Source organism: Dendronephthya gigantea, unplaced genomic scaffold (assembly GCF_004324835.1).
Source record: "Dendronephthya gigantea isolate DGI-Jeju-01 unplaced genomic scaffold, DenGig_1.0 000106F, whole genome shotgun sequence".
Classification (NCBI taxonomy): domain Eukaryota; kingdom Metazoa; phylum Cnidaria; class Anthozoa; order Malacalcyonacea; family Nephtheidae; genus Dendronephthya; species Dendronephthya gigantea.
Window position 1 is genome coordinate 450,243 of NW_021163116.1, and position 72,089 is coordinate 522,331.

The 72,089-nt window shown below is 37.9% G+C and overlaps 3 protein-coding genes and 1 pseudogene across 3 annotated transcripts; 1 reads left to right on the forward strand and 3 right to left on the reverse strand.

Moving 5' to 3' along the window:
• Positions 1 to 5,857: 5,857 nt before the first annotated feature.
• Positions 5,858 to 7,271, reverse strand: LOC114534779. The gene is made up of 3 exons (XM_028556250.1): positions 7,081 to 7,271; positions 6,289 to 6,966; positions 5,858 to 6,018 (listed from the first exon to the last, which is right to left on the reverse strand). The coding sequence occupies exons 1-3, from the start codon at positions 7,253 to 7,255 to the stop codon at positions 5,858 to 5,860; spliced, it is 1,014 nt and encodes a 337-aa protein (XP_028412051.1). The 5' UTR covers positions 7,256 to 7,271.
• A 12,922-nt stretch (positions 7,272 to 20,193) lies between these two features.
• On the reverse strand, positions 20,194 to 22,795 carry LOC114534780 (annotated as a pseudogene).
• A 4,282-nt stretch (positions 22,796 to 27,077) lies between these two features.
• Positions 27,078 to 29,827, forward strand: LOC114534781. The gene is made up of 2 exons (XM_028556251.1): positions 27,078 to 28,630; positions 28,837 to 29,827. Exons 1-2 carry the CDS (start codon positions 27,078 to 27,080, stop codon positions 29,825 to 29,827), a joined length of 2,544 nt encoding a protein of 847 aa, XP_028412052.1.
• Positions 29,828 to 64,621: 34,794 nt separating this feature from the next.
• On the reverse strand, positions 64,622 to 67,163 carry LOC114534783 (zinc finger MYM-type protein 1-like). Its single transcript, XM_028556252.1, has 2 exons — positions 66,831 to 67,163; positions 64,622 to 65,479 (listed from the first exon to the last, which is right to left on the reverse strand). Exons 1-2 carry the CDS (start codon positions 67,161 to 67,163, stop codon positions 64,622 to 64,624), a joined length of 1,191 nt encoding a protein of 396 aa, XP_028412053.1.
• Between the last annotated feature and the right edge of the window lie 4,926 nt (positions 67,164 to 72,089).

The following is a 72,089-nucleotide window of genomic DNA, read 5'->3' on the forward strand; positions in this document are numbered from 1 at the left end:
CTTCAAGTTCCGGGTAAAAGTGAAGTTAATGGAATTGGCTTGGGATTCAGCCGGGTTTACACAACTTGTAAAGCAAGCAAATGAGTTCAAGAATGAAGTTTCCTTGAGTCTAAAATACTTAGAGAAAGAAGACAATTCAAACGTCAAGAAGGTTTTACCCCCACTTAATCTGAAAACTACTTACGTATCTTCACGGGTTGTTTACAAAAAGAAGAAATCCAGCCAGTCATCTTCTCATATTTATGATTTCGGATGAGCTAAGAAATCGTAAGCCATATGCTGTGCCTGTACGATTCCTACCTTTTTTCACTAAAGCATTTATTTATTCAGCTGTCACTTTAATAAAATCCAATGTCATTACTTGGAAGCTGGGGATTGTCCAGGAAATCAGAGTCGTTTCAATTTTTGTAATAGTTAGCTCTAACACTGAATCCTGACATGACCTCCGAGCACTATGACGTGCAAAAGCAGACAAAATTACTTTTCCCAAATATATACATGACTCGATATTAAATATAAAGCAACAATACAAATATAGTACGAATTCCCTGGCATATATAACCTGTTGTCAAATATGTAAAACCATTTTCAAATATAAAACAAATTCATTTAGATAAAAAATATGTTACCAAATATTTAAATTTCACCTCATATATATTAAATCCGTAGTATAACTGTATAATTTTAAAAATCACACACAAATATAAGGGTGGTTACACAGCGGTTTTTACAACCAAATTATATGAAGTATTGCTATGGCTATGTACAATTACTATACTTCATATAATTTGGTTGAACGGGCGCTGTCACCCGCTGTGCTTTTGGTTTCCCGCCTTCTCGTCCGAATATGGTTGACAAGAATATGCAAATTTTAGCAAATTTAATAAAAGCAGTTAACAATGTTGCCGATCGTGGCACATCACAAGAATCAAATAGCGACGGGAATGATTCAGTTAGTGTTGAAGAAACGATAAAGCGGTTATTTCCCTCAACAGTTGGTTGTCAAGGCGCGAAAGCCGCAGAAGGGAGCGTCTTGGAACAAAAAAGGAATGTAAATCCAGATAGACACAGTGTGACCAGTATTGTGCGCTTCCATCCAAGTGCAGAGTATAAACCGAAAACTGGAAAACGGGCAAAATCATCATCATCGAAAGCCCCAAAAAAACAGCGGACAAAAACTGCTGAAACGGAAAGAACATCAGTGAAGGATGTTATTTTACTGCCAGGGCCAAAGGTGAGTTGTGTTCCAAAGGGCGTTACCCGTGAAAAACTTTACGTCCGTGGATTTACGACAACATTTGAACTGTCTTCATCTATGACCGAAGGTGAGATACGATATCTCTTAGACGAAAAATTAAAAGACAAACTTTGTAATATTGTGGGATCGAAGTTTACTTTCCTCCGGGCAGTTAGCAACAAAATAATTGTCCCCAGCTTGTCAAAAATGGAAAGCTTTGACGGCCGGATGTTAAAGCATTTTGCTGGACAAGGCCCGATTTACATCCGAGCTCTTGCGGATATAACTTCCGAACTTATCCAAGGCCAATGGAGAAGGTTTGAAGACAGCAGTGGCAGTGGAGATGAGAGTGATGACAATCCAAGAATGAAATCAACTGCGCATGAGCAATGCTCTGGACCATTGCACCTTCCACGCCCAGACATTTCTATTAAAAGACTAACATCAGAGCCGTCAACCTCAACTTCAAATGGACCTACCTGCTCTAGAAATCTTATTGCATGTCCCACTTGCAATAATGCTTTCCTGCTGCTGAAATAGAATTCTATGCAGATGCTTGTGCAGAAGAGAAATATGGAAGTGTTGATGAAAATCAGTACAATAAGCTGTTGGAATCATTTAATGATGTTGATGAAATCAGGGATATTAGCCATGTGGAAATACCAACTATCAATGTTGATGATGACAGTAAAAAACTTAATGGTGATATTTTTATGCCTGATAATCACAAAGAAAAAATAAAGGATGCAGTTTACAGGTTAAATAAACTTGTACTTGACAAACAGAACAAATATTAGAAGAAAAACAATTTTTGATGATTATGTAAATGCATGTGCAACACAACGTACGAATTAGCTATGGCTGCCTTGGCAACATGCACTCATTCATAAACAAGCACAACAGGAAAATACTAAGTAAACACACAAACACAAACACAGACGACGCAAACAACTCACGACAATGCAACTGTAGACGTCCAGAAAAATGCCCAGCTCAAGGTAAATGCCTCGCATCAAACGTTGTGTATCAAGCCGAAGTGTCCACGTGCAACAACGATCCACCAGCGAGGTACATCGGAGTCACTGCGGACGATTTTAAAACGCGCTACCGAAACCACGCAAAATCTTTCGCGAACAAGAAATACGCGAAGGAGACGGAGCTGTCAACATACATATGGAAGCTGAAGGAAGCTAAGAAAGCATTCTCTATAGCATGGTCCCTCCTGAAAACCGTCCCAGCCTACAAAGCCGGCTCAAGAAGATGTAACCTCTGCCTTGAAGAGAAGCTATACATTATGAAATGCAAAACTAAATCTCTGCTGAACAAACGCTCTGAACTTTTAACTCGATGTAGACACGTAACCCGATACCTTATATCACGATGTAAATATAGAGAATAGCAACTAGACCTGTCATTAGCCTGACAATCGCTTTATAGCGTGAAACTCAGAGTAGCTAAGCTAGTCTTTCAATAAATAAATATATTTTCGCTCTGCCGGTAATGGTATTGAGCGCTCTTCAACCATTGTCAAGTTCTGTGAACTCTTTGTTACAGTCAATTCTTTGGATATATATATATATATATATATATGCACATAAGAAGCAGTTACAAGGATACGGCCCACAATAGTCTGCAGCTTTTTGTCTGGATCTTCACTCCATGGTTGAAGCGGTTGCATGCATAACATGGTTGGGTTAAAAATGGTTTGATGCATGAATACTGCCACAGCTTTCCCAAAGAGACATTTATAATCATTCGAAGCACCCTTCTTCCTTAGTTCATTAAAGAGGATGCCAGTCTTCACAAATGAAAATACTTTATTAATACCAACTCCACAAATGTTTTTTAGGTAATCACAGCCTGCTGCCACACACCCATCCACAAACTGAGCCATTGTCACTTTTAACCTATCAAGGATGTTGCCTAAGTTAAAAACCTCTCCATCGCCATTTACTCTAAGTTTTACAAGAACCTGGAAAATAAATATATAAATGATTCAAACAAAAATGAAAAAAATGATGACATTAAAATCACTGAGTTGAACTTGTAAAGTTAGTCTGCTTTATAAACAGGCATTTGCCATTTAATGAACAATAATAAGTCAATGTTGTGGCAAAAATATTTGTCTATAAGTATGTGTCAGGAAAATGGTAGTGTGACATGTTAGAATCCCAGGTTATACAAACTTCTGTGCAACCATATACCAGTAGATCGGAATCTTCAGTTATTGCAAAATCTGCATAACCTTCCTTTACTAAAAATGCAATTTGAGCATCTGACTCATATGGAGAAACAATGTATGTAACTCCTTCACTGAGGTATATCTGAAAACAAAATGCATGTGGTAAATTTATGGAAAGTTGTATAATATATATTTCTACACAACTACAAGCATCAAGAAATTTCAGATTGTCTTGTAGTTCAATTTACATGTAAAAAATGATAAGTTAAGTCAGCCTATAGTTTGGAAAGAGTATCCAAAACTATGTAGAAAAAACATTTTAGGTTTGTAGCTTGTAAATTTAAAAGTATCAATGAAACTGAGGAACATTACTGTATTAATAATAAGTGCCTGCTCACTCATTATTTTCCCATACAATTTAATATAACAATTTTAGGTTGCTGAATTTCAATCAAAATACTGCCAAATTTTATCTTTTAACCCTACTGACTTGAAATTTTGTTGAACCACAAGCTTAAACCAAAAATTTACTGTGCATATGGGCTGAGAAACAAGTTTATTGCTGCATGCGGGTGACAAAATACTAGTACGATGTAAACAACGATTTTTTTATACTACTGACTATTAGAGTTGGACATTTAATGGTATTTAACAAAGTAAACTACAGACCTTCTTACACTCGACCACATCATCGTAATTCATCTCTACACTTCAGCTTAGCGCCTTGTTTCTTTCCTCGTCTATTGTTTTTGCACTGGCTTTCATCAACTGTCCATGTCTCTGCCTATAGAGTACAAAAATCAAAACTCAACATTTACGATTCTATTACAGGGTAAACATGCTGTATAAATTATGTTTAGTTTGTTTATCACCAGGTTTATCACCTTTGTCTTCGGATGTTTTCCTTTTCTTTGGCTTGAAGTGGCTTTCCATCGAAAACTACAATAGGCGTAATCTTAGAAGAGATGAGTAGCTGTAGGTAGCTTTTAAATGTGTAGGAAAACCTAGATTAAAAGTGTATATATCAGTCTCGAAGACAAAGAGAAGACAAACACATTCAATAATGACAATTTTTGGGCTTTTTTACCTTTCTCGCCCTCCTGTCTGAGACACCGACGATGGTAAACCTTTGTGAATCTAGCAAGAGCCATCTACTGCAGCCTGTTTGCTCGTAAAAGTCGCTGCCCTAACGTTGACCTCCTTTGAATAGGTCTTCAAATAGGGGAAAAGACAATTGATCCCCATTAAATATTTATAAATTTGACTTGATTTGGATTTAATATAAAAATATCAAAGAAGACTGCCCTGCAGATATACACTCGACCAGCGTCATATGCAAATGAATGCAAAATTAAACAACACTTGGAAAATAACCAGCATGCTTTGCGGTCGTATAGCGCACACCACCTGAGCATTTATACATTTCTTATAAAATGTACATTATTTGTCCAGATGTGACACATGGAAATGGTAGTGATGATCCCACAAACAGAAATCCCAAAGTAGAAAATCTTGAACAGTATCTATCTAAAATCACATCTCACATGGTTGAAAAATGTGTGTATACCAGGGCTAATGAGTCTCCTAAAATTGACATGGAAGAGATTCCACCCATCATTGCTCCTGCTATGAGAGGGGAGACAGTATATAACACAGAGACAAGCAAAGCATATTTTTGAAAAAGAACCAAGGTACTGAATGAAGGTATGGGAATGTATTGAGCCAGCACCATCTTGATGCTACAATCCTGGAAAAAAATTAGTAGACTTTTTCAATTTCTTCATGTCTCCCCCTTACACAATGTTGCTATTTATGCATTGTGAAGAAACTCTCCTCGATTGCTTTATATTCCGATTTAATAACAACGATGTAGAAACCATACTACATGGAATAATAGTAACAACTGTAAGAGCGGCTAAGCATGACATACAATGTAAACAAAAGATAGATACTTAGGGACTGGTCATAATTTAGCAGGGGGGGTGGGGAGGTGGAAATAGTGGGGGGGTCACATATTTTTTAGCCAGAAAAAAGGGGGGTTCATAAAATGTTAGACAGTTATAAGGGGGGGGGTTGCTTATTTCTGGTTGTAATTATTTCTTTTATACATGCTTAGACTTTGAGTTGCACTGCATAAGCTTTGCTTAGAACATTAAACAAAATTAGTTATAGAATTTAAAATGAAAAGTTATATAAGTCACTGTGTTAAAATATTTATATTTTAAATAGCAGGGTCTTTCACTAGAAATAACTAACATATTATGTTTAAAACCAAATTTTAACGACTATATATTACATATATATGTATATATATGTATATATATGTATATATATGTATATATGTATATATATATATATATATATAACTCTATAAACTCTATGAGTATTTCACAAAATCCAACGCAACAACTTGACTGTTTCATATATTAAATATCATTTTAGTTTTCCTCAAAGCCATCAATATCTTCACTGTCACCATCACTATCATCTGTTGACACATCCTCACTATTTCTTCTGTTTATACTGTCACTAAAGCTCTCTGTTCCCTGATCTTCGTCATCAAGACAAAAAGAGAGGTGTTCCTTGATGGTCTCTTTTGCTGCATGTGTTAACACATGTTGTTGAAAGGCAAAAGCAATATATGGCTTTTTGTGTTTTGAAAGCCCTGTTATTGCTTCAAGGTTCAAATCATCTGGATGAATAGGATCTTCAGCAGACAATTCATGTCGAGGAGCAATCATTTGCAGTACAGCTTTGTAATTGAATTCCATTCTTGATTCTTTTGTTTTTTTTGCCTTTCTCCTGTTTTCTTTCTGTTTTCTTTTTTTCGACCTTGGTTTTGAAAGGGTAGATGTAAATAAGCGTTTACATTTTTCTTGTAGAGATTCAAGTTTTCCTTCAATACTTCCAGCTTGGGTTCTGAGATGATAGACTTGGCCGATATACTTCTCAAATTCCTTGTGAGAACAATCTTCACCACTCTTCAATTTTCCAGACACAGTAAAGAGTTTCCCATCTTTCTCTTTGATTTCATGAAGCACCTGTTCTAATTGATTTGTAATTTTCTGGACTCTCTCGATGTTCTGCCTGATTCTAATACTGTCACTTGGTATGACAGTATAATCTTCTTCAAGTAGGGTTCCTGCTGCAGCAGGGTTTTTAGTGTTCAATACCGAATCAATATTTTTGCCAAGATTATCAATTCTCTGTTTCACCTGATACATTTGCCTTCCAGTGGAGTGAAACTGAATGCAAAAATCTTTGGCATTTCTGCAGTGCTTAAATTTTGAATTGTAGAAATCTGGTAATAAGGAGTTCATAAAACAAGCTCGTTCAGTTGTGGCATTGGGTACATAGCCCAATGCTGGCACTTTCCATTGCGGAGGTGACAAATACGGCTTCAATGGGTTCAAGGAACGCTGCGACTCCTTTTCAGAGTTGCTCGTACTTGGAATAGTATCTTCAACGTTAGATGTAGTACCAGCACGCTGATTAAAATATTCTTGTTTTCTTCGAAAAAAGCGACGAACTTCAAACTCTGTTAAACCTATAAAAGAACAACAAAAATATAATTAATTGCCTGTCAGTTGTGCCAGTAACACAGAGTAATGTTCACAAATCAGAATTGACATATATTATATAAACCATATCTTAGTCTTACCAAATTTGTACATATCTCCCTCTTGGACATCTTTAAGATGATCGACCTTTGTCAAGCCGGACGTTTCAAAAACATCTTTGTATTTTTCCAGGTCCGCATATTGTAAAAATACTATGATATCTTTATTTGCATATGCATATTTGTCGTTCGAAATCTCATCCGTTCGTTCCGCCATCTTGATTATTGAAGTGGCACAAGTCTAGTACTTCATGTTTCATTGATAGAATGGTTCGGGGGGTCCGCTGACCAAAAGTTCCAAAGACACATGTGATCATGAAATGAGATTAAAATCTGGAGAGTATAAAATGAGAATGTAATCTGGAGAGTAAAATGTCAAACCAAAACACCAAGAAAATGAACTTTGCCGAGAAGAGAAGCAACAATAGATTTGAAAGCACACTATCGACTAAAGTAAGAAAATCGCTCCAAACTTGCAGTGTAAATGAGAACTTGGAGAAACTCGAAGGCCTTCTCATCTTTCACAAGAAATGTCCTGGTAAAAGTCGAGCACTGGAAGGATTATTGTACATACTCCGACAATTGCTGGCAAAATGTGATAGGGATAAAACGTACGGTTACCTGCCATATGAGGATGCATATGGTATATATTGTGATTTTGTTCAGCGACAAGTAGAGGACAAAGAGTTTAGGGATCATCTTTTGCACAACGAGCACGGCCTTTGCGTCTATGTGACAACTTTGTTTGGCAAACGTTTCATTATTTTACAGAATGACACTGTGGACTTGAGTAATTTTCTCTGTGAACTTGAGCGTCTTGAATCTGATGATAAAGAAAGTTTCTCACGATTTGATTTAAACGCTGATACTCTCAAACGTGTTTTGCAGTCAATGGACACCGAGTATGACAAGACGGTTCTGAAGGCTGTGATATTTGCAACATCATCACGCAGGAAAGTTTATGAACTAGGAATAAAGCCTGAGAATGCTGTGCATTTTCTGGCGAAAACTGTCTATGCCTCCAAGGAGTGTGAAGATGCAGTTATAGCAGCAGAGAAAACAATCAGAGAGATGGATAAAGAAAGGCTCGAACAGTTGAATGAAAAAATTGAAGCTATTGAAAAAAAGCTGAACAAGAAAGAAAGCCTGATGTCAGAAGGGAGAAGAGCAGATCTCCTTGCAGACAAAGAAAGTTTAGAAGAAAGAAGTAAGCATATTCAGGAAGATATGTTGCAAGTTGATAGCAAAAGCAAACAGCGATTTCAACAACGAAAACGACGAATTGCACTAGCATCAGTGAAAGAAAGGAGAGTGAAGCGACGCAAGCTTGGTGCGGGTGCTAGCAAGTCTTTGGACACCGAAGATGAAGAATTCATAGCAAAATGCATTGAGGAAACAAGCAGTGCTCATGGAAGACGACACGATACGGTATTGTACGCAGGTCATCGAGTGAAAAAGTCTCATTTCCTATCGCTAGCGAATCACAACCTGTTCCGTAGAGGAAAGAGATTAATCAAATCGGCAACAACCGTGTTAAACCGCGCTAGACCAAAGTGTGTAAGATCAAGAGCTGCCAAATTACACTGTGGCAAATCGCTGTTTTGTTCACGAAAGCCCCCCAAAACAGAATTGCATTCAACCATATCAACGCACCACCAGCGTGCTCACATCCGAAATGTGAAACATGATATGTTCAAGCCAAGAAATAAAAACCAAAGTTTAATTATCAGTTTTGATGATAAAGCTTATCTAAGACCCGGCACTGATGTGGGAGTTCGAGATGTGAAGAAGGGTGTAATATTTGATGTTGCTGACCAACAAAAACAGAAACAGTTGCCACAACACGACTTCAGCGAGCCGAGAGTTCACCAGACACCTTCCTCGTTCAGATTTATCAGAGGAAATGTTGAAAAAATTGGAGAAGAGCAAAGATTTGTACATACTGAAGACCAAACTGTTGTGACTATCCGTCCAAAATACTTTATTGGCAGCTCTGGAAGTGTTTGGGCCTCCGATCTGCTTAAAATTAAATGGGAAATCCCTCAGCTGTTTGAACAAGCAGTCCAGACAAATGTCGAACATACATATGCCCTTCCAGTCCGGAAACTTTGTCGACGTGTCCATGACATTCTATTTTATTTTAGAGATTGCACACTCAAAAGTGATGTATTGTGCATGTCAAATGAGCCGGACTGTCCGTTCCGACAGTATGAAGAGGAAAAATTGATCTGGCTTCAGACACAACTTTCGAGCGCAGAGAGTGTTTGGAATGAAGATACCACAAGTCTTTCATGCACTGAAGACATTTCCAAAGGCAATCAGCTTCTTGAACAAGTACAGAGCATCAAGGAAACTAGTGAAGAAATCTCAGCAACCTCTACTGATCCAGTTGAATTCTGGTCACAAATCGAATCAATTCTTGAACTAAGTGACAAGACACTACAGTTCATAAATCAACTTCATTTGCCACCTCTGTATAACTACATTCTGGAAGCCACAGATGCCGGTCCTGGGGTCGGCGTTTCCAATGTAGAAGTTAAATACAGAGACATTGAGATGGCTCGTATAAATGGGTGGACTCACCTCAACAGGGTTCACCGTGCTCCGCATGATTCTGGGCAAAACGAAGCCGAACGGTCTAATGCCGCAGTAGGTGAGGCATTGGTCACAGGTCAAGCGATCAAATGGAATTATTTTCAGGCAACAGATGGCTTAAGTAACGAGCAGGTCGACTTATTGTCGGTTGCTGAAGTAAAGAAGCTAGAAGAGCAAGCTGTTGAGCGCAATGCATGGAGAATTTCACATGATATTGCGACAAGGATTGATGGTGAACCAGGCCCAGCAGGAGACTGTATGAAGGCCTTAGTTACCAGCAATGTAGCTAACCAGTTTTTCTTCAACACTAAATACCTCCACGCATATTCATCGGCAAACTCAGCAAATTTGAAAAGCCAAGTTCCTGGCCACAACTACTTTTCGAAGCTCGATGATGTCAATATCACTTCTATGTCTAGTGGAGAAATGTACCAAGAGTATCGAGCAGATGAATCTTTGGTGTGCACTCCTAGGCCATTTCCTGACGTTAGCAAATTGCCAGAGCTTCATTACTTGCTTCCAGATAAAACACCATTAGTAAACAGTGAGGGCATGGAACGAGAGCCAGATGATTACCATCCCAGAGCCCAGCTGAAGAAACTGCACAAGGAGAATAGAATTTCTTCTGATGACAGCGACGCCGTAACATGTTTCTCGCAGTCCTACGCAGTGAACGAAAATGAGGTCATAGACTATTTGCATCATCTTCAACACTTGGTTCTCATGAGTGAAAAAAGAAAGTCAGAAAAGCAAGCTAAAAATGCAAGAGAAAATGAAATGACATGCGATGAATTTGACTGGTTCACAATGTTAAAAGATGGGACTTTGTCCAAACAGCGCGTAGATATTCTGAATAAGTACATAGACAAACATAAATTAACAGTCCCCAAGAAGAGTAAAAAGCAAACCAAAGTTGACGCCATTGCTTTACATCTGCGGGTTAGACTAAACAGTCCTTCTGAAATAGCTGTTGAAAAATACAACTCAAGACAAGAGGCAAATGAAATTGGAGACTATTCGAGTGACGAACAGAATGAATCAACGAATGAGGACATTGTTCTTCAAGAGATCGGCGAGACAACGTCAGAGGACTCAAGTTAGGCTTTTTTTAAAACACTGATGTTTTACATATGAATATGTCAAGGGTGGGTAGTATCGGAGTTGTTGGAGTTTGCAACTGTAGCGAACTACAATTTGCGAGTAACTGTATAGACTACTTTTTAAAACTGGTAGTTTGAAGTTGTCGCGAACTATATTTTCTATATTAAAAGTAGCGAAGTAGTTGATTACTTTTTCAACAACAATCGCTATTCGCCACTTTTCGATTTTTTAATATCCCTCGACTATATACTCTATAGTTCATACACTATAATACAAAACTAGTCATTTAATATACCATGTCAAATCTCGTTTGGACCCACATTTTGTTCTAGAATTCTTTGGCTCATCCGCCATTAATCCATAGTATCAGAATATATGAGCATATTATGCTTAACATTTCATATGTTTAAAACATGTGAAATCAATATAAATTACAAACACGGATACCAGGAATTTTGTTGTAGCGAAGTAGCGAATACTTCGCTACATTTTTCTAGCGATATAGCTGTACACGTAGTCAAAAGAACCAAACTACATATTTTTGACAATAGCAGTAGTTGTAGGTGACTACATTATTTTAAAATAGCAGTAGTTGTAGCGAACTACACAAAACTTGTAGTCTACCCACCCTTGGAATATATATAAGTGGACGTATATAAATTAATTTTATTACTTTATATAAACGTTGTCAGAAAAATTTTTGAAGGTGTAATTACTATTTTGAATTGACGGTGCAGATTACAGTAGTTTCTCATTTTGAAGCAGTGTTTATCAAAACGTTGACGGATGGGGGGGGGGGCATTTTTACCGTCTCGAACAAGGGGAGGGGGCATGATTTTTTGTGGATAAGGCAAGACAGGGTTGCAAAATATCATTCCTTAAAATATTGAATTACACCTCCCCACCCCCCCTGCTAAATTATGACCAGTCCCTTACTATACATAAGCTGTAGTTTTAAGTGTCTAGTAATATCGTACTAACGATATTTACATGTCCGAAAGAGTTTAACACACAGTGGTTCAACACAATAACTATAAACAAAACAAGCACAAGTCTCGCTGACCGAGCTACTTGGTCAGCGGTGAGCTATGGCAAGTACTTCATGATACAACATCCCCCCCAGTCCGTAGATCCTTGTGCGGCCATGGTTCTGCGGACTTAAACTGATATCCACTTGCCAGTTTCAGGTTCATATTGTTTTGGTGGTCGGGTAATACGCCTTGGGCGATCAGGTGGGGGTTGAATTGGTGGTTCTGGTGGTTCAGGGGGCGAGGCAGTCGTACCACGTGTATTGATTTCGTCTGGTCGGTCCGAGCCTGGGTCAGTAAGGGGAGCTGGACTCTCCATGGTTGGTGGGTCACAGTCTGATGGACAACTGCTGGTATCGGACTGTGGTGGGGACTGTAATGAGTGCCGGTGGGGGTAGTCGTGGTGGCTTGGTGCCTGTGGTGACTGATACTGATCTCCTGATCTTGCTGGTGGGGTTACCGCAACGGGTTGATGTTTGATGGGGGAGGTGGATGGGCTATAGGCTCGAAGGAAACGGCGATTTCGTAGGGTTAAGCGTCCGGACCCATCGATCTTGACTCGATACTGATCATGCTCTAGAGTTTCCACCACCGTTCCTGATTTGTCCCACTTCTTCTTGCTGGCTCCTTGTTGGTTTTGAATAAAGACCTTGGCACCCGCTGTTAGTGGCCGGAGTGGTCTGGAATGTTCCGTCAGCGATTCTGTGTGACGGGCGATTCGGACTCTAAGGGCATCCTCCTTAGCTGCCCATGCCTGACGCCATAATGGACGGATATGGGGGTTTGAATACTTCTCCAATTTGTTGACGAAGCAGAGAGTGTCGCGTAGGGGGTGGCCAAATATGATTTGCGCGGGTGATATGTTGCAATCAGGGTCTGGAGTGTTGCGCAATTGCAGCATGGCTCGTAGGAACCGATCATTATCGAGGCTGCCAGTGGGACCAGTGTTCGTGACTAGGAGACGCTTCGCGGTTTTGACAGCTACCTCTGCTCTACCGTTCGATTGGGGGAAATATGCAGAAGAGACTCGATGACGGACGCCCCAACGGTGTAGAAAGTCTTGAGTACTTCCTGCGATAAATTCCGGGCCACCATCACTGGAGAGTTCGTTGGGTACCCCGAATGTAGCGAAGAATGACCGAAGGTGGCGAATCAGGCCATGCGCGCCTGCTAGGTTAGTGCCCGAGGTGGAACTAAGAACCTCTACCCAGCCCGATAGGCGATCTCCAACCACAAGGTAGTGGTGCCCGCCGTAATCAAAGAAATCGGCAAACACTTCCTCAAAGGGTGTTGATGGTGGTGAAGCAGGCAGGGGTGGAGTCGCAGCTTGCGACGGGGCGTTTCTATTGCAGGAGGAGCATTGTTCTCTGACAGTGCGGATGTCATTCGACATTCCTGGCCAATACACGATCTGACGAGCACGCTGTTCCATTGTTGATGCACCTTGGTGCGCTGCATGGAGGTTCTCTAGGACTTTCTTACGTAACGACGGCGGGACTATGACGCGATCTTGGTACACAAGGACTCCCTCCTGCTCGTAGATGGAGTCCCAGATGAGTTTGTACGGGGACAGAGCAGGATCTGCGGGCCCGTTAGGGACAGGTCCCTTTTGGACCCGCTGGAGGAGGCCACTCAGCGTGGTGTCTTTGGCCGTTTCTTGTGCGAGGAGTGACCATGGAACTGTGCTAAGCTCATGCGTCTCGTCACGTATAGACGCCATCAGTGCCGACTCGGTGAGGTCGGAGGTGGTGGGGGATCCGAAGGATAAGCTCTCTATTGCACTGGAAAAGGAGGGGTGTCGCGAGGTTGCGTCGGCGGCATAATTGCATTTTCCGGGCAGGTGCTGGATCTCAAAACGCCATGGTAGGGTGCGTTGTTTGAGTCTAAACAGACGGGAGTTGGTAATTTCGTCTAGTGTCCGATCTCCGAAAATTTTCACGAGTGGTTTGTGGTCCGTAACGATAATAAGATTATCACATCCCTGGGTAAAGTATCGTGTCTGTTCGAGGCCCCAAGCTATGGCAAGAGCTTCCCCTTCGATGGCTGCGTAGCGCTGTTCTGCTGAAGAGAGGAACCGTGAACCAGCAAGGGTGATTTTCCATCCTTGGGGGCAGCAGTCTGGTGATCCACTCGGGCAGCTGCAGTGCTGTTGTAAAAGGAAATAACCGATGCCGCGTTTTGACCAGTCGGGGCGGAGGCATGTACGTCTCTGCATGTCGAATATCTCAACACCGTATCGAATTGCATTAATGATGGCGTCCTTAGATGCTTGGAAGGCAGATTCCAGCTCCGGGGACCAGGAGAATTTACAGCGTGGACTCAAGAAGGGTTTAAATGGAGCCATGGTGTCGCGTAATTGGGCATAATTCGCGACCTGGTTCACTAGCCCGAACCAGCTTCGGATGTCGGTTGTGGAAGTTGGGGTGGGGAATTCTCTGATCGCGTTGAGATATTTTGGGAGAGGTTCGATGGTGCAATCTGATATACGAAAACCCGCAAAGTCAACCTCTCTTTGCGCGAACTGGAATTTGTCTGGGTTTAACACAATGCCAGCCTGCCCGACTCGTGTGAGTAGGTCGATTGTGCGCCACCAGTGCTGAGTTAGATCAGAGTCATAGTGTATCGTGTCGTCGACGCAACGCTCTTTACGTTCGAGACTGGACAGGATGGCGTCAAAGCGGCGGTTGTACCCATCTCCTGAAGAAAGGAAGCCCTGAGGTGCTCTAGTATATCGCCAACGTCCGAATGGTGTAATAAACGTCGTTAGGTGGCGGTCAGATTGTCGTAGAGGGACGCTGTGATATCCATTCCATGCATCTGTGACAGATTTCCAGGTTCCCTTTGGGATACGGCGGGCAAGATGGAATGGTGAATCCGTTGCGAAAGTCTCTCGCTGACAATATTTATTTAGGGGCGACAGGTCAACCGTTCGACGAGGGGAACCATCATGCTTTCTTGTGACTACCATGCGATGGCACCAGGTCACTGGATCGCCGTATGGCACACGTTCGATCACGCCAAGTGCTTCGTCGCGAATCAGGTCTTCGTGTACGTGCTGTTGCCAATGTATGGGCACATTAGCCGGGGTGTGGCATGCTTTCGGCGTGGCACTAGGGTCAACGTGTATTTCAATGGGAGGTCCTTCCATGCAAGGTAGGGCACGATGAGGACATGTGTTAAAGGTCGAAGATGCATATCTGTGTAGCAGCCATTGTTTCATCCGTTCGTTATTTTCTGGCTTGCATGGGAATGGTAGCTCGGATGGTCTTGGTGGCGGAGCTGCGCGTACCGGACAGGAGCACGGTGTTTCTTTGGTTGCATGTGGTGCAGAGCATCCTTCGTTTAATGCACGGATGTCATTAATGGAGTGAGGGTTATGTTCGGTGACTGTGTGACCTGATTCATTGGTGTGGGTGCTGGTAGGATCACTTGGGTTGTCACATGGGTTAGCATTGGTGTTGTCGCTTGGGTTCTCGCTTGGGTTATCAGGGAGCGGGAAGGTAGGAGACAGAACATTTAGGTTGAGCAATGTCTCGTATGATAGGTACATATCTTTGACAGAGCTGCTGACGTAGATCATAGACTTGCACGATGTAGCCTTTCCACTCGGAGGTTTGGTTGTAATTGTGGCAAAGAATGCTCCTTCGACCGAGATGGGGGAGCGGTTGGCTGCAGACAGGCTCATAGTGACAGGTCGTAGATCATCACGAGAGAAGCCGCTGGCCAGGAATTTTTGGAGGGACCACAGGTCGGACTGTGCACCCGTGTCAACGATTGCGGGCATGTCCGCACGGGCGTTTGGGGGGTGTTTCTTGTCGCCTTTGATTCCCTTGTGAGGGGTAGCCAACGAAATGGATATTTCGATTCTGGGGTGTTCCCGAAGGCGGGCACGTCGCCACTCACCTTTTGTGAAGATGTGATGATCAAGAGTCGCAGGTCTGGGGTGGAACACTGCCGTGTGGGTGGTTGGGTGCTGATTCGACCGTCTGCCTTGGTGTTTACGGGGGAGGTGTGTAGCGTCGGAATTAATCGTCGCTATTTGGGCTATGGGGTTTTCTTCCATGGCGTTGATGTTGGACTTGTTTCCGGCTTCGTTTCGTTGTTGCCGTTTTTTATTGCGGCGGGTGCGGTAGCAAGAGAGGCACATTTGATGGGGTTTAGTGTTCCAACCGCGTGCCCCTTCTTTGAAAATATGAAACATGGCCTTGCAGTGTGGGCATGGGGCTTGTTTGGTGCGGTCTGTCTGCGCCGGGGTGACGCCCTCAGGAACTGGTACGGTGCGCTGTTGTCTTTGAAAAGAGGACATTGCTGACAAATTTGATGACGACGAGGCGCTGCGTGCCATTTCTTTGTTCTCGATCATTGCAACCACGTCATTCACCGGTTTCTTTAGGATGTCTGCTGTCCCTAGTACTTCTCGACGAATGTCTGGGTCTGATATGCCATTAAGGAGGACGTCCCGTATGGCATGGTCGGTATAATCGACGTTATTTCCACATTCACACGCCGCAGTGAATGCACAGGTCTCAGCTTTTCCACGCACCTTTGCTGCAAATGCTCGGACAGGCTCATCACGTTCCTGACGTAATTGCATTAACTCTGTGCGTAAGACACCTGTTGCGACCGGGATGACGGCAAGGGAACGCATTCCTGCGAGTACCTCTGTTACAGTTTTAGTAACTATAGTTGGGTTCGTTTCAGGAGGCTGTCGCCCAGGTCGGCTCCTGCACATTGAAAAAGTTGGGAAGGTGCTGATTCGTCATCAATACCCGATCCGTTCCGAAAGACTTCCCACCGCCGAAGAAATATGTTCCACTGCTCGTCAGTAATTCCCACATCAACCCTTGGGCGCTCGAGTTTCGGTCCACGGGGGCTTGGCGCCGGGGTTGTTGAGTGCGGGGGATGCGATGGGTTTTGGTGGGCCAATCCGTGATTGGCTAGCAAGGCGATGGCCAGTTGCTCCGAAACGTCTCCTGTCTGGAATTCGCAGTCCGGGACAGAGCATGTCACAACAACCATATTTGCTTTGTTGATGATCTCCTTTGATTATCCAATATAGACACTGGTGTAAATAGAATAGACTGGCGCCACAATTACTGTGAAGTTCGTTCTGATCCGTCTGATTGTGCGGTATCGCCTTAACAAGATTTCTATTGGTTTCTACATGAAGAAACTCTCCTCGATTGCTTTATATTCCGATTTAATAACAACGATGTAGAAACCATACTACATGGAATAATAGTAACAACTGTAAGAGCGGCTAAGCATGACATACAATGTAAACAAAAGATAGATACTTACTATACATAAGCTGTAGTTTTAAGTGTCTAGTAATATCGTACTAACGATATTTACATGTCCGAAAGAGTTTAACACACAGTGGTTCAACACAATAACTATAAACAAAACAAGCACAAGTCTCGCTGACCGAGCTACTTGGTCAGCGGTGAGCTATGGCAAGTACTTCATGATACAACACATTGTATGTTGGAAAGTTACTTTATTTTATTCAACATTGTTCAAGGGGAAGGGGGAATTGAGCATTGAGGGTCATTCAGTAAGTAATTTATGGAAAATGTACGATTATAGCATTTTATAATAGATTTTTAGTGAAATTAACAAAGAGTCTCCAAGTATTTTTTCCATGATTGTAGTTATTTTTGTCTTATATCCATTCTCTTTTCTAATGATAACATGATTATTTGTAGGAGACCCATATGTGTTAGCTCAAATGATAAATTCAAACCAACTGGACATTGGAGATCTACCTGGTCTTTCTATGCCGGAATTAAAGAAAATCTGTGAGAAATGTCATATAAAAGTCTCTAATAAATCTGAAGTAAGTTTATTGTATATTTTGCAATAACATTGACTTTTCAATTATTATGGCTTATTATATCTAGCAAACCCTTTTCCTTATATTTTTCTTTTTTATAAAGTTAACTTAAGAACAGGCATCAATGCACTGTATGCTTCAATACTGATGGGTCATTCTCCTTGTCATGGTTTTGAAAAGGGACCTGGAAAGACTGGGGGATTTTACCATTTTGTCTGTCGACATGGTGTAAGTTAGAATAGTTAAAAGTTAGAATAGTTTTATGTCAATCTAAATATCCAACAATCTATTCAAAGACATTCATTAGGTGACTATGTTTTCTTTCAGACAACTGTTGCATCAAAATTTCTTATACTAGCAGAATCAGTAAGAGATGCAGCTGATTTGTACCTTTCCTTGAGGTTCCCTCCCCCTGTGTTCATTAATGATTCTTCATGTGCTTTTACATGCCATATGGAATGCAGAGTTCCTAATATTGCTAAAGCTCTTTGGGGTAAATTTAGTGGTTGTTTTGAAAAACCAGAGTTAGGAAAGTCACCAAATGTAAGTAATAGTAATAGACAAAAAGTATAGGGGGCCCTCATCCCAAAATGACATGATATGTGTTGCAATATGATCATGAACAAAATGCAATCATGATTGTGTTTTGCTCATAAAGTGTTTTGCGACAGTGCTTTTAACTCAGAACAAAATCTAATTATAATGCATGTAGACTGTAATTTGCTAAAACTTTTTACGAATGTTAAGGATAACGCTGATGTACCAGAAATTGTACCACTGGAATTTAGAGAAACATTGTCAAACCTTCCAGATCCCAAAACCCTGACAGAATTCCAACATCCTATCACTGCCTCAACAAGACATTATGTTCTTGGAGATCGTTTCCATAATGTGGTGAATCCTCACAAATCCGCTCTTTGTGTTTACAATGACATCAATAAATGCAAGCAAAGCCTCTCACTTAAAACCAGTTATCAGGAAGCGGAAAATGGCCGAAAGAATCAGAAAAGATTAAGAAGTACGTGTTCACAATCATTTTATGTGCATTTTTTGTACAACTTCCTAATGGACTTTTATCAAAATGAGACCATTGTTAAAAACCAAAATGACAAACAATCAAAGTTGTTGAAGAATGGTCAGAAAATTGAACGAGATGCTTACCAAAGATTTATTATAACAAATGAACATTAGAAGAGAAAGTTGTTTTAACTTTTTAACTTTATTCTAGTCTGGTACGTTGAATGCAACACCATGATTCTTCTTCATGTGGTTTTGTTTTTAAACCAGAACATCCCCTAAGAAAAATATATTAATGAAACCTTATAAGCAAATTTTTGAACTCTATGTTCATGAGTAATAATAGGGACCTTAAGATTTGACAACAGCAACATGACGGTGACAAAAAACCTGTGATTTGTAGTTGTAAACAGAGCGAGGAATATGCCAAAGTATTCATTTAATTGTTTTATAACTTTAATTTATACATTTCTTTTAAATGACTCATTGTGTTGATAGTTGTCATCGCTGCATTGCCATCCTACATCTTAAGGTCCCTGATACTTACAAGTGGAACCATTTGTAGCAAACATCACATTGGATCCAATCCACCATTTTCCTGCACCTTCCTCCCATTCAAGGTAGTGTTGTAAGCTTACATAAGCAGCATGTATCAGTATTCTTTTCCTCTAAAATAAAATGAACACAGTTTCATGCACATTGTTCTTCATTTAAAACGTAGTATGCTGTAGTGATTTGCATTTACCAGTTTGCTTTTCTTTTACCCCAATAAGACAAGATCTACCCATTACACTTTGATCATTCTCACCACCTTCTGTAAACAAGTTAAAAATGTTGACTATGATAGTGGTGTGTCTAACAGAAAATGTGGTGGGAAAATATAATTTCCAGATATTTTTTAATGCTACACTAGTTAGTTTAACCTTCATAAATTAATATTACAAGTTTTAATCTTGTGAGTAAATTTGATTGGCTATAAAAACCTGAATGTTGGCTCTCATCCATTTATTTTGACAAAAACGGCCCATCTTCATTAACCCTGCCTAAGGTAGCAGCATATTTACTCAATGTAAAGTTTATTTGTAAAAACAATCATACCAGATGTAGAAATTCCTTAAAGTAGTTTATTATTGGCTCAGTAGATACAAGTCACTGATAGTTACCATCAAATTGTAAGCCTGCCTCCTTTTCATTTGGCACTGAGTCACTTTTCTCTATCCAAATTTTTGCAGCACACTTGAACCATTAGTATTACAAAAAGTTTGAATTAAATTATGTATCATATATAGGGTATACCTTATATTAAGTGTTTACCTCCTGAAAGTCTCTTTTTCGTTTCAAAGAGAAATTGTGAACACTTTTCTTAGAGTTACGCATTAACTAAAAATACAGTGAGACATACTTCTGCATTATATATTACTACAAAATAACCATTAATAGATTCATTAATATTTAATAATTATTACAATTAATGAAGTCATTACAGTAATTAATAAATGAAAAAATCTAATTTAAAAACAAAAATAGACCTCCAAGGAGACACCTCCCAAAGTGCCCAAGTCAGCTTTGTCTTCCTCTTCACTTGAATAATTTGAATGGGTGTCTGTTGAATGAAAATATCATTACAAGCTGGGTTAGTGTGATTAAAACATGCAATCATGTGGATTTAATGTTATACCTTCTAGTAATGCGAGGATTAGGGATATCTTAGTAAAAAGGGCTTGAAGTTTAAGAACTGTCTCTTCACTCATGGTGTACCCTTGTTTGATTTCTTCCTGTTGCAACAGTGTGTCTGCTGGCTCCTCTTCTTCATTAAGTTCACTGGCTACTGCTAGTAAAAATAAAGACAGCATACTTAATTGCACATACTGCCACTAGAAATGTGAAAAGTAACCATGCATGTTCAATTATATCTGACCTTGCTGGATCAGTGAAAGGGTTTCCTCTTTGAAAAGTCCCCAGGGGAACTTTATGGCTTTCTTTTGTTGTATTCTTGAAAGGGACAGCAACATCAACTACAGACTTGCCATGTTTCCTTGCTTCCTTAATGAGGTCCTAAAAAGAATTTTGTTTAAATTTTCTCCCACAATATTGATATATATATATATATACAACAAATAATATTTCTTGAATAAATTAATATTTTTAAAATGAAAGGTAAATATTTTAATTGGTAAATAATTTAATTTAAACTTCATATTTCGTAAAATGTATACCTCGTATGTCCATACAAGTAAGAATTACAGTTAAAGTAATCCCAATCTTAACCCATTAAGCGCCAGCGCTCTTCCATTTACAAGTAAAATTGTCTGGCTTAGACAGAGTAAATACTAAATGTAGCCCGCATTAGGGTGCAATGGCACTCAATGGGTTAACTAGACACATGGGCAGCTAGGCCAGTTAACCCATTAAGCGCCAGTGCTCTCCCTTGATGAGTAAAATTGTCTGGCATTAGACAGAGTTAATACTAAATGTAGGGTGCAATGCTACTCAATGGAACTCAACCTGTATTCCAAGCTCAGCAAGTTCACTCAGCTTTGTCATTTTAATGGCAAGGCCAGGAACATAGTTTCCATTTTGATTGACCCTCACATTCAAGTTCAACCATTCCGAAACCTGTAATAATTTATTTCTTTGAATGAAATATAAGTTACAGAAAAACACTACTACAACTTCCATGGAGATCCTTTTGGGACTTCATCTGTCGTCTTTTGAGTGTCAGACCAAAACTTCATACGCGAAAGATAATGAAAGAATACCGAAAGATAATGTTGCCTTTTGATAGGATCTATGGCATGGTTTTTGAGCTCACTTTCAAGTCTTTTTAAAATATGCTGATGATTCACCTCACTACTTAGAAAAAGGTCTATATACTTCTGTACCATTACCACAAAGCAGTCAGTGGTTGATTTATTGCAGCTGATGTATATCTGTATCAACAAGAACCAATGAAGAAAGACATCTGTTATATACCACTATTAAACAGGTAAATTTGGGAGTTCTCAATGAAAATCTGTAATAATTTCTTTCATAATAATTCTTATCTTGTGCCAATTACTTACCATAACTTGAGTAAGGATTACAGCTGTTGCCCCCTTGTGCCACCTGGATTGCTGATTAGGTAATTCAGAGCAAATTATGTCTTTTAGACTACCAAACACTCCATCATCAATCAAAGCTTTGAACGTCTTTGACAGAGAAATTGCCAATAATGTTAGAAATCCCTGTTGTTAGAAACAAATACTTAATGATAAAAATTCATCAAAGCTATAACACAATCAACTGCTCTGAGAGAAATCAAATAAATAAACCTAACTTTCCAAAATATATTGACATTGGTTTTTACCCGGTTATTTATAATCAATTCTGTTATTTGATAGATCCTTGATTGCTGCTCAGATAAAAATTGCTCTTCTTTGCTGTATGGAAATCTTAGCACCCTCCCATACAACCTATGAAGTTGAGTTCAAGTAAAACTGGTATTTTACAGTATACCATAGACAAAATATGTTAAAATCTGTCACTTTATTTGAAATTTGATGTCATCAAAACACTTCCACGAGGTGTTTCCATTCCACTTTGCAAAGATCCTTGCAACAATCCACCTTGGACTTGAAGAAGAAACTCTGTAAGAGTTTCAGTTGGTTTGGTATCATCCAATATGACAACAAATGTTCTCTTCATGAGGGCTTGCATAAGCTTTTTACTATGAAAATAAAAACATGAAACAAACAAATGTTGCTTGCACTTGCAGGGAAACAGAAAGCAATTGTTAAAAAAATATATTCATCTGCAGGACCAAAACTTATATATTATATATATATCTATTCAAGCTAAGCATTGCACAAGTGAACAAGGCTTTGCAAGGCTGCATCAATTGAGTTCAATAGTATGTGTTCTTACATTGATGTCCCAGATGATATTTGATTGCCACCAGCTAACAATTGTGGATGTACAGCTTTTGGCACTCCTTGGGCGTATGCAAGCAGTTTTGCAGTAAGGGACTTTCCAATTGATTTAAAGAGGCTAAATATCATCCCAATATTAGCATCACCTAAATGGAAAAAAATACTGGTATAACAATTGAAGCATTTCGTGGCAGGCTTTGCTTTTTGTGTGAGGTACATTCAAAAAAAAATTCTGGAAAGGGAAATATTAAAGTACCCCTGATTTCGCCCATAATTTTGGACATAAGAGACCTTTAATACAGCAGGGCAAAAACAGTTTGGGTGGGGTGCACCAGCATAGAAGCTTGGAGGGTGCAACATTTGCCAACCCCCCCCCCCTCCAATTTGTATGTTACAGTAAAAAAGGCCCTGAGACTATGCAATAATCTGTGTTCGAAATTTACATGGAACTACCATTGTAATTAAATATATATGGAAGTGCCATTCTAATTAAATATAATAATGTAATAATAATATACAAAAAATAATCATCCTTACCGCTGTTCTCAGAGATAATAACCCATTTTGCACTCCCCACTAAACCATTTCCCTCCCCCAACTAAAGGTCTCTTATGTTCCAAATTACAAGAAAAATCAAGTGAATAACTTTATTATGAGGGGTACTTTAATACTCCCCTTCACAGAATATGTTTCTTGAATGTGTCTCACACAAAAAGCCTACCAGGAAATGCTTCAAATTGTTAGAAAATAACATTTTTCTTGGCAGCACATCCCAGATGTTGACAGAATGTTGGCTCAAAATTTCTATGACACTGTTTGATACTAAGCATTTTCACACACCAATATCAACTCATTTACTAAGAAACTATGTCCCAAAATGCATGAAATTATGCCCCCAAAGATACAAAAATACAAAGCTTTTGATGGGGTGGTCCCCCAGACCCCCTAACAGCATTTTACTTAGGTGTGAAATCCCTTATTTGAGGATTGCCCACTACCCCCTCCCCCACACAAGCAGATTTGTAAAAAGGCCCTGAAATGAGTAATACAAGATTCTAATAAACAAAATGTCTGTTGAGGTTTTCACTCTGCCTGCAGGCAAGAAAATACGCATAAAGTGGCCTGCGCTGAAATACAGGGGGTGGTTATAGTTTTAAACTAGGAGTTACTATCGCAAGGAAATTGCTGCCTTAACATCCCCGGTAAGGCCAAGGATTATAGTCAGGGAGCATATGTCGAAAAAACAAGTCCCGTGGGAAATCACTGAAGAAAGCAAGCAACAATGCTAGTCATGTTCAGGGGACTTCAAATAGTAGGAAAGTGATGTTGCCAAGTTTGTAACTTGTCCTGGACCAATTAAGGGGGTATTTTTAAAAAGGACGTCAACATTTTAGCACGAAAACGAGGCTGGTACCAAAACCATTAATATCTTCGCCGTTTTTAAACGAAATGTCATGAAACTTGCAACAAATAATCACCAAGACATGCAGAAGACAATAATCTAGTTTTTATGTTGTCACGTGACTCCCAACATTAAAACGAGGCTAGTGTCTAAATCATCAATATCTTTGTTATTTTTGAACGAAATGTCACGAAAATTGTAACAAATGATTACCATACTACACAGAAGAGAACAGTGTCTCTTTTATTTTGTCACGTGACCCTAAACACGAAAACGAGACTAGCATGTACCACGTGACTTGTTTATAAGTTAATTGTACTGTTATGACGGTTAATAGTTAGCATCAGACTGAATACATTTATATAGTTGTTCTTAGTTGCATAAGTCCATGTGTTATTACAATGTCTACAGTCTAATGATCATCTTGCTATTAAAAAACAATGGTGTCATTTTTTATTTTGTCACGTGACAAATCAAAAATTAACCATAAACCAAACGGGGAAAGTCCTTAGAAAGAAAACAAACCAACAAATATAATAGATTATCACAATAATGACAGACTGTCTATGCATTTGAGAGTGCGACTTTGAAGACTGAAGGCTATGCATCAATGTTATTGCAGTATTGCTGGTCAGTGGTATTTTTCATTAAAACAGAAAGTGAAAGTGAGTGAGAGTGATCATTGTCATGACTTTTTTTGAAGTTCTGTAAGTACATATTTTGCGGCTTTTGTTCTCTTGATGTCAGCCAACGTACTCGATTTCAAATTGTGCATTTTGTGCCACAAGAATACAAAAGAACCTCTGGTAAAAAATCCAACGTCACATGAAAGATTGCTTCGATTTGTTGAAGAAAGAAGTGCGTATGGAAATCCTAACTATCGTGACACTTGGTTAATGCTACAACAATACACAGTACAAGACTTAACTCTTCAGAATGCAACTTGGCACAGGTCGTGCTACCAGGTTGTCACCAGTAAAGAAAAGTTAAAAAGAGCAAAAGAGCAATTTGAAAAAGATGGTGCCACAAGTTAAGCAAAAAAAGGAGGAAAGCAAAAAATTGACACGGTCGCAAACTTGCCCCTACAATAAGGAACTGTGTTTTTTTTGTGATCAAGCGGCTGTCAATAAAGATCCTCTCCATTCCGTCTGCACCGAGTCGGCAGGACAGTCAATCCGGTCTGCTGTAGAGATTCTGGGAGATGAAAGATTACAAACAAAACTTGCGACCTCAATTAACGCAAATGATGCTCATGCCATAGATGTCAAATACCATAAGAATTGTTATCTAAACAATGTCACAAATGTGCTACGAAGATCCCAGTACCAACCAAACGAGGATAATGGAGTGGCAGCTGGTAGAGTTGAGTTCTTAGATATCACCGAGAAAGCGTTGAAGGAAGGGAAGCTCTTGAATATGGCAGATCTCGAGACCCTGTATGTAAATGTGCTTCTTGAAAATGGTGTAGTAAATCCCACATGTTCCAGAAAAACACTGAAGCAGTTAATCTCAAGTTATGTTCCAGATGTTGAATTTCACAGACCGAAACGACTGAATGAACCTGAAAGACTAACTGTGAAGGAAACGCGGGATAACTCAATAATATCAAGTGAAGAAGACAGGTGCACCGAACCTGAAATGAAAGCTATTTATGATGTTGCAGCACTCCTTCGCAAGCGCATTAACCACAGCAAGAGTTGGACCTTCACCGGTCAGTTTGACGACCTTGATGCTGAACAGCTTCCCAAGGAGTTATATTGCTTTTTTAGATGGATTACACACGGACCAACAGGATTTGCATCAGGTTAGGGCATGTGTCATTACAATATTCTAAAGACATTGGGCAGAGTAGGAATATTCCAGTAATGAACATATGAAACATTTATAATGTTTTCTTTTCCTAGATGACAAGTTCAGTGAAATCTACAAGCGGGCAGTTACTCTGAGCCAAAGTACCATCTCCATGACCCTTACTGATCGCCAAGTGAAACACCGGAAGTCAGAGGTACGTCAAGTTTCACATCTTCCAAATTAATGACATTAAATTAGATGTATTTATTTTCTTTGATCAATGTTGTTCATAGGTAATTCGATCGACAAAAGAAATGCCCCAACAACTTGCCATTGGTTTGGCAATACACCAGTCTATTAGGAGCAAAGCACTTGTAAACATGCTAAGTGGGTTTGGTATGTCAGTAGAATACAATCGTATTCTTCGAGCGGAATCTCAAATCCAGAAGCACGTAGTTCAGCGCATGAAGCAGAGCAATAACCTGTATATTCCTCCAGATGTTGTACCTGGGCGCCACATCTTCTTTGCTGTGGATAACGTAGATTTTTCTGAAGATACGCCTGATGGAAAGGGTACCCTCCATGGAACGGCTATGGCCATATATCAGAGGCAATACGACCAGGATGCTTCACCACAGCTCAGGTTATTTGTAAGAAAAAATAAATCCGTAATCGGGTTTAAACAACAGTTAACTTCCAACGCATAGACCATTTACTATTATAGCTAATTTACCATGTTGTTTATAGTATCAACTATAGCTTAACTCTATATGTGTTTCCTTAGATTGGATGACACAAATATTGCAGGCCGGAAAAGCGATCGTTCCTTAAAGGATCTCCCTAATACAACACTGCTAGAGTGCCCTAATCCTCAAGCGAACCCGAAAAGTCCTACATACCCCTCGTATAGCGTGAATGTGGAAGATCTAGCAATAACGGTTAAGCTTAAGGACTTTGCGTGGCTCATTGGACGCAGCTTAACACGGTTCCCAGCTCAAGATAGCGATGGCGAGATGACGCAATCTCAGGTGCCTGTCTGGTCCGGGTATAATTCTCTAGTCTATGAAACACAGCCCCTTACAAGAATCGGATCTCCGCCACTGATAGCAGCCCCTGCCCACGAATGGACTACAATGCTTACCATTCTCATGCAGGTATGTATTTAACCTCGGTCAAACGTTTGAGAAAGTGCACATGTAAAAGTTGTTAGAACTAGAGCCACTGAATATATTAAATCTGAAATAGGAAACAACAATAGCAGCCATATTCTCGTTTCTTATTTTGTAATTGGTCTGTATTAAATCTAAAGTATTCACAAAAATTGCAGGCCCAAGGAATCACTGCTCACGTCATGGGTCCAGATGGCTCGTAATGATTTAAACCATCTCATTCTAAGGCCTGGCGAGCTCCATATTGTTATGGCGCAACTTAGAACCCTAGGTTCATTCATCGAACACAGTGGAATCGACTTGTGCTGGTCAGAGTCTGATTTGTATGGCCCAGCTACTGTCAAGCAAATCCTGGCAGGGAAGCACGTAAAGAGAGGAGAGACAGCACATTTGGTTACTCTTCAAGTCCTGTTTATGCTCTACCAGAAGGCGTTCCTCTCTAGCCAAGATGAAGAGTTGGTGAAGAAGATTGACAAGTGTGCAAAGCAGCTAGGAAAGGCGTGTGAACAAGGAAAAAATAGCGAGGTAAAAGAAGCTGAAGATCAAATGGTAGAAGTAATGAAATCTGAAGATTTAGTTGGCAAAATGGAACGATTTGAAGAAGGGAAGAATCCTGAGTTCAAGGTTTTCCGTTCCTACATGAAGATGATTATGGAGATGTTGCTGTTTGTACGTGCTGTACGAACAGCGGACTGGCAGTTGCATTTAAGATCTTTGCAGTTGTTTACGAAGTATTTCTTTGCGCACGACAAACTTAACTACGCCAGAATGATTCCCATTTATCTTGCCGAGATGGAAAACCTTCCCGAGTCAGCTCCTGAAATCTATAAAGAGTTCGCCGAAGGCAACTGGGTTGTGAACAAGAACCGACACATACCATTTTGTGGACTTGGAGCAGATCATGCCCTGGAACACATTAATCGATCCATGAAGGTATCAGGAGGCCTAGTAGGCATCACTTTGAATCCAAGTGCGCGTACCAAATTCTTCATGATTGCTCCAGAGCTTGCGCGTCTAGCAGAAGAGGCAAAGAAGATGGCTGGCAGGGCAAAAACGAGAGGAGGCGCCAAACACCACGCTTTGACGGCTGCTGGGCTCTCTCGTGAAGAGAAGAACATCACCAAGCTATTGAATACGATAGAAGGATTTACAAATCCCTTTACCGAGCAAGGTGACAAGCTATTCAATCTTGTGACGAAAGTGGTTGCATCGGAGAAGGTGAAGAAGGATCTTATAGAGCAAAGCGAGATTGGCCAGAAGCTCTATGATGATTTTGTTAGAGATCGCATCATAACCGGAAAGATCAACCTGTGGTCAAGTATGAAGAAAAGAAAGTTGCAGACATGGAAAGCGATGACCAAGAAGATTAAGATTTCAACCTCGGCCGAGACCATCGAACTGCAAGAAGATAGAAACTTGTTTGCACGCATGCTAATCATCTGTAAGAGCCGTCCAGAGATCGACATTCAAGAAGCTGTTGGAACATACGAATTCAGAGTTGTTCCACGATCGATGTTTACTGCTGATGGCACCATGTTACACTGTACAGCCAAGAGTGCATTGATGCCAATACTCGAGAATTTGCCAATTCCTCCAGATTGCAGCACTGATGGTCATGCAGAACGGCAAAGAATGAAGGTGTCGATTGTCGATGCAATGGCAGAGGTGCAAGCCCTTGACAAGCCAGAGTGGATCCGTGACTGTTCTCAACTGGCTCAGCACTTTGCAGGACGCATATTTGAAAAGTATCGGGATAACGAAGAGATCCGGCTAGTGTTTGATAGATATGATATTCTATCATCTCTGAAGGAAGCAACACGCCAGAAGAGGACACGGCAGCAAGACCTCATCTACTATCGAATCACCTCATCTACTCTGATTGCCAAAGTTACGATGAAGAAGCTCCTATCTCACACAAACACAAAGAAAGAACTGGCTGAATACCTTGCAGTGATCACGAAGAGGCCGATACAAAGATTATCTTACATGCCCAAGACGCAACGGTTAATGGAGCAACGGAGATCCAAATCCATTCTCCTGACACTGATGTTTTTGTCCTTTCCTTGAGGCGTTACACCGATCTGTGTCAGAATACAGTGTTTGTCACTGGTAAAGGCCAGCATCACCGCGTAATCAAGCTGAAGCCGATAGTCGATGCACTTGGCCCTTTGAAAACAGCGGCTCTTCCAGCTTTCCATGCATTGACCGGGGCAGATAACACTGGATCGTTCGCCAGAAAAGGGAAGCCTACTTGCTGGAGAATTTTCGACGAGTCTGATGACAATGTACTGAGCGCGTTGGCACGGCTTGGAACGAGTAATCTCCCCAGTGATGAGATCATTACCAGTATAGCAAAATTTGTTTGCCAGCTCTTTGTCCCCAAGACAGAAATCGACTCTCTGAAGGCGTTACGATGGTGGCTTTTCACTAAAAAACAGGCCACCTCCCAGCAGCTTCCTCCAACTGATGCCGCCTTACACCAAGCTGTTCTCCGTGCCCATTACCAGCTTATTGTGTGGAACAATGACACCGTGCCTAACCCAACCTTGCCATCACCGGAAAATTATGGATGGAAATGGGATGAAGGCAATAAAATTTGGTGCCCAGTGATGACCACATTACCTCCTGCACCACGGGCTATTATACATCTTGTTAAATGTAAATGCGCCAAGGAGAAGTGTGCCACAAATCGGTGTGGGTGCAAAAAAGTCGGTTTGAAATGCACAGATCTTTGTGGTTGTTCAGCCAGTGATAACTGCATGAACAAATCTGAAAATGATGACGATAACGACGATGAAGATGAAGATGGATACATGGGGGACAGTGCTGATGATGATGAGGAAGATGAAGATGAACATGAAGATAATAACTACAGCGAGTATGTTTCCGCGTATTCTGATGACTCAGACAACGAGGTAGATCGGAACATTGGAGAATTCTGATTAAAACAAACATGTTATTTCACATTGTAAAGAACATCTGACCTGATACAACTAAGAACATGTGTATCCATGTATTATATCTGATGCCAACTTTTATCTGCCAAAACAACACAATTAATTTATAAAGCTACGTTCAAGTCATATGACAAAATAAAAAATGACACCATTGTTTTTTAATAGCAAGATGATCATTAGACTGTAGACATTGTAATAACACATGGACTTATGCAACTAAGAACAACTATATAAATGTATTCAGTCTGATGCTAACTATTAACCGTCATAACAGTACAATTAACTTATAAACAAGTCACGTGGTACATGCTAGTCTCGTTTTCGTGTTTGGGGTCACGTGACAAAATAAAAGAGACACTGTTCTCTTCTGTGTAGTATGGTAATGATTTGTTACAATTTTCGTGACATTTCGTTCAAAAATAACAAAGATATTGATGATTTAGACACTAGCCTCGTTTTAATGTTGGGAGTCACTTGACAACATAAAAACTAGATTATTGTCTTCTGCATGTCTTGGTGATTATTTGTTGCAAGTTTCATGACATTTCGTCTAAAAACGGCGAAGATATTAATGGTTTTGGTACCAACCTCGTTTTCGTGCTAAAATGTTGACGTCCTTTTTTAAAATACCCCCTTAATTGGTCCAGGACAAGTTACAAACTTGGCAACATCACTTTTCTTACTATTTGAAGTCCCCTGAACATGACTAGCATTGTTGCTTGCTTTCTTCAGTGATTTCCCACGGGAGTACACATGCTCCCTGACTATTAAAGGCAGCATGCAGAATTTTCTGAATTGGTTGTTTATATGTTTATACGAGCACAACAATCGACCAGCGAGATTGACATTTTGAAATCTGTTTCGACTAAACTATTTTCCTATCATAATGATTTTAGTTTAACCTTGTCTTGTATTTTCTTACAGTATTCATTTTTAAAAGATCCTTATTTAATTTGTGGAACTGGATGTTAAATTGAAATGCTCTAACACTTCAAAAGCGCTATATATATGCTCAAAAATACAAAAAATGGTCATTTCGACTAACAAGATTGACATTTTGAAATGTATTTTAACTAAACTGTTGTGATCACATTTCCTGATAATGATTTTAGCTTATAAAGCTTGTTGCAAACGGAGCTAGTTGACAGTTCCCCAAGATCAAGTGTTGCAGTGGCGTTTTGTGGGTTGTCCCCAAATATACAGGGTGTCTCAAAAAAACGCAAACAATAATAGGCTTAGAACTCGAATACCCAAGAAAAAGCTTGACGCAATAGCGAGTAAAATTTTGACAGGATACATGCAATTAAAAATAAGTTCAGAAATTCGTATTGAATATTGTGCTATTTTCCATCCATTGGGAACGTGTTAGATTATTGCTGATATGAATTCATTACGTTCAATGATATTTCTTGAACTGAAATGTAATTGCACTGCACGTAAAGAGTGACAATTCAACATGCCACTGCTCATAGTTTGTCTTGGGTATTCAAATTCTAACAATCGTCAAGGCTATTGCTTGTGTCTTTTGGGACACCCTGTAGTATTGAATACCCACAATCCATACTTTATTTGTTTACCCTAAAAGTCAGATGAGCTGAACAAAAATGGACTAACGAGATCAACATTAAAAAATTGCGTATCCAATATTCAATAACATTTACAATATTTGTTCGCTTGCATATGGTCAATACCCATATACTTATTTGTTTACTATGAATTGAGTCATAAGAACCATATACTGATATAGGCGATAAATTCATAAAAGCACCGCGCTACAATCTTCGAAAAAAATTAGTAGACTTTTTCAATTTCTTCATGTCTCCCCCTTCCCCCCTACACAATGTTGCTATTTATGCATTGTATGTTGGGAAGTTACTTCATTTTATTCAACATTGTTCAGGGGGAAGGGGGAATTGAGCATTGAGGGTCATTCAGTAAGTAATTTATGGAAAATGTACGATTATAGCATTTTATAATAGATTTTTAGTGAAATTAACAAAGAGTCTCCAAGTATTTTTTCCAAGATTGTCTCTAACTTCAATTAAATGCGACAATTAGGCAGTTGTATAATTGCGTTGATTTTTAAACATTTGTTATATTACTAGTATTATATAGTGCATATTACGTGTTGTTAAATTTACCTATATGGGGGGCGGGTGTTCTGGATTTTTCGGGGGGAGGTTGTTGTTTACTGTTTATAGTAATTTCGGCGCGTTAAATCAAGAGTTTAGACGACATTACAACTAAATTTATACGCTGAACTCGAACAAATTTTTAATAAATGGATGAAATTGACAAGTCTAAACCACGGAGAAGTTATCTTGTTACACCAAGTCAAGCAGACTTGGTGAAATTCCCAACCAGAGAATCGTTTGGCGAAGCTGTGGCCGCTGCATTCACTTCCAAACGAAGTAAAGTTACCCCGCTACATTGGGCATGTTGCCTGGAAAAGCATAAAGACGGCGGTTATCACTACCACGTTGCCTTGAAACTCAGTGGTACGAAGAGATGGCTCCAAGCAAAGAGATTTATTGAAGAAGAACACGGTATAACTGTAAACTTCTCTGATCACGATGGCTACTACACTGCATATCGGTACGTAAGCAAATCTGATGATATGGTCTTCCACAGCACAGGTCACCCGAATCTCGATGAAGTTGGTTCTCCAAGAACAAAGCGCTGTCAAGAGACATATCGAAAAAGGCATTGCGAGAAAAAATCGTCTAATGTGGATAGTAAGGAGGCTGCTACTACGTCCAAGAGAAGGAAAAAACTTTCAAATTTGGAAGTGGCAGAGTTCATTGTCGAACATGAAATTAAATCTGAGACTGAATTGTTAGCTGTTGCGAATGAGCAAAGCGAAGAGGGGAAGAAAGATCTCGCAGATTTTGTTCTTTCACGCAACTCAAAGGGCTTGCGTGAGCTTATAGAGCAAACATGGAAAATGAAGACGGCATCTGCTAACCTAGAACGAAAAAAAGCCTCACGAATAGATTTGATACGCAAGGCTGCTGATAGTGAATGTTCAACATCTTGCGAAGGAAAATGGTTTGAGTGCGCTGAAGAAGTGCTTGTGAACAACAAAGTCCATCCTATATTGTTTGCTGCTTCCGTTAGAGAGCTATTGCTGTTAGGACGGGGGAAGTACCGGAATGTGATGATAGTTGGGCCGACTAACTCTGGAAAAATGTTTCTATTAAGACCGTTGGAGTTAATTTTCAAAATATTTACGAATCCAGCGGAGGATAAATATGCATGGGTTGGGGCCGAGCATGCACAAATCATTTTTTTAAATGATTTCAGATGGAGCAAGGAGTTAATCGATTGGAAGAGTTTTCTGCTAATATTAGAGGAAGATAGAGTTAACCTGCCAGCTCCTAAGAATCACTTCAGCACCGACGTTTGCATCAGTGAAGATACGCCAATATTTGCAACCTCAAAGAGTATCATCAAGTATAAAGGCTGTTACAACACTCACGACCAAGCCGAAGATGACATGATGGCGTCAAGATGGAAAGTGTTCAGCTTTTCCCACAAAATCCCGGAAAACGAACAGAAAGATATTGTCCCGTGTGCAAAGTGTTTTGCACAACTTGTATTAATGGGAGAAATATGCTAAACAATGCGGAACATTATTAAGTACTTGTTGTTTATTTACATTTAAAATTCGTAGACTACTATGGCAAAATAAAGCCTAAAGAGAGACCAAAGTTTATGAACGATAAACATTTATGTTTTGTGCAATGGGAAATATTTATACTACATGTTACATCATGTTACACTACATGTTACACTACATGTTACACTTCAACTATTATATTTTACTATATATCTTGACATGTTACACCATGTTACACCTACTTTAAAAAAGAATATACTGATTATTTTAAAAAGTAGGTGTAACATGTGTAACATGTCAAGATATACAGTAAAATATACAAGTTGAAGTGTAACATGTGGTGTAACATGTAGTGTAACATGATGTAACATGTGATGGATTTAATCATACGATATATATAATATATATATTAGTTACAAAGTATAGAACAACCGTCCAATTTGGGGCAAATATTACTCTACTACGTCTGTATTGATTAAAATAATTTGATATTCGATCTTGTGAGTGATAAATCACTACAATTATACAACAGCACTGCTGGATTTTTGCACTTAAAAATTTCCAGAATATAATGATACAGACATTTACGCTTTTTAATAAACTAATACTTGGTTCTTTGACCCTTTCCTTTAAGAACTGCGGTGATCCTTTTATCCATACTGTCAATGATTTTGTCAATTTCCTCAGAACTAAAGCTCAGAATAGTATCTTTTACTCGCGATGATAGCTCTCTAAAAGTTTCCTTGGTAATATTCTTTTGCAGTGCATCGTTCTTCAGTCGCACTGTTAGCGTATGGAAAAAGTTTTCGATCGGATTAAGGTCAGGGCTTCGTGGCGGAATTTTGAATACAAATGCATTTAATTTGTCGATAGCACGCATTGCTACTTTTGAATTCTGCCTTGGGCACCCATCCATGAGAAATCTTCTCGCTTTTGGGTTTGATGATTTTTTGAATGCTTTTGGAAACGATTTGACAATTTCTGCAAATTTTGGGCCTGTTATAGTCCCATCATATTGTTCACAGAGAACTACACCTTTACCGTAGGATATTGCCACCATGAAGTTCACGTTGATTCCACCTTCCTTTTTTCCTTTTGCAGTGCAATTGGACTTCAAGCCTTCTCCCCGTTTTCTCCACTCTCGAGCTCCCGGTGCGCGTGCCTGGTCATAAGGGTTACTTTTGTACTGGAATCCCTTTCCATCCAAATAAAACGATATCCCCGTCCTCCAGAACTCTTCGCCCAAATTTTGCTTTCTAATTTTCTTGCAAAACTTTACCCTTGATTTTAGATCTTTGGCACGAAGAAGTCCTTTCTTTCGCGTTTGCAAATACCAGAATCCGTCCTCATTTAAGCAATTCCTAATAGTGCGACCACTTACATGGCCTACGCCGCTTTCTACCTGGACACGTTTAGAGGTAAAAGAACCCTCCTTTTCTCGGAGACTTGCTACGGAGCGCACTATACTTCTCTTGTCTTGAGGTGATAATTTTGAAGGTCTGCCTTTATTTTCTTTCCTCTTGTCAAATACAGGTTCACCATTTAGTGGCTTCTGAGCGTGCTTATATATTGCAGCTTTAGAATACTGAGGAAACATTTTTAAAAGTTTTTTTCCTTGAATATTTGACAATTGATATGCAGCTCTAATTTGAGCAGAATGCTCCAAAGCGACGTTTTTGCGAGATTTTTTGGCCATCTATAAAGAAGGTGCTACAATTGAGGTTTAGCTATGATAAAAGAGCTCCGTTATAGATCGTCAACTCAAAAATGCACAAAGTAAATTCGCAGATATCCTGCCATTCAGCCAACTGAAAATCCATTCAAAAGACAATGCAACCCCCCCTGATTCAACAACCCCCCCCCACCCACCCCCCACGCTGGTGACGGAATTGAAATCAGGAATATCATTTTTTACAACTGATTGGTGAGTTTTCTTAAGATTAGAGCTCAAAATTCACAATCACCTGTTATATAAAAGATTACTAATTTAGTCATTTTCAGACAATCTTGGAAAAAAATTAGTAGACTTTTTCAATTTCTTCATGTCTCCCCCTTCCCCCTACACAATGTTGCTATTTATGCATTGTATGTTGGGAAGTTACTTCATTTTATTCAACATTGTTCAGGGGGAAGGGGGAATTGAGCATTGAGGGTCATTCAGTAAGTAATTTATGGAAAATGTACGATTATAGCATTTTATAATAGATTTTTAGTGAAATTAACAAAGAGTCTCCAAGTATTTTTTCCAAGATTGTAGATTGACAAAAAAAATTCATGGCCTTGATGTATACATATCTATATATGAGCGGCAAAAATATATCCTTGTTTTGAAAATATCTATCTTCTGTTCCGATCCTGCGTTACTGCATATACATATACGTGATTAAAGGCCAAGTTACTGCATATACAATTACGTGATTAAAGGCCGAGTATTAGTATTACTATTACTATCACTATCACTATCACTATCACTATCACTATCACTATCACTATCATTATCATTATCATTATTATTATTATTATTATTATTATTATTATTATTATTATTATTATTACTATTATTATTATTATTATTAAAGTCTTCACGTCATGTCTTCGTGATAAAACATATCAATTCCTCTCAGAAAATAATTACATAGAACAAAAAAAAATTCAAAAAGGTTTCACTCCAAAACTCTCAGGAACACTTGAGCATACTGCTCAGATGGCTCATATCATTAATACAGCGCGCATAAAGCAACGTTCAATTGTTATTACTCGATTTGAAAAATGCATTTGGAGAAGTTCATCACAACCTTATTTATGAAGTTCTTGAATATCATCATATTCCCAGTCACATAAAGAACCTTGTCTGCAATCTCTACACTGATTTCCAAACTTCTATAATAACTGAACATTTCAACACCCCATTTATCACAATCAGTCGAGGAGTTCTTCAAGGGGATTGTCTCAGTCCTTTACTATTCAATATGTCATTCAATACGTTTGTACAGCACATCAAATCTGAAAAATATCGTCAGCTTGGATTTTGGAAACTAAGCCAAGTTGGCATTTCATGTAACCCAGTCCATTGGTTCCAGTTTGCAGATGATGCTGCAGTTATTAGTAGCCAAGAGAGGGAGAATCAAATGCTCCTCAATCGTTTTAATATCTGGTGTCAGTGGGCTGATATGATTATACGTGTTGACAAATGTTCAACATTTTGGCATAAAAAAACAATTAACCAAATCTATCCAGTATTTACCCAAGCTGTTCATTAATAACCATCTCATACCCGAATCGAAATGGGCAAATTTTTCTGCTACCTTGGCCGCTTTTTCAATTATGATATGTCTGAAGAAGAGCATAAAACTGAGCTGCTAAATACGTTCAATGAAATCATTAATAAAATTGATCAATTACCCATACATCCGAAAAATAAACTTCAATTATACAGTCGCTATTTGTTTTCGAAAATCGCCTGGCACTTCACAGTTTCTGATATCCCTAAGACCTGGATCTGTGAAACGTTAGATAGTGCTGCATCAAAGTATATCCGGAAATGGTTAGAACTTCCTGTAACTTCAACGCTTAACAACGTGTTTCTTCCACCAAATAAATTTGGTCTCAATCTTAATCTCCCCTGCACAAAATTTTTGCAATGTCGAACCGTTTGCCGAACAGCTCTAAAATCTTCAACTAATGAAGACATCAATAATCTATGGGTAATCACAAGTACGAATAAGAACATTCAGTACGATACCTACAAAGACACTAGAGACGTTCTAAAGGCTGTTAGAAAAGAGAACGAAGAAAGGCTTCAAAACCATTTGTTTTCGCAAGCATCTTTCTTTTCCAATGTCATTAACAATTCAACATCTACATTTAACTCTTTATGGTCCTCAGTTCAAAGAAAACTTCCGAAAAACATTTTTAATTTCACCATCCGATACATCAATAACAGTCTCCCAACGAGAAAAAACCTTTCAAAATGGGGCGTGACGTCAACCTCAGCTTGTTCTTTTTGCTCGTCTCCTGAATCCCTGCTTCATGTCGTTGCTGGTTGTCAAACGTACTTAAAAGAAGGCCGATACACATGGCGACACGATTCCGTCTTAAATTTCCTCGCATCAACCCTTACTGCGGTACAAAGTTCGAGTCTTTTCGTTGATTTACCTGGTTTTATAAACCCATCTGTTCTCACCGGAGATAACTTGCGACCTGATCTTTTACTTGCCATTGAAAACAAATATTTATATATTCTTGAGCTTACTGTTGGATATGAGTCAAACATGGAAAATAACGCCCATCGGAAACATCAAAAGTATATCCACTTAATTAAGAGTCAAGCTATGATAGTGTTAAATTTGTCAACTTATCCTTGAGTGCACTAGGCGTTTTTAGTAGATCAGCTAAATGCTTCGATGAAATGCTCAGAAGCCTAAAATTTGACACCCAGCATAGCAAATATATAAAAAGAAAAATTGTAAATATGTGCATAAGATCATCCTATTATATATTTTGTAAACGAAACAAGGAGTGGGATAACCCAACACTTATGACACTATAATCTTTTTATAATCGGAAAATCATGACATATAGTACATTTTAATCCGTATATACATATTAATATAGAGTCAATTCTTGTAGTCATTGATAAGCTACCTGTAAAGCGAGGTTTATCAAGTTTGTATTTTGTAATAATCAATTGAAAATAAAATTTCCATTATTATTATTACTATTATTATATATTGATAGTAATATCGACGAATTGTTCAACCACGATAAATTCATGAAGCGTAATCTTTGGGGATATGTGAAGAAAGTCCTTAACCAAACCAGTTTAGTTCTCCCAGACTTTGATATGTCACAATGCATCTCGTATTTCAAAACAACCTTAGCTAAAGTCAACCAAAATAAAATATTTCAAATACCCAGCTGGATTCCAATCTTACCTAATCCAAATGTTGAATTTGACCTCGACCCCCCCAACGTATCAACAAATCACAAATATCATTCGAAAGATGAAAACATCCGGCTCCCCGTGTCCTCTTGACCAGCTTTCAATCATTTGTTTCAAACGATGCCCTTACTTGAGGACATATTTGACCAATTTAATTCAATCCGTGTGGCTCTCTGGAACTATTCCTGAAGTGTGGAAGAAAGCCTGCACAATATTAATCCATAAGAAAAATGACGCTAAATCTCCAGCAAATTTCCGTCCAATAACACTACAGTCAGTACCGCTAAAAGTATTCACTTCATGCCTTCGAAACGCAATGTTCTCATTCCTATTAGCAAACACTTTTATTGAACACAATATTCAGAAAGGATTTACACCACATATATTGGGAACTTTTGAACATGGCGTATATATTAAACCAAGCAAGAAGCAAACAACGATCAATTGTGATAACCCTTCTTGACCTTAAGAATGCTTTTGGTAAAGTAAATCATAATCTAATCGAATCCGTACTTGGCTATCATCACATACCCGCTCATATCAAAACACTGATTAAAAGCTTATATACCAATTTTAAAACATCAATTATCACATCTAATTTCAACACCCCTTTCATTTATGTTGGTCGTGGAGTTTTGCAAGGAGATTGCCTTAGTTCTTTATTATTCAACCTTTGTTTTAACACTTTTGTTCAACACATAAAGTCAGACGAGTATCGTTAATTCGGTTTTTCCTATAAACTTTTAAGCCCAGTTCATTGGTTCCAATTCCCAGACGCCGCAGCCGTAATTACAACTCAAGAGGCTGAAAGTTAATTATCAATAACAGTCTTATACCAACTATTGAACTCGGAAAATCTTTTTGCTATTTAGGAAGATACTTCCACTTCGAAATGTCTAATAGTAAACATAAATTGGAACTCATATCTATTCTAACAAATCTAATGTCGGATATCGACCTGAAGCCACTGCATCCCAAAAACAAAGTTACCCTTTACACCCGGTATGTTTTATCCAAACTTTCTTGGCATTTAACAATTGCTAACCTCTCTAAAACTTAGATTACAGAAAACCTTGATCCTATCGTCAATGACCACATCCGTAAATGGCTCGAAGTGCCCATCTCAGGAACATTGAGCAACGTGTATATTACCCGTAATAAATTTGGCCTTAACATTATCACACCTTCAACAAAATTTGTCCAATGTCAATCAACAATTCGTAATGCCTTAAAGTTGTCTCCAAATGAGTCTATATCACATATGTGGAAATCTACTAATAACTATACTAATCTGCAATACGATCATTACAACTCTACAAAGGAAGTCCTTAAAGCGTTTCATAAAGTGCAAGAAGATAAACTTAAGAATCAATTATCCTGTCACGGATCATTCTTTTCCAGTATTTCAAAGTTCTCGTTATCTCAAGTAAATACCATCTGGTCAACTTGCCAATCAAAGCTGCCCAAAAACATTTTCAATTTCATCATCCGCTACATAAATAACTCTTTACCGACCCACAAGAAACTCGCGAAATGGGGAATATCGTCATCTTCTGATTTTTTTTTGCCTCCATCCGGAGACCTTGCTTCATGTAGTCGCTGGCTGCAACTCATACCTGGATCGATTCACGTGGAGACACGACTCGATTCTAAATTTCATTGCCAATAATCTGCCGTCAGAGCATTTTCAAGATATATTTGCCGATATACCTGGATTTTTAACCCCTCAATAATAACTGGTGACAAGTATCGTCCTGATTTGCTGATTACAACAGAGGCCAAGCACCTATATATACTAGAACTAACCGTCGGATATGAAACTAACCTCAGAAATAACATAAGTCGCAAACACGCAAAATATAAAGAACTTATTAAAGAGCAAGAGAAGCACTTCAAATCTGTTAAATTTATTAATCTATCAATCAGTGCTCTTGGTGTTTTTGACAAAGAATGATCCTTTTTCATAGACATGCTCGAAGATATAAATGTAAATAAACAACATACTAATTACTTAATTCGAAAGATTATAAATGTAGCTATACGATCAACTTATTATATTTTCTGTGTTAGAAACAAAGAATGGTCTAGTCCTGATTTGATGAAAATCTGAAATTGTAAAATATATTGTGTAATGTGAAATCTAGTTTAGCCCTTTGTAAAAAATTTAACCTCAAGTAGCCAATTGTAAGTTACCTTTTAAGCGAGATTTGCAATTGTATTTTTTAAAAAATTGAATGAAAGTTTTCATTATCATTATTGTTATTGTTATTGTTATTGTTATTGTTATTGTTATTGTTATTGTTATTGTTATTGTTATTGTTATTGTTATTGTTATTGTTATTGTTATTGTTATTGTTATTGTTATTGTTATTGTTATTGTTATTGTTATTGTTATTGTTATTATTATAATTATTATAATTATTATAATTATTATAATTATTATAATTATTATAATTATTATAATTATTATAATTATTATAATTATTATAATTATTATAATTATTATAATTATTATTATTATTATTATTATTATTATATATTATTATTATTATTATTATTATTATATTATTATTATTATTATTATATTTATTATTATTATTATTATTATTATTATTATTATTATTATTATTATTATTATTATTATTATTATTATATTAATAATAATAATAATAATAATAATAAGAATAAGAATAAGAATAAGAATAAGAATAATAATGGAAACTTTATTTTCAATTGATTATTACGAAATACAAACTTTATAAACCTCGCTTTATAGGTAGCTTATTAATGACTACAAGAATTGACTCTATATTAATATGTATATACTGATTAAAATGTACTATATGTCATGATTTTCCGATTATAAAAAGATTATAGTGTCATAAGTGTTGGGTTATCCCACTCCTTCTTTCGTTTACAAAATATATAATAGGATGATCTTATGTACATATTTACAATTTTTCTTTTTATATATTTGCTATGCTGGGTGTCAAATTTTAGGCTTCTGAGCATTTCATCGAAGCATTTAGCTGATCTACTAAAAACGCCTAGTGCACTCAAGGATAAGTTGACAAATTTAACACTATCATAGCTTGACTCTTGCTCTTTAATTAAGTGGATATACTTTTGATGTTTCCGATGGGCGTTATTTTCCATGTTTGACTCATATCCAACAGTAAGCTCAAGAATATATAAATATTTGTTTTCAATGGCAAGTAAAAGATCAGGTCGCAAGTTATCTCCAGCGAAAACAAATGGTTTTGAAGCCTTTCTTCGTTCTCTTTTCTAACAGCCTTTAGAACGTCTTTAGTGTCTTTGTAGATATCGTACTGAATGTTCTTATTCGTACTGGTGATTACCCATAGATTATTGATGTCTTCATTAGTTGAAGATTTTAGAGCTGTTCGGCAAACGGTTCGACATTGCAAAAATTTTGTGGAGGGGAGATTAAGATTGAGACCAAATTTATTTGGTGGAAGAAACACGTTGTTAAGCGTTGAAGTTACAGGAAGTTCTAACCATTTCTGGATATACTTTGATGCAGCACTATCTAACGTTTCACAGATCCAGGTCTTAGGGATATCAGAAACTGTGAAGTGCCAGGCGATTTTCGAAAACAAATAGCGACTGTATAATTGAAGTTTATTTTTCGGATGTATGGGTAATTGATCAATTTTATTCATGATTTCATTGAACGTATTTAGCAGCTCAGTTTTATGCTCTTCTTCAGACATATCATAATTGAAAAAGCGGCCAAGGTAGCAGAAGGATTTGCCCATTTCGATTCGGGGTATGAGATGGTTATTAATGAACAGCTTGGGTAAATACTGGATAGATTTGGTTAATTGTTTTTTTTATGCCAAATGTTGAACATTTGTCAACACGTATAATCATATCAGCCCACTGACACCAGATATTAAAACGATTGAGGAGCATTTGATTCTCCCTCTCTTGGCTAATGATGATGATGATGATGATGATGATGATGATGATGATGATGATGATGATGATAATAATGGTGGTGATAATGAAAACTTTATTGACATTTTTTCTTATGATACAAATTACAAAGGTAAACCTCTCTTTGACAGGTAGTTTACCAGTGTCTACTTGAATTGGTTACATGTTGTATTTACAGATTAAATGTATTAGTATGATATAAGTTGTGGGTTATTCCATTCTTTGTTACGTTTACAGAATATATAATAGGAAGACCTTTTTTATGTATTAAGATTGTGCATGCCTTTTTCCATTCAGAGGGAACCGCACCATGAGACCAGGAAACCCGGATTATATCGGTTAAGTAGGAACGTAGGTAAGGACAGCGTTTAAAACAGATTATAGATATTTGGTCAAGTGGACATGGGGAGCCAGACGGTTTCATTTTACGAATGATGTTTGTAATCTCCTGATAGGTCGGGGGGTCAAGCTTGAATGGTGTTTCAGGTGAAGCAAATTTTGGAATCCAGCTTGGAATATTAAACCTTTTACTTTGGTTTATCGCGGAAAACATTTTAGTAAAATACGATGTGCATTGCAATAGATCAAATGAGGGGAGTGAGCTGGTATTTTTTTCAAAAATCTTCTTAACATAGCCCCAAAAGCTTTTGTTAATTAGCTTGTCGTGGTCGTGTTCCTTAGTCCCACTTGTATTTGTATTATTGTGATCAATTATATCACAGTTTTTGAGTAAATTGCGTAGTTTGTTAGCGACGAATTTAATCTCTAAAACATCTCCTTTTTCTAATTTAAGTTTCTTCAAGGTTTTCTTCAAATCTTTGGCTGCAAACGTTTTGTATTTACTTTCAAATTTGGCGTTGCTATTGTTATCAATATATCCAAAATTCTCACCAAAATAGTTGTATATTTCTGTTGCCATGGTTTTGATATTATTACCTATATCGTGCAGTGTGATTGGGTGGTTTGAAAAAGTTAACCTGAAAAAGTCATTAGCAATTGCCCATTGTGATGGCGATTTAGGTAGTTTTATTCCTTTTTTAATATCTGAATAGTTTTCTTGAACATTACCTGATGAAACCATAATGTTGACCGAGTCAATATCATCCTCGTTCTGTTGTTCTGATAAGACTTCTACCATTTGTTGCTGTAGCTCTACTTCAAGATTATAATAATAATAATAAAAATAATGAATAATAATGAATAATTACGAACATCCTAACTCTGCACGATGCGATAAAAGTGAGATTGATTTATTCGGTATTCCTTCTACACAACTCAGTTTGGAAAAAGGACGATGGATTGATTATCATGCACTCTCCAGTATAGAAAATGATGATGGACCAATCACATTTTTAATAGCAGGTACCAAAGATTATATTGATATGTCAAAAATGATTCTTGTAATTGAACTGAAAATTACAAAATCTGATGGAACTCCTCTAGCAGGGAATGAACAATGAAGTGTAGTTCCTATTAACAATTTTTTACACAGCTTGTTTAAACAAGTTAATGTTTACTTAAATGGAAAACAAGTTACACCTGCTATGGGCACTTATGCTTATCGTGCCTATTTGGAAACCTTCCTAAACTATGATGTCTCTGCAAAACAATCTCAACTCACCTCAGCATTATACTACAAAGATACCCCCGGACGTATGGACAGCGCAGGAAGTCTTCGAACAGAGGAATCTGCTACATTTAATCTTACATCTGGTAGTTCAAAAGCATTGAAATTTTTGATCCCTGGAAGTGGAAATCAAGGCTTTGCAAAACGTCATAAATTTATTCAAGATGGAAAACTATTGGTAATGGCAGGACCTATTTTTTGCGATGCATTTATGACAGATCGATTATTGCTCAGTATGGTGGATCTTAAAATAGTCCTAAATAGAAACTCCGACAAATTCTGTTTAATGGATAAGAATAACTCAGTTATGAATGCTAAAATCAAACTTGTGGATGCAACACTTAAAGTACGTAAAGTTAAAGTCAACGAGACAGTTAGTAAAGCACACGAAATGGCTTTAAGATCCATACCTGCCACTTATCCTGTACGACGTGTTGAATGTAAAGCTTTTACCATCCCTGGAAATCTCCCACAAATAAGAAAAGATAATATATTTGCCGGAATTATTCCTAAAACATTTATATGTGGATTTGTGGCAGCTGATGCTTTTAGTGGTGTTTATGGTAAAAATTCCTATAACTTTCAACACTTTAATGTGTCGTTGGTAACATTAACAGCAAATGGAGAAGAAATACCTTTCAAACAACTTGTTCTTAATTATAAAGAAAACAAGGAAAATTTCATTCAAGCATATAACACATTATTCTCCGGTACAGGAAAAATGAACTATAACACAGGTCTTGATATTGATAGAGAAGATTATTTTAAAGGATTCACCCTTTACGCATGGGATCTCACTCCAGATATGTGTGGTGCTTCTCCCTATTTTAATACAGTACAACGAGGATCACTGACACTTGACATCACGTTTGCTGCAGGGGATGTTCCTACCAGTCCTATTTCTCTAGTATGTTATGGAGATTTTGAGAATATTATACAAATTGATTCTGAAAGAAATGTAATCTACGATATATCCTCATGAATACTCGTCAAATCAAGAACACACTTGAGCATCATCCTATAACTAAAAGATATTTTTGTGGGGTATTTGCTGCTGATGAAATCCCTAAATCTTTAAATACTTTCCCGTGTGGATTTGTCGTTAATACAGATCCAAGTTCAAAACCGGGGACACACTGGGTTGTCTTTTACTTTTCCTCTAAAGAGAATGGTGAATTTTTTTATAGTTATGGAAAACCTCCACGTTACTATAAAGACATATTCAAACCCTCTTTTGAAACTCTTAAATGGAATAAAAGCGTTTTACAAAGTCATTGGACTGACGTATGTGGACAATATTGCATTTTCTATTTATATCAACGATGTCGTGGATATACTATGAACGAAATTGTAAATACGTTCACAGACAATACGTCATGGAATGATTGTAATGTTGCATGTTATGTTAAGAAAAATTTTAATGTTATTATATTTAATCAACCCGTTTGTGGGCTTAATCAATGTTGTAAAAAATTATTTTGAAAAAACAATAACAAAGACAAAAACAATTTTATATTAAAAAATTTTTTATTATCATAAATTTTAAGATAAGTACAATTTTTTAAGTATAAATTACAACTCTTATTTTTTCAAGTGTCTTTGAAAAAAACGGCTTCTCATCATTCTTCTACTAAGTTTATTGAATTCATTAAGCGCTTTAGGTATACCCTTATGGGTATCAGTTATCACCTGCCTTCTTACATTCATCACATTAAGAGTACCCCTACTTTGTTTTTTTCTCTGAGTCTTCCTCTTTTTCCTCTGAACCCTCCTTTTTGCCCTCATCAAGAATCTTCTATCATTTGGTGCTAATCCTAACCAATCTCTTTGCATAAAAGTAGTTCCTCCTTTTTGGTTATTTTTCTTTCTCTTCCCCTTATTCTTCTTCCTCTTCTTCCTCTCCTCAATCTCCTTTTTCTCTTTATTATGCTGGTCAATAAAACTTTTTCCTAACTTATTGAAAAAACTTATTCCAAAATCAAAACCTTTTCCCAGTTGAGTCTCGTCCTTACTCTCCGGAAGATTAAACAATACTCTTTTCTTTGGAATATTGTTTATGTTTTTATCTTCATCTTTTGTATTTCTCCATCTCTCCTCATTTCTTACTAAATCTCTAGGGACATTGATTTTATTTAAAGTCTGAAAAAACTCACGCACACCCACAGGATTAAAAGATTTACGAGATCTCATGCGAAGCGAAGCGTACTTTAAAGTCGAAGGTCGTAAGCTTGGATCGTTGCCGTTAGCAATGCGATCTACGTTTGTGTCTACATCCGCATCTGTATCCACTGGTTCTTATACTTCTCCAACGTTCAGGTTTGTTTCGAGTGAAATGTTTAGTGTTACGCCTTGTGTAATTTATAATGAAGTCAATTTAAAATGGTTTTTCATCAGGGTTTCCACAATGATGAAAAGCCTTCTTTTAAAGCATTTAATAATAAAACCGCTGATAATTAATAAATATATGATTAATGATATATTTAAGTTTGTCGAGGATATTAAGAAAAAGCAAGTAGGTGCTTCAGAGATTTTGGTGTCCTATGATGTGACCGCGTTGTTCACCAACTGCCTGTGGACGAGACGATCGATTATATAGTTAATAAGGCATTTAGTGATAATTGGTTTAATGAGACTTATAGGCTCAATTTAACAAAGAAACAGCTGAAAAAATTGCTCGAAATGGCAACTAAGAACCAACTTTTTCAGTTCGAGGGACAGTTATTCCAACAGATAGACGGCGTTGCCATGGAATCCCCTTTGGGGCCACTTATGGCAAATGCAATAATGTGTTCAATAGAAGAAGAATTGGAAAAGAATGGCGAAATGGCAAATGATTACAATCGTTATGTTGATGACACATTAAGTGTTGCTATGGATATCCATGAGGCGAACAGTTTCCACCAGACCTTGAATAATGCCCACCCTTCGCTTTCGTTTACTATGGAAGTTCAAGATGAGGATGGCCAACTCCTCTTTCTTGGCTCGCTAATGACTAAAGAAGAGAATCACATTACAACAAGTGTTTATCAAAAGCCTACTAATACAGGTCTGCTTTTGCACTATCAAAGTCAAGTTGATAACCGCTATAAAACAGGACTGATTAAGACATTGCTACATCGGGCAAAGAGGCTGTCATCATCTCCTCAAGTATTTAAAGAAGAATGCGAAAGAATTCTTTCAATGTTTGTTCAAGTCCATCATTTTAAAGTTTGTGAACGATAAATCTATCTGTATCCCTATCCATGAAAACAACGCTACTGAAACTGGGACCGATAGCAGTGATATTAACATCATTTTACCATTCAAAGATGAAAAAGTCAGCAAGTGAAGTAAGGAAACAGCTGTCCAATCTGTCAATGAAGTTGGGGAAATCTCTACGACCTGTTTTTGTTAGTAGGAAAATCAAAGCGGAATTGAGAATACGTGAGAAAAATCTTGTGTTGTTTACCAATTCAAGGGTGACCAGTGCGATGCTGGTTATGTCGAGTACACGACTCGACACTTATACCAACACATTGAAGAGCATAAAATGAGCACTGTGGGGAAACATGTCAAAGAAATACATGGACAGAGTGTAGACAACCTTAACAAACAGTTTTCCGTCCTTCGCAAATGAAGGAACAAATTCGATTGTTTAGTTTATGAGATGCTATTAATCAAACAATATAAGCCTAATCTCCATGGACAATCGGACTCGATAAAATCAAAACTGTTCTAAGTCATTAGTTTTTACTTACTACATGTAATTATTGTAATATATTCCATTTTTATCTTTAGACTATTTAAACTAGTGTAGTGTATTTAACCTTTATTCTTGATAATGACGTTAAGATGACATCAAAACGTTGAATCAATTTTTTATCGCTAATTTTTATTATTAAATGGTTTCCACAATGAAAGGAAATTTCCTTGCAATTGACAACCGGCATAAGAGATGGACAATCTGTGTTCATAGGCTATATTATGCATTCTTTTCAAAAGTTAAAATGCGTCGTGTAAAATGCATGGATGCATTTTTTTTCTAAACTGCACTTTCCAAACTATACCATTACCTATGCAGAAACCATGCAAAAAAAACACCATGCCAGAATTAGAAATGTATTGCGGAAATATCCTAAACCTTGTAAAATAATTCATAATTCTTTCATCACAGATCTGTTGTGCCGGCAGAAAAAGGCCGGTGGTTACTGTCTCAAGATCACTCTCGCCAAAAAAAATGGCAATAAGATAACCGATCCATCAAGGCAGACTTACATTACAATCAATGATACAACTGCTAATGTTCCTTACATAGCAACGCAATGTCAAGAGGAGTTTAGTAACCAATCATTGATTCTTGTGTCAGGAAATGGTCTGCAGATAGAAGATAATGAGGCAATGAGAGGTATTCAATATAACTATACCACAAAATCGGTTTGTAATCTTTACACACAGAAATTTAATAATCACCTACAGGTTTAAAACAAGTATGTTCTCCTTCTTGTTACGTTAGGACTTATATTTTGGAAAGCTAACTCAAGAAAAGTATTTGCTATCCCAGCTCCCGCAGTTAAGAAGGAAGTCAGTGTTGTAGATATTGATGATTCAGACTCAGAATCAACTTTCTCGGCCGTCAAATCAGGTACATTGCAAATTCCGATCTGCTTACTTATAAAAAGATTACTCATAATTCATATTTAAATTGTACTTTTTGTAATCAAACAATAAATTTCTACAGAGAATTGTAAAATTTGATGCCAGCACGTATAGTATACAAAACGTAGGTGTAAGTGAGCACCACAGAGAATGATATTATTCGGATAACTGACAATTACATGCATGTATAACTGAAAATATGAATAAAATTTTCGAGATGAAAAAGATGAAAAATTGAAAGATTTGGTAAAGATGGCTGTTACGGAAAGCCTGGATTCTGTACAGCAAGCATTTAAAGTAAGTGTGCAGGAAGCATTGAAAAGTCAAATGAGCCATCAAGGTTTCATAAAAAAAGCGGTTGAAGGAGCATTGTTTAGTGAAATTCTTGAATTTGTACGCTGCATAATTTGCAAGGAGGAGACAAATCCTCCCGTTGTCGTTGCCACATGTTGTGAATCAATTATTGGTTGCCAGCAATGTGTAAAAATAGGTCCGCAATGTGGACATGCGCCCGCTGCTTTTAATAATTGAACTCATGACAGACTCATGTTGTTGCAGTACGCCTTGTGGAGTTACATAAAAGGCATAACTTATTTGAAGGCTTGATAAAGTGTGAGCAAACGACCGATCACAAATTCCATTATATTTGCGCACGCGCTTGGTTAATACACGTGTTAGCGTTTGGTTTGGTAAGGGCGGCCTGGCACCGAGTAGTCCTGCTTTGGTTCGGTATACGTCGCGTGTGTGACGTCTTTGTACCACAAACATTAAAGACCCAACCACGACAAAAAAACAAAACGCGAAGAACGAACATACTACTTAACATATACGAAGTTTATTACGTTGGGATCATCGGCCGTATACGTCGTATGTGACATTATTGTGCCACAAATTAGCATTGACCGTGACCAACAATGACAGCAGGAGGCTACATGACAGCTAAGGGCTGGACAGCGGGTGCAAGATAGAAGCCCTGAAGGTTATTTCCGCCATGTTGCCTGCGGTGCAGAACCTCAGTGTGCAAAACTACTGTCTACTGGGCGGCCCGTCATTTTACATTAAGATTCAATACAAATGACGGCCAAAGAATGTTTTCGTTTTTGTCGCTTTTGACCAAAACAAGTAGGGGATGGTTTAATTTAACTATTTCTATAAACGAAGCACTGTGTTGTTGTGGCAAGGTGGACGGAATTTCGTTCGAATCGATTGCTTGTAAGTGTGAAAATTGATGGCTATTATAATGAGGTGTTTGGCGGCTATCAGGTATTGCGGCAGTCGCGGGCTTGTCATCTCGCGGAAATGCAAATATGAACGTTCTTCGTTTTGGCTTCAAGTAATCCGCTGCAATCACAGAATGCCGAAGATCGGAAGATGACCTTTGTTCAAAAAGGTATTGTATGTACGCCATACACTTCACTTTCAACCTTTCTTAATTCTTCATTATAGTTTATTCTGATGTTCAATAGCAGTCAATAAGAGTAAAAAAGACTTGTTTAGAAGTGCAATTAGTCTTGGGACCTTGGGACGGGACATACTGGTGGTCTCAGTACGTAAGGTTAATTCAAATCAGTGCTCGCCGGTCAGTCGCCGAAAACCTCATTATAATGGGTTGTTTAATTAAATAGCCATCAATTTTCACACTTAGAAGCAATTGATTCGAACGAAATTCCGTCCACCTTGCCACAACAACACAGTGATTCGTTAGAAATAGACAAATAGTTAAGTTAAAGCATCCCCTACTTGTTTTTGTCAAAAGCGGCAAAAACGAAAACATTTTTTGGCGGCCACTTGTATGAATCTTAATGTAAATTGCGGCCTTTGGCGGCTGCACGACTAGAACCTAGTAGTTTTGCACCGCAGGCAACATGGCGGAAATAACCTTGGGGGGTCTAATTACAGCTCATGGGCACAAAAACCGCGTGACATGTAAATGTAATTCAGACTGTGAGTATTATAGCCAACGATCAAGATGTCATCTGGCAGCAAAAGTAGAAAAAACAGGTCCTCCGATGCTGTCCTGTCCAAAGAAAAACGTACAAGTGCTCCTCAACCACCTAGTTCGGTCATCACAAAGGAATGTGGCCCAAGCTCTGTCACCTCTGTTCCTTCTACAGTCACGCAGGAAAGTGGAACTACAATTACATCGCTGTCACGGCCACGACAGCCATTTTTAGCTTCGCCTTCAGCATCGTGGTCTTCACCTACAAAGACTGCGCAGCAGACTATTATTGGTTACGTACACTGTCTGTCTCCGCCAAAACGCAATAAAAAAGATACGATGAACTACTCGACGTTAATGCTGCAGACTAGCGACAACGGTCCACCTAAAGATGCCCTACTGTACTCCAAACATAAGAGACCACTACTGAAGAACAGCGAAGACTGCCACACACCTGTGAAGATCCAACATTTTACGTATACCGATGACGGGTCAAACAAAGTCATAATAAACGACAAGACACAGATTTCAGTACCTGATCAAACTGAATATTGTTTTCAGTATAAAGAGATGCAGACACCAGAAGTGATGTGTACAGCAGTTGCAGAAATATTACAGTCTTCCAATGAGTGGGATTTGGTAAAGTTCTGTGGTAAAGCTGTACACGTAGGTGAAGCATCAGTTGTTAGCAAAAAATTGCTAAAGCTGGTCAAAGCAACGTTTGCTGATGGCACAGGAACAATCAGTGTAGATCTGTGGGAGCAGCACATTGACATGGTTAAATGTGGAAAAGTTTACTCAATTTCACCGATACAAGTTCGAATTTGGAATGACAAAAAGAAACTGAGCACTACCCGTAATTCAGTTATTACTGAAGTCATGGATGATCCCATGCTCGAAGCAGTATCCATTTCACAAGAAGAGATGAAGTCGCACTGTCTGCTGGTAACTTTGGAGGTACCATGTATCCATTCGATAGAGAGTGTAGAACCGTTTATATCTTGTGTGAACTGCTCTCGAAAGCTTTTGCAGCCAAATTCAAAGGTCGTTCATTGTGATCGGTGTGGCTATACAATGCGGGTCTCAAATTGCGTAAACCAACTTTGTGCCAAAATTGTGGTTCATAATAATTCTACTGAAAACGACGTTTTACATCTCACTGCTTTTCAAGACATCCTAGAGGCCGTTGTGCAAGGTACCATAAGTTCTTTGTCACACACTGAAGTTGCAGAACAACTCTTGCTGTTGGACAACCTAAGTATTACTTACAATCGTGAGAGTCTGGTTATAAAAGACATTCAGTTTGGCTAGAAAAAAGGGAAATGTAGCCATTTGCCAATAGTTTTGTTGTTCCTGACAGTTTTGACATTCCAATTGACTGGCGTTGATTTTAGAAAGTATTGTTAATATTTTGCTAAAATTCAGGCGAAGTAAGTTAGACTTAATTGGGCTTGTTGGAGTTCTTCATGTTTATGTTAATGCAGGTTTTGTTAACACTGGAAGACATTCTTGACTTTATTTTTAATTAGCAATTTTCCATAAGTTATTAATAATTTGTTATAGTTGTCTTAGTCAGGGGCGGATCTAGGATTTTTTTTACGTTAGTCAAAATTTTCGCAGGTCAATACTCAAGTCAATTCTACGTTTACAGAGTAAGAAGAATTTTCGCTCCCCCCCCCTAGATTGATGAAATTAGTTATATTTCACAGTTTACTAGCTGATTCGATATAAATCACACCTTTATTGTATTGAGCTTGGTCAAAGCAAAATTGCTTTATAAGTTTATAGCAGAAACACGCGGGCCACATAACAAGCATTAATATATAATACTATTAAACATGTCTGGATATTATTTCTACGGTGCAGACATATAAACATACAGACATAACATGATTTTACAAATATTCATATTCAAAATTCAAAATCTATCACACTTTTAAATAATACAGATAATTATAACACACCAGCTCGCTCAGCTAATATGAATAAACAATACAACAAATGAGAATATGAACTGCTCCAAATTCTAAATATTAATATAATTTTATGACATTTGACCGGCGGCGGGCGAATGCAAATAAATGCTAATAAAGGCAGCTTCAAAGTCCAAGTGAAATATACAGCTTATGTTATCGTTCCGTTTATAGTTTATATTAACTTATAGTATTATCGGAGAATAGTTTAAATAAACATGAACAGAGAGTGAATATTAAATTTACCTTCGCGTAGAACACTCGACATTACACTTCTCGATTCGTTACGCAAACGAGTATATTATGAAAACAAACCTCCATAGCAAAATTACTCGACAACATGTTATCAGCAATGGTTATCAGTGCCACAAATAGCGTCCGTTGCAAAGAACTGTATTCGACTGCAAAAGCTTTCTCTGCATGAAGTCATCCGGAAAGCTCAAAACGAAAGCTCACAGGCTCTGGCTCACAGGCACACCTCCAGAACGAGCAGACCAAACCCCCAAAACGAGCAGACCAAACCCCCAAAACGAGCAGACCAACCCCCAAAACGAGCAGAATTTTTGTCTCCATGGAAACTACCGAATGGGCCAATCAGATTGATGAGAAACGCCCCTAACCAACCTCCAAAACGAGCAGACCAAACCTCCAGAACGAGCAGAATTTTTGTCTCCATAGAAACGAATGAAAATATTGCGCAAGTCTGCATTCAGGAGCGAGGAAATCGAACGAGATCAGTGTTTATTTAATTTATCAAGCGCAAAAATTATTATGCGACTGTACAAATTTACAACAGGACTGCGATCTGAAAAATATAATCTCACTGCATTTAATTAGTGCGAAATTTTTACGTTAGTCGCGTGATCGGTGTGACTACCCCTAGATCCGCCCCTGGTCTTAGTCATGTACAATCAGCATTATATATGCTGTCTTATTTCTTGATTTTTCAGTTTTGAGGGAATAAAATAATTTCAAGTTTGTTGGTGTGGTTTGTATTACTCTGGGCTGGGTTGGCATATGTAATAGATAAACCTTTGAGGCTACCAAGAGCGAATGCTTTAGAAGTTCCTGTCTTTGTGGAAAGTTGTGGTGTCTCCAGACATTACATGTCTTTGTTGCATCAAATAAACAACACATAGTCTGATTTTTACTCCTTTATTTTTTCCAAATAAAACCTAGTTTACATGCATCCAAGTTTTTACATTATAATCTAATATTAGTACTCATTAAAAGATGTTTCAAAACAATCAGTGTGGGTATGTTATTAGAGAACAACTGATTTTATAATCCAGTACTTTGCTTGTTTTTAAAAATATCTAGATATTCAACATAGTTACAGTATTAGCAGTGGCAAAATATGCATGAATCATCAAGCATTTGTTTCACTGTCTGTGTCAGTAACTTAATGGATAAGAATTACAACTGTATTGCACTGTCCATTCCTGAATTAGAACATAATACCTTGGTATAGTACTGTATAATATAACCAGGCAGATATGTATAATACATTATGCCAACATCATGTATTGCTTTACAATATAAGTCATGCAAGTAGGTACAGATTTCTATGTTGCAGTTTAATGCTGTAGGTTAGCATGAGTATTTGGGAATGCGGCAAATCTGTATCCATGGAATGATCAATTTGCTGGTCATGTTGCTTTCTACCAACACCAGGATGTTTCAGTATTGATTGATTCATTCATCAAGCATTCAGCATGTATCAAATTATGTTGGAAGGTGCCTGTTTGACCAGTTTTGCGTAGATGACTGTTCAGGTGGCTGGTAATTCTAGAGTAAAGAATGTAATTAAGTTAATTGTAACAATTATGCTCCAACAACTATTCAGTATTGATGTGATGAGTGCAGAACTGATGAAATCATAGTACATACCTTAATAATTATTTCCTTGCGGCACGACCACACCATATGAGTTAACTTGACAGTCTGTGAATGACTATCAAGATAAGTTGAAGGCCAATGCAAGAGTTGGCCTTGTCAATAATCATGCATTACTTATCGAGGTTGAGGACAGTCGGAATACAAATTTTTAATCTTAAATCCAGCCAGCAATTACCCCATCATTGGCAAGTTTGGGAGTTCCAATAATTGCCTTCTGTATAATATGTGTACTATGGACAATACTAACAATATTATTTTTTTTGTTTATCAGAATACTGACCATTTAATTTAGAAGCCAGATCATACACTGGTATTAGCGATATACAGTGACTTTTCATAGTAATTATCCACTTTTTCACTGGCATGCATTGGAGGACACTAGTGGTGATTATCACTATGGACATTATATTATTCATGTTATCACAATTAATTGTTTGACATACCACTGAAAGAGGTTGACTTATTAGGTTCACTCACATGAAATCCATACTGCTTTATGGTCACTAAAATATGATTCAAGGACACCTGATGCTGTCTGAGAGTCAGGAATATTTGTAAAGACATGATCAATTAGTGTCTGATTGTCTGTTGTAACATCACAGATTAACTGTCTATAACCATTGTCTCTCACCATGACGTTGTAAAATGGTTGTCGTTCTGTGTTCACAAGCCAGTTGACATTAAAATCACCAATCACAATATTTTCTAACGTAGTATGTTCATGTAAAATATTAAGTAATGCTGAGCTGAAATCTCTCAAAGGAACTTTTGGTGAGCGGTACACTGCAATGATAGTGGTATCAACTTTGCTGTTTACTTTGATCACCGTGAACTCAATACCATTAATGTTGTGACAATATGGATATCCTGGTACAAATGGTACTCTGCTGTATACTGCTGTCCCACCATATCCTCTTGTGTTTGTACGTTGGTTAAACATAGAGTCATTTCTGAAAAGTTGGAAACCATCCATTGTATACATTGCATCATCATCAAATGGACTAAATCGTGTTTCTGTAAATATTGCTACGTCAACATTGCGGTAATTGTAGTCTTTACGGACATCATCAATGTGTTTGTGTAAAGAACGAGCATTTAAATGGCATATGTTCAAATCAGCCGGTTGTTCAAAGTCGTAAAATGGCGTGTAACACAGTTGCAAATATTTTTCCGTTCTTAATTTCTCCATCTCTGTTACAACTTTCGCATCAACAGCTATTTTACTTTCACACAGGTCAGTAACATATAAACCATCAATTGAAGTTACTCTACTTAGTGCAACATAATGTATGTGAGAAAATGCTCTTGTGGTATTTAGATTTACCACTATTTCAGATACAGTGCTACCTTGACTTTTATGGACGGTTTTTGCAGCAGCTAGTCTTAGTGGAAACTGTTTTCTTACAACTTGAGCAGCCTTATTTCTAGCAACAGCAAATTGGCTAGTAACAGGTTTAATTGGTGTCCATGAACGTTCAATACCTTGGACATAAAGGTGCCTATTTTCTTGTCTGGTTTTCTTACCAACATCTTCATGGTCAAACTCGACCCATACTATACCAGATGGTCTGTTCACTTGGTTTAATTGAACTAATTTAATAATATTCCCAGCTCCATTTGTTAGGCCATCATCAGTTCTTACATTCAAAACCATCTCAGTTCTTAAACCGTCAGCAAGTTGTAAGTTTTTTGCAAGTTGTTTGGTATTCCTTAAGGTCATCTTTACTACTTGACTCAAAATTTTCTCATGTAATTCTGCAGTATTTGCCCCAATAACGCTATCCTGTGCTTTAATGTTATATTTGTTACCGGTAGCTTGGTTATAGACTGCTTGGTTATATTCATCAACACTGTCATTTTTTATAAACAGCCTCGGAGCATCTGGTGGACAGTCTGTCTCAGCAACACATCTTTCTTTGATCTTTAAAATGTAATTCTCTGTTTGTTTTCCTTCTCTTAAACGGTTTAAGATTTCTGCAAATTCTTTGCTTTCCCTTTGCCTCATAATTTCAGTCAATTCAAACATTTTAAAGTGCTTATTCCAAAGGTTAGGTGAAAGTATGCTGTATTCTGAATTTTGGATGTCATTAAAAATATAACCATCAAATACAGGTGGTAATTGAAATAAATCACCAATTGCAATAATGGAAACACTTCCAAAATCTTCTTTGCTGCCTTTAATGTCTTTTAAACGATTGTTGATCTGAACTGTGAACATGTTATTTCCAACCATGGAGATTTCATCCAGTAATATTAGTTTCACACCTCCTAACTGAGATCGCAATGTGTTTAACCTGCTGGAATCTAATGGTTTATAATGTTTAAGAGATTGACTGGCTGGTATTGCAAGAGTGCTATGTATTGTGTTACCTTTAATCAGGTAGGCAGCTTTACCAGTTGGGGCTAATAAAAGTATTTTAACTTGATGAAAATCTTCACCAGCACGTGTGTTATAGTATTTCAGAGCCGCCTGGTAAACTGATTTGGTTAGATGAGATTTTCCAACACCTCCTCCACCACTTAAGAAACAATAAAATGGTTTATCTGATGTTTTAATGAGATGCAAAGCATGATAAAAAAATTCCTTTTGTTTCTTGTTCAGTGATTGTACCATTGTTCTATATTCATCATCTTGCATTTCATTTAACATAAGTGGTTCACTGGTTACTGATGTTGATGGAATACCAAGATCACCTGATAAGTCGTATGTTTCATTTAAATCAGGATGTAAGTCAACATCACCTTCATTTTGATCTTGTAGCTCATTATCCTGTGTAACTGGAGCAATGTTACGAAACTCATCATCATCGTCATCTAGGTTTAACCTGCTTTGAATATCATTCAAATCCTCAGCACAAACAGCATATTGATTCATTTGTTCAGTTATTTCATCAGCATGGGTTAAATAATGGTCCTTATAGGAGGAATATTTCCGAATTAAATCAGTTTCTTCATTTCTCCAATGGGTGAAAAGCATAAGTAATTCTCGATAATGGTTTTCTGGGTCTGCTTCTTTGTTGAACCACACACTTCTGATAATACGAGCTTTCTGTCTTTTGTTTGGTTTGCCTTTCAACATTTCTGTGTTTATTTCATCACATAGTTCATCATCATTATTTTCATCATCAATGGTTTCTTGTGGGAGACAGTCAATATCTATTTTAGTTGATTTCTTTTGATATGGCTTTGAGCCACAAGAATCATACCATGCTGCCCAATCAGCTAAAGTGAGATTTTCAAGAGAATGTGGCCGTTCTATATATCGCTTTAAAAGACCCCCTGCATGAATTTCCTCTGAATCATCTTCCATAAGTTTAATTTCAGCCAATGGTTTTAACAGCTGGACTCTATTTTGTGGAGGTGATGTTGGAATAAAAACCACACTTCGAGAAGCTTTTCTCATTGGCAATTGAAGTGTGATATAGACTGCTTCTTGAGCACTGATTTCAACACTGTTCAAAAATTTGTTACCAATGTCTCGTACTTGCTGTTTAATACTAGAATTACCTTTCCTTGCTTCTTCACATGCATTGCGTAATAGTTCACTCATACCTTTCTGTGCTTTAGAAATGTAAGAGACAATATACATTGCACAGGCATATACATCAAGAACAAACTGGATGTCCATATTAGCTCTCCATGCTTTAAGGCAAGCTGGGTTGTAATTATTTACTCTAATTTCATTTGGCTGTCTCTTTAAATATATTGTTGGACAATTTAGAGACGAGCGCAAAGCTAAAATATATCTTTGTTCTGACACACCTAATTCTTGAAGGAACTCATTGAATGTGACATCTTGTCCATCTTTCATATCATTAAGTTTTGTCATGATATCTTTCCATTGTTGCTTAAGTGTTTTTATGTCAGTTTCAGAAAATGTGTCTTCAAGAGGAGATAATATTGTTGTTGAGCTCATAGGTGGTTGGGGATAATTAAATCTGCAAACATTTTTTGATTTCTTTTTGCATGTGTGGGAGTGTCTATGCATTTGGCGATTAACAAGATCAAGCAGTTCTGGGTCATCCTGTGGTTTTTGACATGAAATAATTTGGTCAATGAATGATGTCACATCCTTATCTTCACTAACTCCAAACAATGGTGCATTTTCAAGCCATATCAGCATATGTATATGAGGTGAACCTCGTTGTTGATATTAAACTCTGTAGAACCAATCTTTAATTTTTCCTAAGGGTGCAGTAGTAGACATCAAAAATTGTGTTAGAAATGTATTGAATTGAAAGTCAAAGTGTCTGGCACATGTTACTGGATCACTTTGAATCAATCTGCATTTCTCATTCCAATCCAAATTCTCAAGTTCATCATCAGTGTATTCTTTATGATCAACAAGTTTGCCAAGAATTCTTAGTAAATGGTTCCACTTAGTTTCAGCAGATGAGAAACTACAAAATAATGTTGCTGGGCCAAGTTGACGAATCATAGCAAATAAATCCTTTTTTGCCTTTTCAAAATAAGGTGGTGACCCCCGTAAAGCTCTCAAAAATTTATACCCTTCATCATGGTGAATGAGGCTCTCAAGGTTGCCTTGTTGTTTTAATTGGCCAGCCGTCACTGGTTGGTTGCCTACTTTACATTTTCTCAAAGCAATTTGAGATTTTCCTAACAGGATTTTCATTTGCAGTTTTTTTGTTTTAAAAAAGATATTTTCTACACACATAGCAGCTCTCCGATCTGACCGTCTCAATTCAGACTTACAAATTTCACTGTAATAAGCACTAACAAGTCTTTCTTTATCATCTGGTCTCTTTTGTCCTAAAAATATACCAGGATATGCTAACTCTTCTGAATGTTGGTCTTGAAATATACTTAGTGGTGTGTTTCCTTCTCCTGGTGCAATACTATAGATGCCTTCCCTTTCACTATCACTAAGAAAATCTGTTGCAGTCAGCATGCTATCAGTAACTCCTGCTGGTATTTCAGCCTCAACCTCAGTCCAAGGATCATTATTGATATCTGTGTCATTGTTTAGTTGGGAATTGCAGCTATCATAATTATCAGATGTATCTCTTTGTACATCCAGATCTACACTATCATCATAATGATTTACCCACTGATGATTAATAGTTATTCCTTGTTCTCTGTATAGGTTACTGTTGTTCGCTAACCATGCAGCAGCTTGCAAAACTTTTCGTGGTCTTACATTTAGGGATAATGCTGAACTTTTATACTGTAAGCGTCTCTTTAAGTTAATTTTAATGGTGCCAGAATCGTGAGGTAACCTTGGTAGTATATTGGCAGTGTTAGTCACATCGGCTGGTACATTTACTATATTACCATTAATTTTTAATTGTTTACCTCTTGGTGCTTGCATAATTTTTTGGAATGCTAACCTTGGAGCAACAAGTCTACATTCCAATTCATTTAGGTCAAAGAAATCAGGTTTTTCAGGAAATTTCATACCATTTGTCACAGCACATGGTGGCACCTTGTTTTTCCGCAAGTACTCGTTACATGATTTACAAACCCATTCTTTTTTGTTTACACTAATTGTTCCTTGTAAATGTTTGGTCATGTTAGCATTTGTCAGTCGAATGTTATTTGCTTGTTGAACACTGTGTCTGTACCATAATTGGTCACAACATGTACAGATGTACATTGGTCCTTCTGACACTGCCTTGTGGAATTTTTTAACTAAATCAGTGAGACTATGTTTCTTTTGACATTTTTGCCTCTTTGCTTCAAGCCTATTTTTTCTGTGCTCAGATGTTTCATTTTCTAGTCTTTGTTGATCATGTTTTTGTTGTACTTCAAGCCTATTGTCTCTGTGCTCAGGTGTTTTATTTTCTCGTCTTTGTTGATCATGTTTTTGTTGCACCTGAAGCCTATTTTTTCTGTGCTCGGATGTTTCATTTTCTAGACTTTTTTGTTTATATTTACGTTTAAATTCAAGCCTATTTTTCCTCCTCTCAGGTGATTCGTTTTCTGGAATTTTATTATTATAGTTTTTTTATTGTTTGGAGCCTTATTTGTCTTTGCTCAATAGTTTCATTTTTTCGTTTTTCTCTGGTATATTCAGTTTGTCTTTGCAATCGTTTTTCCCTATGGTCATTACTTTCATTTGCTCTTTTACGTTTAGCATATTCCCTTTTCTTTGATAACCTTTTCTCTCTTTCCTCAAGTGTTTCAATTTTACGCTTGCCCATTTTGTGGTTCTGAGCACCTTGAGGAATTACAGTACTAGTTTCACTGTTTGATACTAGTTGACTTTGGACAAAAACATTGACACCTTTTAATTCAAATGGAATGATGTCACCAGGTGAAACAGTCTGAAAATATACAGTAAGCTCTTGAATATTTCTGATTTTGAATAAAATGCATTTTCCAAAGGGATTTGGTCTACCAAGTAAGTCTCTAGCATGAGAATCAAATATTCTAAAAGTCCCATTTGGCATTTTAAATATTGCCACAGTATTGCAACCAATTGTAAGCAGAGCAAAAGTATAGTTGAACTCAGTCAATGCAAATATTTTGTTGAACGCACTCTCAAGTGTAAAATGTGGTTCATCATTGCATACCATGAATACATCACCACAATATGAGTCACTGTACTGTAAATTGTATACTATCTCATTAATACAAATCATTTCAGGTACATCAGTTAAAAGCAGCAACTCTTTATTAACTGAATTAGTAATACATGAATAAAGACTATTTCCATGTAATAAAATTGTATTTAATAATTGTGAATCCCAGTTGTTAACATCTTGTATTTGGCTATAAACAATTGATGTCAAAGACATTGCCACACATTGCTTTCCAGCATTTTCTCCAAATCTGATCTGACATCCTTGACTGAAATCAGCACAGATAGTCGTAGAAGGATTAAAACAACATCATACAAAGTTGGTCCTGGGTTTGTCTCAATATCATTTGATAATCTCAGTAGACCAGGTACATACACTTGGTGATAACAAACCATTTTACAAAACCAAATAACCACCTCATTAGAATTCCTGTATTGTTTATCCATTTCTTTTAAAGTTGGTAAATAAAATACATTTAGATAAAATAACAACAACATAGTGTTCCAAAAAGTACCTTTTAAACGTCTTGCCATGTCTCTCTGTCTGAGAAAGTTCACATGTGTACCTACTTTCGCTCTATACTGTTCAATTGATACTCCCATTGTTGTTCAAGTTGTCTATATATTCAGCCGTGAATGTGACCGTGACACAACAATATAACTGGTATAAATGTTAGTGTTTAACTTGTTATTTCAGTATTTCAAATAAATAGCTTAATAGTTCAAGATAGTTCAAGATAACAGTTCAAGATAGTTCACGATAGTTCAAGATATTTCACTCAGATTTTTCACTCAGATTTTTCACTCAGAAAGATTGCGATGCAACACGCAATCTGCCTGACCGTTTGGTGTGGGTCAGTGCAAACACAAGTTTTTACACAAGGTTCCTGACAGTGAGTTCTTGTATTCAAACAACGAGTTGATTGAAGACCACGACCTCAGCGAAGTCGTTGGGGCTGAAAAAATGAATTAAGCGAATATTATTATGACCTCCATAGAAGTAGAATAGAAACAACGAAAATCTGACTGATGTTCAATGGACTAATGTCAGTCATGAGTCAAACATAGAACATCTGATTCTGAACATGACTGATGTAAAAACAGAATCACAATCACATCACACCCGATCCAGCTATTGAGATATATAAGTAAAAAAGTTACTGTACCTTAAATAATTTGCTGGAGACGACCAGCCGCAGCAAGTAGGAGTTTGTGAGTTCAAAAGCAAACAAAACAAAACGGAAAGAATGAACGTTATTACTACGAAGATCTATAGCACTTCGAGCATATTATGCCACATGGTTTCGATTCCTGAATAAGCCATCTGCGCATGCGCTTGGTACAATACACGCGAGACGCGCGTTAACGTTCGGTGGTTCGGACTTATACGTCGTGTGTGACGTCATTGTGCCACAAACATTTCCACAAGCAAGATCCAACCATGATAGCTAAGCGCTTCACTGTCCATGACAGCGGGCGCAAAAACGTGGATAGACTCTGGCAAAAATACATGTCCTAAATGCAGAGAAGAAGGCTTCAATTGCTCTACAATAAACCTAAAAGGCTTGGACAATTTTCTTTGAGGAGTACATCAGATACTATAACAGTATGGTTCGCACGAACTGTGCAAACATGAACACAACATTATATACAGTATCATGTTTTTTAAGTTTATGTTTCAATTAAGTTGGATAGTTGTCTGGTTATATTCACATATGCCATGACTGAAGCACAGAAATCAGTGTCATCGTTGTTGGCAAGCTTACCAAATGTTGCATCCCAGTTAATATTATTGTTATTAAACTGTCGTTCTCTTTCACACTGCGATGTTGGTGTTCCTGACAAGGGATCTCTACCAAACACAGGAAATTGGGTAATGTTTCCACCCATCTGCTCATAATCAGTAATGGCTTCTTCACTTGTCGGAACGGATGTGGGTGAAATATGAGATGCTCTCTATTGTTGCAGTTTCACAGATCGATAGGCTTTCCAGCTACTGTCAAGAAAAATCTGTAACTAAAACTGTGCCTTGCATGCAACAGAAAGCTTGATACTGCCAGTATAAAAAAATGCAGTATTTTATTAAACCACGTTATTTTGGAAATTTAATTCCTACATGCATGAATAATTAACCACCTGGGATAGAGTGATTATTCCATGACTGAACGACCTTTTGCATGCCCACATGCGCACACTTCAAAGTAATTGTAGAGACACAGAATTTCACATCGTCAAATTCCATATTGATCAAGGTGTTCTCTTCCATTCTTCTGAGAGCATTCTTGATAGGATAGTTCACCCTGGCATTCACTTCTACCCATATTCTCTCAATGACAATATTCTGAACATAAAAAGTCTAGAATTTATTATCGATACAATGTAATTATTTTTTTAGAAACGAATATGCGTGCCGCACCTGAAAATGTTTTCAGTTTACTCCATAGTTAATATATGAAGCTGTAAATGCACCCCCAAGACAATTTGTGCCTCTTTTTTTAATAAGTTTTGTATAATACACATTAACATAAAGTTGGGCTAGCTTTTACAATATGTGTTTCGCTCAATCGATCAAATACTCTACCTTTTTTGATTCAGTTTGACGATGCGGATCTCGAGTGAGGTTTGTTTGAAGGTGGGCCAATTTTTCTTGCACAAACAAGGTTAAGTAAAATTCTTTGCCATGGTCCACCCTGATTTGATCAAATAACCCTTCTTCGATAACAATTTTCCTGAACAATAATTCGATAATCATTGTTCGCAACTTATGATACAATGTCGTCCGCAACTAATGATACAATGTCGCCAGCAATTTCCTATCCATATACACTCTATACTGTATGTATAAATATAATGCCATCTATGCGGCAACACAATGAGCTCGGTAAGTCAAGGCCAAATTAAAGCTGCATGGTAGGATCTCGTTTCATAGCATATAATTTAAGAGCTCGATTTTGTTTTATTTTCTGAATATATCATTATATATCACGATGTTGTTCTTGACTGGCATGCAGGAAAATGCTGGTATGTATTTGGAAAACCCATCAATTGCACAAACGTGAGTCACACCATACATTGCCAGCTTTTCATTTTGGTCCAAATGAAGTTTATAACCATAGTAGTCAGCACAATACGGACGTGGGTTTGTTTGCCTTTCAGTACGCTCCCGACGTTGTTGTTGGTAAATGGGTGACACTCTATCTAGCGACTTTCTGACATGTTGTTCTGATGCCATACTTGATCCGAACTTGCTATCAAGATATCCATTCATCATCTTTCTTCCATATACAGGACCCACCTTCCAAAACACAATTATATTAATCATAGGCGTACGGGCATATTTTTTTTTAGGGGGGCTGCGCTTAAATTGCCCGAATGACATGACGTCATAGATTTTGTGACGTCATCATAAAATTATATAATCTGAGAAGACTACAAATGAAAGGATTTCCTTTGAAGATTGACAGGCGTAATATAAAAAGAAATATCATCCCTAGCCATTTAAATTCTAAACTAAGTATATTCATTACGATTTACAACGAAAGAAAAAGTGACTAACATAATAACATTTTATTTGATATATGAAATTCCGTCATGTTTTGCACTAGACATGCAAGGAATTTAGTTTTGTAAAACTATAATCTAGACTAGAAGAAATATGATTTACGATTACGTCGCTGTCCAAAAATGTCAATTATCTTTTCCATATCGTTCTTTAAAGTACTATTTGCATAAGCTCTCTCAATATTGATAAGGGCAATGCTGTTTAAGCGTTTTTGCCCCATTGTACTTCGAAGATAGGTTTTCAAGCGGCGAAGAGCGCTAAAAGATCTCTCAGCAGAGCAGGATGTTGCAGGGATCGTGGCCAGAATCGAAAATACTTTGTAAGCAACAGGAAGAACTTCATGAACACCATTTTCAAACATTTTCCTCACAATTTCAGCTGCGTTTTTTCTTTCAGGATCAGGGTTATCAGCATCAATATTCTCATAGACGTTTTTCTCACTGCCAAGAAGCTCACTGTCGATACTATAGAAGTCTGATACCAACTCAATATTCTTCATGGTCGGAGAGCTGCTGAAGACTATGTCTGCAAGTGCCAATAGCACCTCTTGATCATTACCTTCAAATCTATATTTCATCTCCGCGACAATCCTGTCAATGCTTAGGTAGTAACATGTGATACGATAGTGGTCTTCCACTGTTCGGTACTCCACTTCTGCATTCACTTCAGGCATTTCGCCGACGAGTGTCTGCAGCCGGCGTGATGGCTGTTTAAGTCTTGGTACCTTTGCATCTTTGAAATTGAAATCGGCACCCTCAATTTGTTCCTTGATTTTGTCTGCCATGATTTCAGCGCGCGACCACAAGAGATCAAAATTTTCCTGGGTACGACATTCACTTAGTGTTTTGATCACGCCATCAACACTCTTCTTTGCCATTACGACATCCATCTGCTTTCTTTGTAGGTATCTGCTCAAACCATCGGTGTTGGACAAAACAACCTTTAATACCATCAAACCAAAAACGAATCGAAAGTCACAAATCGAGTTAAGTAGGGAATTGCTGTCATTGTACGTCTTCGGATCACGATCTTTCGAGAGTGAGAGAAGAGCCTCGATGATCTTAGGCATTTGGTTTACCACTGCCTTTATACCTGCCCAGCGACAAGACCATCTAGTAGCGCTCTGCAATTTAATTGTCAGTTTAAAATCTTCGCACTCATCTTCGACTTCGATATCCTTGAAGATAGCGTGGCGTTTTTGGACTTCCTTCCAAAAAATTATGGAGATTCTGGATCACGCCTAAAGCTTTTTGAAGTGGCTCAATTGTGGTCATAGTATCTTGTAGCGCCAAGTTAAGCCGATGTCCATGGCAATGAACGTAGATACTAAGAGGTGAACACTCCTTCATACGTGCGGCAAGCCCTTTACGAGCGCCACTCATATTTGCAGCGCCATCAAAGCATTCTGCAACTATGTCTTCCAACTTCAACTCCAGCTTGCTAATGGCTGTCTTCACTAGCTCATATAATACTTCCCCTTCCGTGGATTTAGTTGAATAGAAACCAATAAATGTCTCTTTAGTTTCGCCATTGAAAACATATCTAAGGAAAATGGATACCTGCTCTGTTCGACTGATATCTGCTGTTTCGTCTACAACTATTCCGTAATAGTCGCTACTTCTCGCTTCAGCTGCTATCCTCTCAAGCATGACGTTTGCTACTATTTCTAGTAGTTCATTTTGAACAACAGGCGATGTCCACTGAGCATGTAACTGGAGCTGGCTTTGCAGTTTAGACCTCAGCCAAGGCAAATCGTTGCATCTTATGCAAAGTAACTCGAGAAAGTTCCCTCGATTTATGTCAGATACCTCCCATATATCATTCCGGGTCTCTTCATGACCTCTAATCGCAACATTCTGTTGCGCAGTATACATCAAGGATTGTATGATTACTTTTAAGTATTGTCTGTTACTGGCAACCTGGTCCTTGTGTGCAGTACTCAGCTGCTGTAGGACGGAAGTTTTGTTTCTCTGCATTGCTTTGAACTGAAGCCATCTTGCCATGGACCTGACATGGTTCTCGCTCTTGCCGTGTTTTGCTAGCTTTGCTGACTTCTTCCAATTCTTAAACACAAATGAAGTATCTTTCCCAAATTCCACGCAGGCAAAACACACGCATGCATCCTTATCCACTTCATAACTTATCCACGGATACTTCTTGTACCATTCAGATTGAAATCTTCGCACAAATGTTTCATTGCCGAATTTTCTTGCAGGATACTCCGCTAATATAGGCTGTTTTGGGGCGTGGGGGGACGAAATCTGTTCTGTATTTTCAATGGGAATGGAAACCTTTTCAGGCTGTTCGTCTAGAATATGTGCTGGTGAACTAAGATCATCCATTGGTGTAGCTGCTAGAATACTAGACATCGTCATTGATTCTGGTGTAACATTTTCGCTATCTGTCACTGTATTCTGTTCACTATTTTCTCTGAGCTGTGACAATGCATTTAATTCAACATCATCAATGAACGCCGTTATTGGTCCTTTGCTCACGAGTTCCTTCACATTTTTGTCCGGCAGATCTTCATCAAAAGACACTGTGGCTGCAAAGTCTTTACTACCACTCGATTCAGTTCCAGGTTGGATTATGTCATACTGCAGGTCATCGTCCTTGGTTGTCATGTTACTTTTTAAAAAGAAATTACTGATTTTCGACTGGGATGAGTCTGATGATTCCATTACTGGATGGCATTTTACTTTTTTACCATTATGAACCAATCGAGAATGCACCTCTTGATAATCACTATCGATTTCCTTATTGCATTCTCGCACCGAACACGGTGTCGGTACCGCCTTTTACGAGATGCCATACGCTTTATTAGAGCTTGGTTATTGAGTTTTGTAATATTCCAGGCGATTATTTATATAGCGACGAAGCGGTCAAAAAAGATAAAGGCCTGAGGAAACTGGAAAGACTAGTGTAAGTTTACTTCACATGCACACACATGTGGTTTAGATCCAACTCTATTATTCAATATTTCGCATTTGGTATTTATGCTCTCGTTCCATAGGGCGTGTACGCTTCCTTTATTATCTAGAATGCTATATTTATTATCAACTGCTATATTTATATATTAATCTCGGACGCACTTGCAATGGTGCATCCACGGCAGCTTACTTTTCCTTATTCTATTAGTATTAGCCTATATTTACATTTAATCCATTATCCGATATCCGTTACACTAGTCTAAACTGTGTGGTATAAAATTACTTATCCGATTGTGATCAAAACCAAATCCGGTTAATTTATAGCACTTAACCTTTAATAAAGGTTAATTTGACGCACATGCTTGAACCAGTTATGCGATCTATGCTAATATACACAACAGTTTCAGTTTAGCGTTATGGGTGAATAGATTCCCCGTCTAATCACCAGACCGTTGTAACGTCTTTGCCCGAATGACAAGACTCTTTTTGCCCGAATAGATTAATTCCCCAAAAAATTGGGGACGCTGCAGCCCCCCCAGCCCCACCCCCCCGTACGCCTATGATATTAATAGATGGAATGAACCTTATCATTTATAGGTTTTTGTGGATATGCATGCAATAGTACAATTTGTTAGAGAACATTTTATAGATACATATAATGTTAATATTTTTTATTAAAAAGTTTTAATATTTTTATTTTTCTAAAATGAATATTTTTATTTTAAAAAGTACTTCTACAGGCATTAGGAAAGTTCTAAAAATTGTCGCAGACGTTTTCAGCTCGTTTTCACCCGAGCTTCTTCAGTGGGTGGTTTAAGCTAAGATCAAGTCCAATGGATGTTATATACAAAGCTAGACTAAATTTACATATGGATTAAGGGATTAAGATATAGACATAGGGATTAAGATATAGCCAATTATGAGCTAAAACATTATTCCCTTAAGAATGACATAAGAATGTTATTTAAATGTTTATTGTTTTACCAATGCACCCGTATATATATATATATTATTATTATTATTATTACTAACGTATTTACCTCTGAGACAGCAACCCTCACTGCGTCATCAATTTGTTCATCAGAAACAATCCCCCTCCGTCGAATGCCTTTTTCCTGACAAAAACGTTTTATACTACGGGAACTGAAACCTCGGACCTCTGGATAGTTACTTTTCAAAACATCTGATAAATGTTCTATGGTGTTTCCTTCTTTGGACAAAAATTCTTGGATAAAAAGTTCATGCTCTTCCAGAGCAGCCATGCTCGATACTGATTTGATACCAAAAACGAAAAACGAAAAACAGAATTTTTTTTGAAATTCGTTTTTGTTGTTCGAGCAATTCAAAGTATAGAAATGACGATTTTTTTCATTTTTCAAGCATGCAGAAAACGGCCGGCCCTTTCAACAACTTATAACGTGTTTTGTTTTCTAGAATATTTTATACAATCGAAAAATGAAAACAAGAGTTTGAAGACTTTTTTCGTTTTTCTGTGTCTTGAAAAACGAATGGCCCTTAGATACACACATTCAAGGTGTACAAACAATGTTAACATAACTAGCCCTAAGTATGTGGGGCGAAAGCTTCACAAAATAAAATAAAATCTTTTATCCAAATGCCATGCAAAACTTCAAATCTTTGAGTGCTTTTTCCTTTTACCTTTGATTTTGCAATTATTCAAACAATTGTGAGAATACAATTCTGCACACCGCTTCTTGTCTACCATATCCATAATATCATCCAAAGCTCCAGTGTTATCTCCATCTTTTTTTTCCTTAAAATACCACTGTCCCCTTAATCCTAGGGATGCAAGTACAAGTTCTGTTTCACGACTCCAGAATGATTTTGCAACTACTTTGGCTTTTCTCCTGGAAGAATGCCTACAACACACAGAAAATATTTTAGAAGCACATTGACTACTAGCTACCTGAAATACCACCTTACCAAGGTATTGCACATATACTTATTTTTCTCAAGTCACATATAAACAAAAATTAAAAAATCACAGGAGGTCTTTACCTTTATCATCCTCAGTGCTCACATTTTCATCTTTATCTGCCGATTTGTCTATAAGACAAACATTCCAGTTATCATGACTAAAAAATTTGAACTTTTAGTTTCACAAATATTAAATGCATTAATATGTTAAAACCAGTTGACTGTTTAAAGATTCAACCTTGCTTTGACCAATTGTAACATTTGATTTCTTGCTGATAAATTTCATTATAAGCCTCCGCAAAACCACTAAATGACACCCAACAGTGGTTACTAAAAATTTACAATAAACTTTTCACTATTGATTCATTGAAATAAACAATGTGCAAATCAAAATATACAAAATATTCTGGGCTTTTTTTTTAAAAAACATACATTATCTGAAAGATGGCACCCATTTATAAAAATCCAGTTGAATGTACGTAATGTTGCTGACTTCTATGAAATCAATTGAACCATCATTTGCGGGATAAAACCGGGCATTGTCACGATACTTGCATATTCCATAGTGTATGGAACAATCTTTGCAATCTAAGGTTACCTTGATGCACCGAACTGGCCCACTAAGTGTGTATAACACTGCTGAAGTTGGGTTGCTTCTCATTGATAGCGTTTTCTCACATTGAAAACAAATGGATACTGGTGGACTTAAATACTTCGACTTGTCTTCGGAATCTTTTTGCTCCATAAAAGCGGGACATAGGCTTTCAATAATTTGGCTGCAGAGAACAAACTCTTCAACAGAAATATCATCCTGAGGCATGCGGGACAACATCAAAAAGATATTAAAGGCATGTGAATGCCGTAAAGAAATTCTGTCCAACACTCTGTCCAACACTCGCGTGATGTTTTCTGGAACAATCTTCAAGGCTTTTCGAACATTTACAAGTCCTTGAACAGTCAGTCTGGAACCAAGGACTTGGAGAATTTCTTCTTCTTTAAGGTCGTACACTTTTGACGAAATGTCTTCAAGCTTCACCTCTCGCAATTCATTGATCACCTCACAAAGCCGAGCAGTGTGAGATAATTTCACCTGTAGCTAGCACGCACCATGTCAATATCTAAAGTGCTTGTCTGTTTTCTTTTCTTCCTTGCTAGCGACATGTTTATGCTGTGAGCATGACTATTACGATACGGAAAAAAAGCACGATCGAGAATATTTCAAGTAGCGGCTAAAACGTTTACCACGTGTAATATGCATGTAACTTTACATCATGTAACTTTACATCATGTAACGCTTTTTTAGCAACATCGCGCACATGCACTGTAATTCTACCTCATCACCTGCTGCGCTTAGTGATCATGTGAGAAGCATAGCGACCTCGCGACATTAATCAGTGTATAACGATCCTTTTTGCGACTAACACGTCTTTATCGCAGCTCTCAAAATTTGTGATTTTTTCATTCAAGTTGTAGAAAAAATGAGTTCAGAAACTCCTGAGATTACTGTGTCTCAAGATTCAGATAATTCTCAGCGTTCCAGTGTTATCACGGACGCTGAGACAAATAATGTTCTTTTGTCCACAATGCAAGCATTGCTAAAGGGCATGACTGAAATGCCGCAGGCATTCAAAAAGTCGCAGCAAGACGACGACGACGAGTGGCTTGACGACGAAGTGGATGATAGTGGTGAACCACAAGCTAAGAGACCATGTCTGGAAACCTCGGTTTCGCAATTACTTTCGTCCGCAGTTACGAACGACGGTCCCTCCACTTCTGCCGAAAGCGGGCAACCTATGACGGTCGAAAGCGCTCAAGCACAACCGAGCACATCATCGATCCTCGACAACATTGCACAGGAACTCCAAATGGAGGAACCATGTGCTCCACGGGTCCACGATCAACTCGCGACGATTGTCAATAATTTGGCGCGCGAGAGATTGCCTGACGATACAGTTGCAACGAAGTACAAACTGTACGATCGACCGGAAAATTGCGGTGCGCTGGTGCCGGTCAAAGTTAACCCCCCTATATGGGACAAACTGAAGTCCGAAACCAGGTCTAGTGACTTGAGGTTTCAAAAAATTCAAACGGCGTTAAACAAAAGTTTAATTGCCATGGTTCAGGTTACAGATTGCCTGACCAACTCACTCGCGGCCTCTGCGGAGAAAACGAATCTCCCTAATACAGAAGATCTGGTCCGAAAAATGATGGACGCCGTGGCTTTTGCGACATACGCCAACCACGAATTGAACAACAAGCGCCGCGAGTGTATCAAACCGGAGCTACACCAAGATTTTCGGCCCCTGTGCTCAACCTCGAATCCTGTCACTACGTGGCTTTTTGGGGATGACTTGTCGAAACAAGTCAAAGACATGACTGAGGTCAACAAAGTTGGTCAGCGCGTGGCCCAAAGTCGGTTTCAAGAGAAAACGTCGACTTTTAGCTACAAGTCAAAGGCTCCAAGAGGGGGTCGTCACGGCCAGAATAATTTTTTCGACCGGCGCCGCCACCATCAGCACAGGAAGAGAGGGAATTCCAAACCCTTGCTACCACGTCAGTAACCGTGAGTAATCCTTCATCATTACCTTTATCTCAGGTCTGCGCCGCAAAAATTGCTGGCAGGCTAAAATATTTTTTGCCCGAATGGGCCAAGCTCACCTCAGATAAAACGATTTTAGATTG

What these genes read in the sequence shown, in the direction of transcription:
- LOC114534783 (XM_028556252.1), bottom strand. Translation starts at nt 67,163, where the DNA reads ATGACAACCAAGGACGATGACCTGCAGTATGACATAATCCAACCTGGA. An exon ending in TAGACGAACAGCCTGAAAAG is followed by an intron (nt 65,480 to 66,830) that starts GTTTCCATTCCC and finishes ATGGTATTAAAG; the next exon opens with GTTGTTTTGTCCAACACCGA.
- LOC114534781 (XM_028556251.1), top strand. Translation starts at nt 27,078, where the DNA reads ATGGCTCGTAATGATTTAAACCATCTCATTCTAAGGCCTGGCGAGCTC. An exon ending in GCAGGACGCATATTTGAAAA is followed by an intron (nt 28,631 to 28,836) that starts GTATCGGGATAA and finishes AATACCTTGCAG; the next exon opens with TGATCACGAAGAGGCCGATA.
- LOC114534779 (XM_028556250.1), bottom strand. Translation starts at nt 7,255, where the DNA reads ATGGCGGAACGAACGGATGAGATTTCGAACGACAAATATGCATATGCA. An exon ending in GGGAGATATGTACAAATTTG is followed by an intron (nt 6,967 to 7,080) that starts GTAAGACTAAGA and finishes GTTCTTTTATAG; the next exon opens with GTTTAACAGAGTTTGAAGTT. An exon ending in TGAATCTCTACAAGAAAAAT is followed by an intron (nt 6,019 to 6,288) that starts GTAAACGCTTAT and finishes TAACACATGCAG; the next exon opens with CAAAAGAGACCATCAAGGAA.